This window comes from Tasmannia lanceolata, unplaced genomic scaffold (assembly GCF_043159265.1).
Source record: "Tasmannia lanceolata isolate RefF3 unplaced genomic scaffold, GAP_Taslan_0.1 ptg000029l, whole genome shotgun sequence".
NCBI classification, from domain to species: domain Eukaryota; kingdom Viridiplantae; phylum Streptophyta; class Magnoliopsida; order Canellales; family Winteraceae; genus Tasmannia; species Tasmannia lanceolata.
The window spans coordinates 7,384,206-7,456,294 of record NW_027518706.1 but is presented as its reverse complement, the minus strand read 5'-3'; the positions used below and the strand labels follow the sequence as shown (position 1 = coordinate 7,456,294).

The window sequence follows — 72,089 nt, the reverse complement described above, 5'->3', positions numbered from 1 at the left end:
TTTAAAGACAGGGCAAAAATCACTTTTGCCTTTTCAAATTCTTTAAAATTTCCAACAATCCCCCACAAGATTCAAAATATAGTTACAATTTGAAAACGAAAGCATCTGAGCACATTAGAAAAATAAAGTGGATTCATACCGGTGTCTTTTGGACTTCAACCGATATTTAGGATAAACAGATTACGTTACCGAGTACAGGTAGAGTTAGACTCCTTCAACCTTTCCTCGTAGGTGTAACTGGCTAACCTGTTACCCACACCCTACCTTCGATTCCTTAGTGATTCATTCACAATATTGGAACATTTTGGCCTTGTTCCCCTCTTGGTTCTCATGAATGTTCTAGAGAATTACCCGTTAAATTCTCATAGGAAGCGGTCTCACCTCCACATTCACTTAGGTCAGTCATCAAGTGTGCACCGCAAGTACCACACCACCCAATTCAGGTTATGAACTGATTAAGAGTCTCAAACTCATCCTACCGCATTTGTAGTAAACACTATCTTTCAATATTTTGCATCTAGAAGTGGGAGGTGATAGTGTTAACAAACCATCTGTGACCGTTGGACATGAAACGGTTTTGCAACTTTAATAGGTGTTATTATCATAACCATTTAGCAATTAATAGGGTAAAATGGAAACCGTTTTGGGCATTAAAAATAATCTTTTCATTTAAAAAAAACACTCAAAAGTCACTTTTTGAAATAAGAGGGAAACAAAATTTTGAATCTTTTCCTCTAAATTTTAAAGACAAGGCAAAAATCACTTTTGGCTTTTCAAATTCTTTAAAATTTCCAATACCAAGTAGTGTTTAGTAGAGAATAGATACAATGGAGGTTCGTTCATGGACGTTGATTGTAATGTTGGTACTTTGGGTGGGGACATCCATTACTAACATATGCACATGCAACACTGATGCCAGAGTCCCCGGTGACACCGGAGTCTGGCGGAATCCCATGCCGGATTCCGAGCAAGGAACCATTGGTTCTGGTTATCACTTTGGCCAAATGGACCGGTGGAATCCGATATCCCCAACTACTCCTGCGAGCAACCCACCCCACAGCCCCCGCCTCCCCTGGCGGGCTAAACCTGGGAAACCTCCCGGTTACTAGGCAATAAAATGCCTTCTTATTTTCAATCTATGTATTATGTTTATGAAAATGATATCAGCACACCTATGGTTTTGATATTTGCACTAATCCTTCTTGTCTTTTATTATTTAAAGAGTTGTTAAAAGCTATTACAGTTCCCAAAAATTAAACTCTCACAGGCCAATTAAGAAAGAAAAGACAAGCTGAGTTTGTGCAATTATTGAAACATGGGTGTGCTGATATCATTCTCTAAGTTTAGTTATAGGGGCTTATGCACAGGTTTCTTATGTTTTCTTGTGAACGTGTTATAAAAGCCTGTATAAATATATGCGAAGGGCACCCAAGATGCGATGCCCTGGGGCTCCCTAACCTTTGCCACTTGACTAGACCATGAAATAAATGGGCAAAGCCTTTTGGGTTGCAAAGAACCAGAGTAAAGACAACCCAGAAAGGAAGTTGACACTTTAGGTTGTTTTAAATTAGAAAGAACTAGGACTCTTTCTTCTAGAATCGACAATAGCAGTTGATCTTGCCAGTGTCCCATTTTTCTGTTAATCTAGGGTTCCTCGGCCTTCGGAAGCTATTCTCCCACTGTAGATTGGGCTTGATCGACGATTTGAATCATTGATTCGTCAATCTGAAGGTCTTGATAATTTGATTATCTATCTGAAACATTCATCCCTAGATCGGCCAAGATGTACCGAAACAAGGTGGGTCCTACATGGACTAGGGAATTGTTGAATTTGGGGCAGCTTGTTGATGCTCTTCCTTTAAGCTTCTCTACTCAATATTGCTGCATACAAAGGTGTCCCAACATTTAAAAGGCTCTTGACTATCACCAGAGCCAACAATAGAAGTCTCATCATCGGACAATCCTAACCACCCAATTGATAGACAACCCTTAAAAGTCATCCTTCAAAACCACACTACCCACGACTCAGAAAGCAAGTTGGCAAAGATGATTATTGCTTTTAATTACAATAGATTTAAATTTCCTTATCTTGGTGGAAATTTCCAGAAACCAGAGAGTGAGTTGCCAAGAAATACAGTACCAACCTTGCCTTTTTAAACTATAAAAGATGGTATTGTTAGAATATGTGTTATCCAATGGTTGGATTGGGATAAGATCTCACCGTTGGATCATCTTGGAGGTAGATTGGGTAAGTTAGCTAAATGAGGCACGTGGATAAATTAGGCATGTAGATTAGAAGAGGCAACCAAAATAGATAAGGAAAGTAGATTTGATTAGGATTATTTTCTTCGATACTTATCTTGATCTCCCTTCTATGTTTATCATTTGAGTGTTCTATAAAAACACTCCTTGTGCTTAATGTAAATCATCCAAGATTAGTGAAAATCTCCAAAATTCTTCATGGTATCAGAGAAGGTCGATCCAACCTCGGCCTGATAAAACACTCGTCTTTTCCGCCGGGCCTCAAACAATCTGCACTCCTGCTGCAATTTTAACTCTGTCTCTATGCCTACCTTTCTCTCAGACCCACCCACAAACAGTTTGTGTGCGTCTCACACCCATCTACTCTATTTTCACACCCATCTACTCTATTTCCTCCGGCACTAGACTTGTCCTCTTCCGTCTCCTCCTTTCCCACCTTTTATGATGGATGTAAAAAGGGTGTGTGGAATCTGAGAGACACCACCAAAAAAAAAAAAAAAAAAAAAAGCTAGCAGGTTGTATGCCATTAAAGTCTGCAATTAAAGAGAGGATAAGTCTACCAACACTTAGATCAAGTCTCCACCTTCACAACAATCATCATCAACATTACTTGCAGCTTCTTTCTTTTTCTGTTCAAGAGCCTCTTTCACCTTTATATGCTCCTTAGGTGTCTGCGAATAACCCAAAGTGAAATTCCGATCTGATATCTTGTTTGATTCTTGCTTCATGGAGGAGAAATTTGATGGGTTTGGAGATTAATAACCCATATGTTCGATTCAACCCTTTTCTTTGTTTCTGGAAAGTACCCAACATTTAGTATTGGTCATGACACCCCTTGCTTCTACTTTTTTTTGTCAACGTGTCTTCCCATGCCTTTTTTTAACCCCATTGTTTTCTTGAAAGCCCGTCTCATCTCACAACCCCATATTTGATATATGCACTGTTTTTCACGTATTGTCCCAATATTTGCCATCAATGTTTTTGTCACGCCTCTCAATTTCTTACTTTCTCTCTTCTTTTCTAAATCTTAAGATCTCATTTAATGTATTTCAGTTGAGGTACCTTATTTAGGTGCGTGCCTGGAATATTATCTCCTTTTAGTTGAGGCGCTTCATTTCTTTTGAAGTGCGTGCCTGAAACAGAGTTTTCCATACCATGAGAATCGGTAAAACCGATCCATGTTGTCTTGCCCATCGAGGCCTTTTCTTGCCTATTCCGGCATTGGTCCATAGTGACCCAATTCTTGCCCATTCCGGCTTTGGTCCTTAGTGACCCATTTCTACTCATCCATCAAGGCTTGAGTATCATCTAGTCCCATCGAGGCTATGATCTATTGGCTTTTAAGCCCTCTTCGTGACACATCAACAAGCGGCATCTTCTTCGGCAACCATCATCAATGATCATTGGCAGCAACATCAGTCTTCATTATAGGATCTTCGTCATCGACTTTTGAAAGTGTGCATCAAATCGGTTGATTTTGATTACATTTGTATTTTGGGGAATTCTATTGTACTGGGAATTTTTTTATTGTTGTCAAACGTATATCGATTTTCAATCCATATACGTTTGAGGGGGCATGTTAGAATATGTGTTATCCAATGGTTGGATTGGGATAAGATCTCACCGTTGGATCATCTTGGAGGTAGATTGGGTAAGTTAGCTAAATGAGGCACGTGGATAAATTAGGCATGTAGATTAGAAGAGGCAACCAAAATAGATAAGGAAAGTAGATTTGATTAGGATTATTTTCTTCTATACTTATCTTGATCTCCCTTCTATGTTTATCATTTGAGTGTTCTATAAAAACACTCCTTGTGCTTAATGTAAATCATCCAAGATTAGTGAAAATCTCCAAAATTCTTCAGGTATATGAACAAGTAGTGTTTAGTAAGCAATAGATGTAATAGAGGATTGTCCATGGGCACTGAGTGTTATGTTGGTACTTGGGGTGTTGACATCAATTACCAACATATGCAGATGCAACACTGATGCCGGAGTCCCCGGTGACACTGGAGTCAGGCCGGAGAATCCCATGCCGGATTCCCAGCAAGGAACCATTGGTTCTGGTTATCTCTTTGCCCAAAAGAAAGTTGTCGAACGCTCCGGCCCCTCCGGCTCCACCGGTGGCCCTCTGGCCCCCCGGCGGGATGAACCTGGGCCACCTCCCGGTTACTAACCAATAAATGCCTTCATTTTCAATCTCTATATTATCTTTAGGAAAATGGTTTCAGCATACCCATGTTTTCATATTTACACTGACCCTTCCTGTATTTTATTATTTAAAGAGCTGTTACGGTTCCCAAAAAACTCTCACAGGCTATTTAAGAAAGAAAAGACAAGCTGGGTTTGTGCAGTTATTAAACATAGGTGTGTTGGTATCATTTCCCTATGTTTATTCATGTTTTTTTTTGTACTTGGCTGTCTATTCATGCTGTTGATTATTGTTAGGATGGGTAGATTATGAAGTTATTTTAGTTATGTATTTTGAATTTCAAATATGGTTAGTTACAAGTAGTTATGCACACGTTTCTTATGTTTTTCTTGTAAATGCAAAGGCTACCCAGGATTGGATCCGGTTTTCTCCTTTTAAATCCATTCCATATGAACAATACTCTTGAAAGAAAGTGATCAGATCGAATTCTCCATTTTAGACTTTAGTCTAGAGAGAATAGAGACGTGTTCTCATGAAATGGTTCAGATCTGAACTGAGAGCAGATCTGAACCTTTTTCTCTGGTTTTGGCATATAATTCCTTGCCTCAAAGTCCAATGTCTTTGAATTTCATTCACAGCAGGAAGGAAACTCACCTACTGAAGATTATAGCACATTCTAGAAATATAAAATATACATTCAGCAGCTAAGTTTTAAGGCACACCTCAGATTGAAGATATTCAATGTCAGTAAAGTGATATGCAGTTAGGGAATTCTATGACCAAACCTTCAATGGAGATGTTTGCCCTCAACAGTATGGCATGTAAAATCAGAAGCTGAAGACATTTGTGATTCCTTTGGGAACTGTCTATCAGAATGCCATCATTTTATTCCCTCTTTTGCAAGATTTCAATTGGATGTTGTGGAGAGAACTCACGATTCTAGAATTCTCTCCTGGAATTACATTTGGTTCTTGCATTTGTTTTAGATCCAATGCAAATCAGTAAATGCACTAACTCTATCAGATCGGAAGGTTCTATATCAACAATTCGACTTAGATCGGATCAGACCATTCAGGAAAAACCGAGAACACAAGTTCTATGATTGTGCTTGACACGGATCGGGTCTGATTGCTTCAAGTTTCGCCGGATTTTGTGAGCAAGATAAAAAACGTGAAAACGATTTTCCAATCAGAGTTCTCCTTAAATATTCATCAAACCACCACATTAGTGTTAACTTACCAACTTCTCCAATAGCTTAAGCTGTTGGAGAAAGGTGTTATTTATCTTTTATACTTTAACATTCCCCCGCACGTGTGGCCCACTTGGCAAACACGTGGCACATGTGGTCCCACTTTGGGCTGACCATTGCATGTGGATTTTCGCTATCCGGGAGGTTTGAACTCGAGACCTTTGGCTTTGATACCATGTTAACTTACCAACTTCTCCAATAGCTTAAGCTGTTGGAGAAAGGTGTTATTTATCTTTTATACTTTAACAATTAGATGCTCGATCGATACATGGATGAGATTTCTGATGTTTCTTGCTACAATTGATTTTGAGTTCTTTCTTTTTCCTTCCAAAATCAACAAGGATTAAGAAATTCCTGCTGATTGTACTGATGCTAATTGACTCAGTTTGATCCAGAATCTCTCATTTCCTTGGAAAATCTATTGGTATTTAAGGCATTTCACCTTGTTTCCAAAAAGGGTTATTTTTGTGGCATTTTAAAGCATTTAAGATCTTCGTTTTAAAAACTTCCTTTTCCTTCTGTATTTAATTTTCAAAATGCCTTACCGCATTCTGTTTAACCAGTCCTAATTTTTGAGGCATTTAACCGGTTCGATTGGTTCCCATGTTTGATTGTGATGCATTTAAACTCCTATTTTTTAGGCATTTAAATGAAAAAAATATTCTCACATAAAATTGAGATAACCTATGACCGGGGTTTGTTTATTCCTAAATCCGCTTCTCCTCGGTCATGACTAAGTGTGTCACCCTCAAATCAGCCTTTAGTTTTTCAGTGAAAGGCTGAGATTAAAAGACAAGTTTTTGGAGTGAATCATCTCAGCCCTTCAAAAAAAAGTGAATTACTGATTTGGGGGAGACACACTTAGCCATGACGGAGGTTAAACGATCTCTAAAGTTTGGCTAAGGCTCACTAAGTAGGTGTGAAAAAAGAAAATTCTTAATTATATTGTTTTTAAATTTAAATTATTTAGAAACAAAATATAGAAAACATGACCTAACCTCTACCGTTCATTCTAAATTCCAACACCTAATATGTCTAGGCCTCTAGGGTCCAAAAGCAAGGTAATTTAACCTCAATAAGTTCTACCTGTACATCATCTCCACAAGATGACCCTAAACCTCCGATTTGTAGACGGACGGTAACTTATGAAAAATTTTATAAATCGAAGGGTCAGGATCATCCTATGGAGATGATTTACGGGGTACAGCCTATTTACATTGTGGCCAAATCCAACAAATAAATAGCTTGAATCATCTTATGAAGTGGGCCCCACTGTACTTTTTGAAACATACTGGACTTTAAACTCACACACCATATAAAATCTCCCCTTGTTCTATCCATGAATCCTATTTCTATATTCCAATTTTTTTTTTTATATTCTTAACATAGAAGCCACAGTAAATTGTTACAGTACACAAACAAACAAGAGAAAAATGAGTGTTTTCATCACAAAATGTGAATGGGCTTATATTTTTAAATGTGAATGGGATTTTTTTTTTTAAATTAAAGCAATTTGATTTGAAATTTATGTCACCCCCCCGAGCAAATTCCTGGCTCCACTCCTGTTCCTTTCAATAGTGATTTTTACCCGAAAACCCCCCACTTTTGCTTTGTAGAAGCCACCTTAATATCCTTGATTTAGTTCTATTGAAATCCTTCCATCGAGTGGGTTATGTAATGAAAAACTCGTCGGAGATCTTTGGCAGAAAATGATACCAACGAGTTGAACGAGCATCAAACTCGCACCCGATGGTGGCTGAACATAAATAAAAGACAACGGCTCCCCTAATCGATTGAAAAGTTCATCTTTCTTATGAAATCACCATAACTTCAAAGAAAAGACAAGATCGGACATCGTCTTTACCTCGAGCTCAACTTCTTGGCTTTGAAGATTCTTCCCAATTGGCTCTGTAGAATCAATCTCCTCTAGCCGCCTTTCTCTCTCTTTCTTGGTTTTCTTCTAAACAAATTAACTCTCATCATTAGTATTAATTTATACTTTTCATTAAGGAGAACTGATTCCAGCCATAAAATTTTGAGAAAAATACCCCTCACTAACTCCTTTTTTTTAACACTAGGGAAAATATGGTTATCGATAATGACTTTCTACAGAGCATTGAGAAAAATAATACAATTATTGGTATTATGGCTCCATGTGGTGCCATTAGCAATGATTTTTATTTTTCAATTAATCAAGAGAAGGTATGATGTGGACCTCCAGCTACTTTAACAGCTTATATTTAAGTAAATGGTTGAAGATTTGCTCGGTCTTGGTTATGTCGAAGGAATAATGTTTACCAGCATCATAGTAATTCCTTCAGGCAGTTCTCGTGGAAGTTGCCAGTGAGGTTCTCATTTGGCCTCCGTGGTCTAGCCAGGGCCTTGCAGGTATATATGGCTTAGTACCTACAATTATGGCCTCACTAATGTCAGTTTGGTCGAGCAATTCCTATTCACTGAGATCAGTCTTAGCTTCTACCACGGTGATCTCATAGTTGGGATCTCTTTAGTAGGTCCCTTTGGACGAGATCTTTCTTTGGTCTTCTTCCTCAATCTAGCCCTCGTATCTTGAAGCTTGACAGGCCAAATGGAAGAGGTCTATAAACTTTTTACCCACGAAATTTTTTCGTAACGCTAAACTGAGCCCATTCTAGGCCAATTTTACATAATCGGCCTGTTGTAAATTAGAGTGGCATTTGTTCATGGCCCTTCTGAATCGGGCAATCTACGACTCTACTGATTCGCTGGGTAGTTGTCTTAGTATAGCCAAATCTGCGATGTTTACTTCCGGTCCATTTCGGTAAAATTTGGAATGGAAAGCATGTTCCATGTCTCAACTAGGGGTGCAACTCGGGTCGGGTTCAACCCGAAAATAGGTCAGGTCGGGGTCGGGTTCTGGTTGAGTTTCCCAACCTGGGTTGAGTTCAGGTTAGGTTTGGGTTGAGGGGTTGGGCAACCGGACCCGAGTGAAACCCGACATTTTGTTATCATTTTTTTACTTAAGTAAGCATAAAAAGTCGGGTTGGGTCGGATTGAACTCGGGTCAGGTCGGGTTGGCCTCAACCCGACCCGAGTTGTACCCCCAGTCTCAACTTTATCGGGTGGCAGACCGATGTACCAATTGAAGGCCAGTCTTGTGAGAGAGTTGGGAAAATGCCCAAGTTTATTAACTCCATAGCTTGTCTCTCCTCATTGGGCAGTGAAACGACCTATGCGATTGACGGTAAACTGGTTATCTTCCATAGAAAATAGTGTGAATTCTGGAACTCGGAATCTCCTAAGGTATGAGTAGTAGAGGTCATACCAGTCGGACTATGGTTTCCTGTACACCGGCTTATGTGTCGGTCTAAACATCGAACCGAGTTGTTGTTGTTGTATTATCTCCATGACCTTATCTCTATTTAGGGCGATGTACTGGGGAATGCAGGAATGCAGTTGTCACAGACGAAAGGTTAGTTTAGACCTATCCAAGGGTCAGGCAGTATCTGTTTCCCCCCACTTCCACCTAGCGGTGCACCCCTCAGGTTCACCAGGGGGGATTGGATGTGGCATGCAAGTTTAGTTTTGGTTTCCATTATTATTCCCCTGAAAACCAGTTCCATTCTCAGATTGCGTACCACCATTAGGACCAATCACGATCTTATTTGGTCTTACGGTTTCAAGGTCTGTTCGAATTGTCATGGAGGACCACGCCTGCTGTTGAGGCATAGTAGTGGTGAGGTCGTTAGCTGCGATGATGTTTGCACTTTACCAAAGTGCGTACAATGTTCTTTGACTAGTACATTTTTTTTTTTAAAGAAGGCAACAGAATATGTATATGTATATATATATATATATATATATATATATATATATATATATATATATATATATATATATATATAGATGTATAAGAAGAACCGAGATGGTCCTGTTGGAACAATGAGCAGAGAAAATAGCAAAACAATAACTCAAGGGGGGAGATAGTCAAAACACTCCAATTCGGTCAGAGAAACACCGCTCTTAGCCAGGGAGTCGGCTGCCTCATTGGCCGATCTCCGGACATGCTGAAATACCATGGAGTAGCCCTTTGCTCTATCCTCTATCTCCTCAAAGAGAGGCACAAGTCGCCAAGGGGGAGAAGCGGCTCCCGAAAGCCAGCGAATAACATTTACGGAGTCGCCTTCGACTATCAGTCTGTCGCACTCCAAGCGAGGCATGGAGAGAATCCCACTGTGAACGGCTCTAACCTCCGCCTCAGTCGAGTCGGCAAATCCAAGAGGCCCCGAATAGGCCCAAATGACTTCCCCTTTGTGATTCCGACATAACCCCCCCACTCCAGCCGCTCCTGGGTTGCCGAGAGAGGAACCGTCAAAATTGAGCTTCAGAGACCCCGGCGGCGGGGGGGGAGCAGGAGGGCCGAGATTTCACTTTGGTAACCGATTCCATACATATGGTGGACCACCCTTCCCAGAGGGCATACGCAGAAACAAACCGAAAAAGAGGAAGTGAACGGGCCCAGGAGATGACCGCTGCTACCACCTGTATATATATCCAATATGGGGCCCGGGCCTTCCCTTCAAAGACCCGCGCATTCCGCTCTTTCCACAAGAACCACTAGGATGCTAAGAGACACATCTTCCACAAAATTCTACCTTTCCTCTTCCACGGAGCCCAGTCCCAACTCCGAATAAATTCGGCCATAGAATTGGAAGCAACCCAACTGACTCCAAATCTAGAAAAGAGATGACCCCAAATATATGAAGCAACCTGGCAATGTATAAAAAGGTGGTCGATGGATTCCCCGGCGGATAGACATAGGGGGCAGTGATCCACCAGCCACATTCCTCGCTTCCGCAAGAAATCCATCGTCTGAATTCGTCCCCAGCTAACCGACCACCCAAAGAAAGCAACTCTTGGAGGGCACGCGTGACGCCAAACCGCGGAGGACGCATGTTCCACTAGAGTGGGGGTCAGATGGATATAAAAAGATTTAACGGAGAAAATTCCCGACGGATTCCAAATCCAAATTCGACGATCTACGCCCGAAGACTTGATGTAGCAGGAGGCCAATAAGGATATGAGGGCGCTGTAATCGCTTAACTCCCGAACAAAGAAGGCTCTGCGGAACTTGGGAGTCCACCCCACTTGCCCTTGTACCCGAGCGAAACATTCCGATACCCAAGCATCTTTCTGAGAAGATACAATATATAAGGCAGGAAACAAAACTTGAAGAGAATTGGGCGAACACCAAGGGTCCTGCCAAAACCGAATGCGGTCCCCCCTATTGACTAGTACATTTTTAAATGCAATTTGGTGAAGTGCAACTAAATGCAATGGCACCTTTGAGTTTAGCATTCCTCATGGAGGGATTGTAAGTAAAAGGGACCCAAGCTCAGCCCACCCGGAGAACTCCTAGCCACTATCCTCATAAGTTGAGGATTTTTAGCAGTCATAAACCTACAAAACAGTAGCTTTCATCCAACCCCAAGTTGATTTGTCGTGACTTCTATGTACCACGTGGGAGGTAGACCCCTGAGATCATAAAGCTGACGTAAGAAAAGTCACGTCTGACCTAGCCGCCGATCGTCATTGACCCATGTGCTATTGAATCCCTGTGGGCCGTTCTCAAACATCCTCCTTAACCAATTTCTCATCCTTTCTTCTCGAACTACTTTTCCTCATTTCTATTTTATTATTCATGGTCTAAATCCTCTCTTTGATTTGGGTATTTAATGGGTGTGCTTCACATATATTCAACATTCATAGACTACAAAAGGAAGTGCAAGGAGGACTTCAAACAAACCAAATTTCAAGGCAAACATCCACCCTTTCCCTCCCATCTTTCCCAAATGGATTCCCCTCTCTCATATTCTCAAAATTCCGAATTCTCGCCGGAATTCTCACCGGAATCTTCGTCGGGGTCACCGGAATTTTTTTCGTGGAATGAGCTCTTCTTCAAGGAGGAACCCCTTCCTTTCAACGAAAACGACTCCGAAGAGATGCTTCTCTTTAATGTTATAACACATGCATCCAAAGAAGCATCTGAAACCCCCTTCTTGGCTCAAATTAGGGAAGAGGAGGTCAATTCAAAGGCTAAATCGGAGGTGAAAGTGAAGGAAAAGTGTTACAGAGGTGTCCGAAGACGTCCGTGGGGCAAATTCGCTGCCGAGATAAGGGACTCGACTAGGCGTGGGATACGGGTTTGGCTTGGAACGTTTGATAGTGCGGAGGCGGCTGCTCTCGCGTATGATCAAGCCGCGCTTTTGATGCGTGGGTCATTGGCGATTTTAAATTTTCCTGTAGAACATGTCCAGGATTCGCTAAGCAATATGCCGCGTGGTGAAGATGAGTGTTCCCCTGTGGTGGCTCTAAAGAAGAGGCACTCCATGAGAAGGAAGTCTATGGGTAGGAAAAATAGGGGGAGTGATTTAAGGATAGAGAATGTAGTGGAATTGGAGGATTTAGGAGTGGATTATCTAGAGGAGCTTCTAAGTTCATGTTGCTAGCCTTCTTGGATCTTGTTTATAAATTCTTACTTTGTTTGTTCTCTTCCCTTTCTTTGTTTAACATGAGAGCAACTCTCTGTTCAGTTGAGTTTTCAATTCTTTTCTTTCTTTCTTTCTTTTTCCCATCCATCCTAGGGATGTAATATTGTAATAGTATGAATCCTTTTTTTGATTTCTTTCTTCTTCAAGTGGTTTCTTTAAGGAAATGTTATTGGCACAACTATGTTTTAATAATTGCACAGACACACTTGTTTTTTTCTTTTTTAATTGGCTTGTGAGCTCTTTTTGAGAACTGTAATAACCATTTGACAGCTCTTTAAATACTAAATGACAAGATGCATTAGTGAAAATATCAAAACATGGTTGTGCTGATATCATCTCCCTTTCTTTATTCAATTGGTAAAGTGTAAAGAAGGTGGATAAGACTATAAGAGTTTATCTGCATCACTATGTGGGCCTCAATCATAATCAGAGTTTTGATGTGCAATTTAATGGAACTCCTTTGTTTTGATTTTTGCACTCCCTCTATCTAACACTTTCCTTGATCATTTTTCCAACTCCCAAGTTTTTTTCCAACCCCAAATTGAATAAGTTTTGAAATAAAGAAAGGAGTGTCAATATCAAAACAAGGCAGTGCAGATTATGATATCTACTTATAATACAAACTGATATAGCTGTCATGGAGAAATTAACACAAACTAATATCTACTTGTAACATTGTCGGCCACCATATAATTTCTCTGTATATAAAATAACTCAAGAGGGCTGTGTCATATTCAAAGTTTTCTAAGTCTCTTCAGGCTTGAAGACTTCAACCAAAAGGATTTGTGGGTTGAAAAAAAAAAAAAAAAGCTGTCTTCATCTTATCATATAGCATTCCACTACTTATCATATAGCATTCCACTATTTGGAACTTTTCCATTTGTCTGACTAGATGAGGAAGGAAGGATAGTAGTCCTCGAACAAACAAAATTGGTGAGGCACCCTAAACTGACATCACCCAGAACCCCATCTGTTTACTTGATCCTGGACGTACCCTTCTGGTTTATGGCTTTGGGTTACACACCCTTGGCTCGGCCGAAACCCTCCAATTATGTATTGACCCAAACCACCTAAGACTAGCCAAAATTTCATCAATTCTTATTGTGAGCGAGACCCTCAACTGTATTAACATAGGCCGATTCTCATCCATTGAACCTTGTCCTACCCAAAGGTCTCATTTTCAGTCCTAAACCTTCGCCCAATGAGACTTCTGGTGGCCATTGCCTAATGAGACTCGTGGCGAAATATATTGGTCTCGAGGGGATCCTTGCATTGCAAAGATTCTGGCGAATCCGCATTGGCCGACCTCAATTAGAGGAGTGAAAAGCTTCGAAGATTCATCAATCCATCATCCCACGGGACTTGTTTTTCGCCGAAAGGTAGGTGATCCATTCTCATCCGGTATACTAGATTTTCCATGATATATGATGATGTATGTCTTTTAGTGGTTAAGTTTTCCAATTAATCGGCACTCTATAGATTTGAAAGCCTACTCCAGTCAAGGTTTGGAAATTTCTTTGAAAAATGATTTTTGAACAATACCTTGTGGAATTCGTCAGCTTATTAATCGTGTTTGTCATGATTTCAGACCCGGTTGGTCCATGATGTAGATCGATATGCTACTAGATATAGTATGCGAGCATGTTTTGATTGATTTCCATTTGTAATTGTTTTGAATAACATATGTTCTTATGCTATTAGATGTATCATGTGACCATCTTCCGATTGATTTCCATGCGCGATTGTTTGAATAACAACATTTTCTTTTAAAACCAGTTACCTAGCAATATGTGAAGGATGCTACTTGTATTTCCCATGGATTGGGTATTAAATGCTATGTTGAGACTGGCTTTCTAAAATTCATATGTGAGTTGTGACCCATGTGGAACTTGATGTTGAATCACTTGTAAAATTATATGGAAATGTTTGCAGAGTTTTTATATTAGCGTCAAAAAGCTACCACCCTTGATATTTGATCTAACAGCAGCACACTTTTCAAGAGACTGCTGTTGGATCAAATATCAAGGGTGGAACTTTTGAAGTACCACCTTGACGCTACTTCACAGTCGGGCACCATATAATTCACTCTCATTTTTGTATGGAGTGTATCCGTCAGTATGCGTATCCCTGACATGGACTTGGTGCCCAATTACCCATCACGTAGACCATGGTCGAATGTTGCCCGTAACAGAGCTCGGGCCACTGGTACGCACATTGCTGGTGTTTGTCATCCTTCACCATCGACTGTGTATTATTGGCCATCAGTATGCGTATTGCTGACGTGGATTTGGTACCCATCATGAAACCATGGGCGAATGTTGCCCATAACAGATCTCGGACCACCAGTATGCGTATTGTTAGTGTTTTGTAATGGAGCTTCGGCCACCAGTGCGCGTATCGCTGGTTTTTTGTCATCTTTCGTTGTCACCTGTGTATCACGGGTCACCATTATGCGTATTTAAATAAGCTTTTGACCCTACGGGATACCCGAGGCTGTTGCGCGTGCAGGCCTAGGACCTCGGGCCAGGCAATGAAAGAATCTCTTATATGTGTATAGGATTTATCGTAAATGTTTGATCTGTTGTGAATTTTCAATGGGTTAAATGAACTTGATCTCGTTAACCTAGAAGACGCTAAAAAAGAAGGAATAAGACGAAGAAATAACTTCATCTAGTTTTCACTTGCATAGAAGGAACTTTAGCTAAAATTCTACCCAAAGTAAGAAGAGGGTTCTTTATTCTGACTCCAAAAGTTCAAAGAACCCTTACTTTTCTACTTGATGTGGGTAAAGAAGACTGCTGGTTTCATGTGCAAGTGGATAATCATTCAAGTGGATCTATGCATATAATAACTCAAGTGGACTGAGTCATAGTCAAAGTTTTCTAAGTCTCTTTAGGCTTGCAGATTGCAACCAACATGGGGCCACGTCCAATCTCCTAGAGGATTCTTGGGTCCCTTGTGGCTTAAAAAAAGCTATCTTCATCTTACTGAAGTATTTGGAACTTTTGCATTTGTCTCTCTAGATGGGGAACTCCTCGAAGTATCAAAGATTCACCCTACTATCAGCCTTGGCGTAGCAAACTATAAGGTACTTATAATTAAATACATGTGACTAATGAACTTTTGGCTTTTGAATGTGAAACATTAGCCATTTATTGCTTTAACTCTCTGTTTGGAGGCGACTACGAATTGCTATACATCACACTAAAATGTACCTCTAATAAACAAAGCACAAGCATCAATCAAGTTTTCTTTTACCTCATAATATCAGTGATGTAATTTATATCATGTGCCCAGCTGACTGACCATAAATTGTTGAGCTCACCATAAGTTGTTGAGCTCAGCTGACTGACCAGAAGTTGTTGAGCTCAGCTGACCGACCAGAAACTACCGATTGACGGACCATGTTGTTGATCGACCTAAGCGTACCGAGCAATGACTACTTGGCCCAGAAGAACCCAAGGAAGTGTGATGGAGGTAAAAATCGTCGGCCCTGCAAGGTGTTTAGAGTAAAAGGGTAATTTCACTACCTCGGCCCTGCAAGAAACTGCAAAACACGTTCGCAGGGTATTCTAGGAAACCTTTGTTTATGGGAACTACCTTAGAGAGATATACTTAGAAGGAGATATTCCAGAAAACAAGCCTAACAAGGAAAGACACCTTGAAAGGCAAGACTCCTTAAAGGCTTGGGACTCTAGTCTACAAAAACGGGTACAAACTTCGAGGTACGCATTCAAAATCTCATTCATTATTCACATCTAGACTCCAATTCTCTCCAGCTCGTACTGCTATTGCCTCTCCTGACTTAAGCATCGGAGAGTCTTCCCGGAGTCAACTCCGACTCTATTTCCGACTAGTTTCATATGTGCAGTCATCCTCCTAGAGTTGGGCCCAGTGCGGGTTCTCTTCCGGGGTGTTGGGGTTCCACGCAAAAGCAAATAGTCCCACATCGGTAAAGTGAAGTGGATGGGGATGGGTTATAAGGGAATGGGCACCCTCCCTCTAACGGCTAGCTTTTAGGGGTGAGTTCTACCCGGTTAAATTCCCTTCAAATGGTATCAGAGCTGGGGCGTGGTAACTCCCGGGAAGATCTCGGTAACCCCGGTGTGCCTCTGAGGACGGTGGAATTCCCTCGGAGAAGATCCCGTAGTTCCCACGTTGCCGTGGTGTGGAGGGGCGAGATGGTCCACGTTGCTTCCACGTGGAGGGAGAGATTGTTGGGGTTCCACGCAAAAGCAAACAGTCCGACATCGGTAAAGTGAAGTGGATGGGGATGGGTTATAAGGGAATGGGCACCCTCCCTCTAACGGCTGCTTTTAGGGGTGAGTTGTACCCGGTTAAATTCCCTTCACAGGGGTCTATCCAGATTTCGGCAGCAACATTCCTCTTTTTTCATTTTTTTCCGTCATCTATTCCTTTTGTTTCCCTTCTTATTCCTCTTCTTTTCCATTTTTCAATGTCTTCCATTTTCCGGCGTCGATTCTTCTTTTCTTTTTCCTTCTTCCTCCTATTTTCTTCTCTTTCTTCTTCTTCTTACCGTTTTGCTTCCTCTACCTCTTCTTCTCCTTCTTTTTCCTCTGCTTTCTCCTCCTCTTCTCTGCCAAGGAAGACATCTAACGGCTATGGGCAGGGCTGCAAACGAACTTGGCACCAATCTAGGAAGAGGAAGAGGGGACGTTCGGAGAAGAAGGAAAAATGTATAATCCTTATTTCTATGCTTTATATGCACTTGAGGGAAAAAAGACTTAATGCGGCGTCATAGGTTTGGGAACCAAACTTCAACCACCATCTACCGATAATTTCGGAAATAAAGCGTAATTTTCAAAGAAATTTCCCTAATTTCTCTTATTTGAAGCATTTCCAACAGCCTTGTTTGTCTGATCATAAATATGCCTTCATTTGGCTGTCTTTTTTGTTTGTATTTTCCTCAAAATATAGGCATATGCAGAAAAAGAATATACAAAAGGGGATTGCATTGATGAAAAAGAGGGTGGGAATATAATTTCTTTTTTATTTTTTGTAATTTCCTTAGAAAAAGATTGTAGGATGCTCCTCCATGACTTTACTTACGATTGGCCATCCCCCAAGGAATCACTTGTCTCGTAGCTTTGATGAACAATTAGATGAGAACCCATTGAAGGGTTGCAATTCATGTTTCAATTCAGGACTACTTACCTGTACATGGTAGTGCCTCCAACTTTTCTAAGGGCCTCTTTGGTTGACAAGAAAGTGGGGGAAAGGAAAATATTTTTCAACTTTTCATCACTTCTTTTATTTGATTTCCAGGGGAAAAAATAAAAAGAGATTTTTAGCTGGTTTGTCATAAAGTATTCCATTTTAAAAACTTGGACATATGAACATATGAGGTCTACTAGTGTGACAACACATGGGATAAAAAATGAAATGTGAAGAGGTTGTCCAGATGCAATTTAAGTAGAAGTAGAAATAAAGTAAAATGATGTCATTTTGCAAGTAAAATGTCAAAGAAAATAGAATAATGAGGGCATGGCAATCAAACATATCTGGGAAAAGGAAAATGACCCCATTTTATAGAAAAAAACACTATTTCAATGGCAATCAATCAATTTGGTTTCTCAGTCAAATTCTATCGACATTTTACATGAGTTGATTTTACAGAGCATGTAACATTAGTAGCTATTTTCACTCTCATGCCTCTTAGTACGTTGCAATTCCCTCTTTAATGGCACCCCAAGACAAAAGGTTAGCACTTTTCAATACAAAAAGGGTGCATTTTTTACCAAGTCTTCACATTGAAGGGCTTGGAATCTCTAATGGGGATTAATTTGTTCAATGGTTACATATCAATCATTTAAGATTTTGAATCAGATACGTATAAAAGGGATAAATATAGACTAATATAGGTTTTATCAAAGATTAACACATTTCAAGAAAGAATCTGGTGCAAAAAGTAGAACTCATTCATCTTAGCATACTTAAATCACAGTTCAAACCGCTAGTCGGTGTTAAAAATATAGAGTTTTTATATAATGGCCGACCGGGAAATTTACAATGGCTAGGTGGTTTGCCCTTGCTATTTTGATGGTCGGGCATCATATAAATTCTCAAAAATATAAGCACTATGAAATTAAAAAGCAAAACCACATATCCCTAATTAGAGGAATCTGCTCACTAAACAGGTTTGGCCGTAGAGGTTGAACAATTATATAAGATGTTAATAAACACTCCTCTAAAAACTATAAAATCAATGTGCAAATCTCATAAATGTAAATTTTTTTCTTTTTTGAAATGAAGATAAAAATTATATATGTAAAGCCGAAAATGAAGGATGTTTAGTTAACCATTGCCTATTATTGAGCAAAAAATAAAGGATATAGAATGTGGTAGAGGCAGGAAAAAGACTTTAGTGGAGGCTGTTTTCTATTTTCAAAGGGAGAAACTTTTTTTTGCTATTTTTTGGCCATTAAGGCCTCTATAGGCCTCACTAGCTAGTTCATCCGTTGTCACTACATATATTGGTTTGATTAATTTTTGGCCACAACCTTAGCCCCCTAGTACTGAGGGAATTTAACCGCATAGAACCCACCCCCAAAAGCTAGCCATTATACGGAGGGTGCCCATTCCCTTATAACCCATCTCCGCCCATTTCACTTATCCGATGTGGGACTCTTTGCTTCTGCGTGGAACCTCAACAAGTACATCACTGATTAACATACACATGGTGTCCATTTATCTTTTCACCATTAGATGCTGCGTAGCCCAAACTAGTATCAATGAATAAAGCAAAATGGTGGAGAGTTTAGGGTGTATGTGTAGTCATAGTCATTACTTTATGTCCGGGCCATATTGGTTTTTGTGTGGTGTACACACACTTGTTGTGTCCATTATTGTTTGGACACTAGGCTCTCTACATAGAAAAGAAATTTACGATCAGCAGCATATATGTGGGCACCATTTGGCCAAGAGTGTATCATCAATTACGTGTAAAGTATTCATTACACTTATCCAGGTTGAAAGCATACAGATAACCTTTAGAACAGTGGGCACCATGTTGACCTTTTCGCGTATTTTGTCTTATTCATTTAATTCATCTGACGTGGCTGTTCTCACATTGCAAAAGCCGGCAGCAAAATGGATTTCCGCAAAATTGGCTAGCAAACCGTTTTCTTTTTGTTAAACCAAATATTAAAAATGAATTTCTAGAAATTATAAAAAAATAAAGGCTTTCCAATAAAATCCCTTTTTCTGTGTAGAAAGGCCTTTCCTCCAAACCAAGCGAGCGGGCGAAGCGTGAGTCTGCATTCAACCCTTATATAAAATGAGATTTCGGGGGCAAATGAATGCATTAAAAATTTTAATGGGGCCTGTATATTTGAATTGAAATGCCCTAAAACATGATTAGTTATTTTTGAAAGGAGTATTTTTGTCTTTTCCCTAAAAACTCTGTATTAGGGCTTCTTAATCAGCTACAAATACCTAAGCTATGTTTGTGTCGATTCTTTTGAGTAATATATCTGGAAATGCCCCGCGATTCCTTATTTAAATCATTTCGGACACAACTGGTACATTCCAAAATAACTCTTATTCTGACATCTTATTTTCTCTGAAATACCCCAAAAAGTTAGAACATTTGGATGGGGGTTATTTTTGTCCCGAGAATAATTAAATTTTATTTATTTAATAAAATAAAGTAGGGATAAATTAGTTTCCTAGTTGGAATAAATTAGGGCTTCTAAAAAGCCTACTACTTTAGGATTCTTAACAAGTGTATAAATATACACTAAAGCCATAAAATTCAAAACTTTCAACCCCAAGAGAGAAAACTTGTGGAGTTCTCGGAGTGTAGGAAGGGATAAAGCTTGTGGAAATTAGGGCTGCAACTTGGGTCAGGTTTTACCCGACTACCCGACCCGGAAATGATATGGGTCAGGTTTAGAAATCATGGGTCTTGGGTAGGGTTGGGTTTTAAATTGGAAAACCCGACTCAATCTTGGGTAGGTCCGGGTTTAAAGAAAATAAAACCCGACCCGACTCATATGTGTGTGCTGTGACATTCTTAAATATCCCTTGAATAACATAGAAAATTATTTTTCCAATATATTGATACAATTGTTTCATTGAGGTGATCATGTCTGTTATGTGAAAATATAGTGTCCTTAAATATATATACACTTGATGGTATAAATTTAGAGATTTTTGGTGTGAAGATTTGTTTTTTTCTCTACAATATTTAAAATTAGTCACTATCCTGCGCTAAAAATGAAAACCCGACCCAACCAGAGAAACTATCTTGGGTAGGGTCAGGTTTATGAATCTCAGGTTTTCCCCTAAAAAGGTAGGGTAGGGTTTCTTAAAACCAAACCCGAGTTGCACCCCAAGTGGAAATCGTCTTCTAAAGGTATGTAGAACTTAATTTTATAATTAATTCTACTCTCTACCGAGATTCAAGATCTCTTGAGAAGATTAAAAGTTTATTCTAGGGTTTGTTGGATTGGAAACAACAACCATAGATTCGAGGTGAAAATCTTATATTCCCCAAGTAAAGAACCATAGATTAGGATTATGAGAATTGATTTTCCGTGATCTTCGCATTCGTTTCACGTTGATGCCCTAATCGAATAAAGAATCAAAAAGAAAATCTATCAAGTTGTTTAATACTCTTAAAGAAAAGGGAAAAGAAAGGTTTTCGGGTGAAAACCAGCGAAAAATGGCAATCTCGCGGGTTTTGGAAAAACCCAACTCGCAATACTCGGACGCTCGAAACGAACGTCCGAAGGGGTACTCGGATGCCTCTAGTGCCATGTATATCGATTTCACCATGATTAGTGTTGTTTTCCCTATTCTTTTTCTGGCGTGATTGGAAGCCTTACCGTGATCGACTGATTCTTTGAATTCTTTCGTTTTCCCTTTTTTCGTTTTCAAGCTTTTCAACAAACCCCACCACGCATTGATCTGATGAGAAACGAAAAAGATCTAATCGTTTGAAGTTTTTGGGGGGAAATCAGGCAAAATAAAAAAATAATAGGAAACTCAACAGAAGCTCCCCGTTCGCGGACAGAAACCGACGGTCGCGATCGACAATGAAAGGTTCTGGCCGCGGGATTTGGGTAATGTGGAATTCTCCATTCTGGCCAGGTTTTTTGGGGTTTCTTGCAAGGTTTACATACCCTTAAAACCTTTGTATTGATGAGATGAGTTTCAGTGTTAATGGATCAATCCTTGACCAAAATTTCCCCCAAAACCTCATGTTTGACTTGTTTAGGGCATTATTTGTGTACCTTCAAGATTGATTGTGACTATTGATCATGGCTATAGATCATTTTTTATTAATTAGGGTTTTGAATAAGATTAGTAATATTGCATTACTTGGTTTCCCTCAATTGGAGTTAGATTCATATTATCGTTGAAACATGAGATGAAATCTATGTCTTGTGATATATTGACTATCGTGACTTGGGAAAATGATCAAATACAATGCCTCTTTTGAAATTTAGTACCTCCCTGCATGTTGTGAACCTGTGAATACTGTGACCTCCGTGATTCTGCATCCTATTGAATTTCCTCATGTGAATATTAAAATATGCAAATACTTGTGATTGAGAAATACTATTTGTGAAGTTTGGCCCGTGTTGCTACTTTACCATTTTTGCCCATATCATTCTATGTTTTTGAACATGTGAAGTTCATAACCCTGAAATGGAGACTATTTATGTGAACTTATTGATCCTGCCAATGGGGGATAAACGTTGGCCTTGTCGACAAGAATTATCTGAAGCCGCTGACCGCCTACTACTAATACAGTGTGTCTATCTGAACCTCAGAGTTCTGCATGACTCTACGACCCTATCAAACTTTGAACTTAGTCTCCATTCTCCTGAATTTATTGAATTGTGACTTGTGCATGTGAACCTTTGAAATTTCGACATATGTGTCCATGTGGATGAGTGGATCATCGATCAATCGACCTGTATACTAAAACTTTCAAATTCTGGCATTTGCCTTCTTTGGAAAAGCCTCTCTTGGATATAGAAACTGATTTCAGAATTGTGAATTGTATTGAACTTTGAAATGTCTGCTTTACTATCATTTGCTTACTTCCATTCTTGACCGTCTTAACCGATGTTTGCTTTATTACTTTCTAGGCTTTTGCTCGTATGTAGTGAACAATTTCAGATACTGAGAATTGACTCTCACGGAGGCTCACGGAGGCTTGTGGTGGGAGCTTTGCAATATTTTCACTTCCAAAGACTAGTACATTTGAATTTACTTCAAATAAATTGAGTATTTGATTCTTTGGACAGTGTTATTGGTAGCATTGAATTTATTTTTGGTTATAGCCTTCCAGACCCAGCAATGGCGGGAACCTCGTGCACTGGGCCGCCCTTTTTTTCTTTTCTTTTTTTTTATAGACGAGTTGTGAGTGAAATTATGACCTTATTTATTAACATTGTTTATTGAGCCAAGAATTTAGTTTTGGGTCCAAATGTCTGGCTTGCCTTTGAATGTGATGCTGAAATTTGATATTGAAAGCCTTGGATACCGAGGGGTCCGCCTTACAGTGCACGGCACTGTCTAGTTCTGGTTCATGTGTACGGTTTGGGACGTGACATAAATAAATACTAGGGCCCATAGTAGTTAATTCGTGCCCAAAAAACTTCTCAGAAAGTGTTAGCATTATGGGCCCTTAGAAACCAAATTTTACTTTATTTCTTATGTAACATAAAGTGAAATTTTATTTTGGGAAATGATAAATGCGCCCCTTTTCGGGACACCCAACTGCAGTGTACATGACTACGTGGCAATCAAATCCGTTGAATTCTTCGGATGTGAGTACATTAACCCCTCTGCAGTCATTGATACACTACTGCTGGATGTCCCTAGTAATGAAAAGTGGCGCATTTATCATTTCTCATTTTTTAGCATTACTATCAAGATTTATGGCTACTCATTATAACTAAATTTGCTAGGTAACAGTGCAGGAACACAATGCCTTAGAATGGAGTCCTTGGGAGACAAGTAGATAGTGTACAATCTATATCAGCTGTCACATGTCTTCTATCTCAATCACAAGGGTAGAGACCCTGTGGGAACATAAGTGTGTAAAGAGTAGGGCTGCAACTCGAGCCGGGTAAAACCCGACCCGCATCGACCCGACCCGAAAATAGCCTGGGTCGGGTTCAGGTTTCATGGGTTTCGGGTCGAGCCGGGTTCAGCATTCAAAAGCCCGCATGAATCTCGGGTCGAGCCGGGTTTGAAGGGGCCCGACCCGACCCGACCCGAGTTACATAAGTTATAGTATGTATATTTTTTTCTATTGTTAGTTAAAAGTTAAAGGGATAATTATATTTACACCCCTCTAGTTTCTGACACATCCACTTCCACCCCTATAGTTTAAAACGTGACAAATACACCCTTGTAGTTTCAATTTGTTTAAGGTAGGCCCCCTCAGCGGAAGGTTCGTCCATAGATTGAAGGGTTAGGATGATCCGATGGAGCTGATTTTTTGGGCACACCCTAACTATGTCAGGACCCATCAAATGAACGCTTTGGATCATCCAAACAATGTGGGCCCACATTATTTGGATGATTTTTTGGTAGTGTTTGGATTCGGGTAGGGGCCCACATTATTTGGATGATCCAAAGCATTCATTTGATGGGTCCTGACATAGATATGGTGTGCCCAAAAAATCAGCTCCATCAGATCATCCTAACCCTTCAATCTATGGATGAACCTTCAGCTGAGGGGGCAAACCTTAAACAAATTGAAACTACAGGGGTGTATTTGTCACGTTTTAAACTATAGGGGTGGAAGTGGATGTGTCAGAAACTAGAGGGGGTGTAAATGTAATTATCCCAAAGTTAAAAGTGAAAACCCACGCACCCACTGTTACTGTATGTGAGTGTAATTTATGCTTCTATGAGTTGAGTTGATTCAAGTGTTTGATTCAGCATTGTTTGATTGTAATTACAACATTGTTTGATTACAACATTGTTTGATTCAAGTGTGATGTGAGTGTAATTACATCATTGTTTGATTCAAGTGTAATGTGAGTGTAATTTCTGCTTCTATGAGTTGAGTTGCCTTGCCAAACAAGAATTTTCCTTAAAAATTTGCGTCAACGTGAAAAAACCCGACCCGACCCGAACCGACCCGAGATTTATCATGGGTAGGGCCAGGTTTGGGAATCGTGGGTTTTCCGAAAAAAAACCCGACCCGACCCGACCCGAGATATTTCTCGGGTAGGGTTGGGTTCTCCAAAACCCGAACCGCCCGACCCGAGTTGCAGCCCTAGTAAAGAGTGCTATAACATTGAATGAGGCCGTTAATATGAAACAAGGAGTAGACAAAATTATATTGTTTTGTCTGCATATTAAGTAAAAATCTAGGGCAATATTGACTGTGTTTAATATTTGACTTTGATGATTCAAGCTGGTGGTGAAGCCCAACATGAGTTTTTACCCAGAAACATTTTATCATATGTCAAGCACATAGGACATAGGTAGGGCTGCAACTCGGGTCGGGCGGGTCGGGTTTTGGAGAACCCAACCCTACCCGAGAAATATCTCGGGTCGGGTCGGGTCGGGTTTTTTTTCGGAAAACCCACGATTCCCAAACCCGGCCCTACCCATGATAAATCTCGGGTCGGTTCGGGTCGGGTCGGGTTTTTTCACGTTGACGCAAATTTTTAAGGAAAATTCTTGTTTGGCAAGGCAACTCAACTCATAGAAGCAGAAATTACACTCACATTACACTTGAATCAAACAATGATGTAATTACACTCACATCACACTTGAATCAAACAATGCTGTAATCAAACAATGTTGTAATTACAATCAAACAATGCTGAATCAAACACTTGAATCAACTCAACTCATAGAAGCAGAAATTACACTCACATACAGTAACAGTGGGTGCGTGGGTTTTCACTTTTAACTTTGGGATAATTACATTTACACCCCCTCTAGTTTCTGACACATCCACTTCCACCCCTATAGTTTAAAACGTGACAAATACACCCCTGTAGTTTCAATTTGTTTAAGGTTTGCCCCCTCAGCTGAAGGTTCGTCCATAGATTGAAGGGTTAGGATGATCCGATGGAGCTGATTTTTTGGGCACACCATATCTGTCAGGACCCATCAAATGAACGCTTTGGATCATCCAAATAATGTGGGCCCCTACCCGAATCCAAACACTACCAAAAAATCATCCAAATAATGTGGGCCCACATTGTTTGGATGATCCAAAGCGTTCATTTGATGGGTCCTGACATAGTGAGGGTGTGCCAAAAGAATCAGCTCCATCGGATCATCCTAACCCTTCAATCTATGGACGAACCTTCAGCTGAGGGGGCTTACCTTAAACAAATTGAAACTGCAAGGGTGTATTTGTCACGTTTTAAACTATAGGGGTGGAAGTGGATGTGTCAGAAACTAGAGGGGGTGTAAATGTAATTATCCCTTTAACTTTTAACTAACAATAGAAAAAAATGTACATACTATAACTTTTGTAACTCGGGTCGGGTCGGGTCGGGCCCCTTCAAACCCGGCTCGACCCGAGATTCATGCGGGCTTTTGAATGCTGAACCCGGCTCGACCCGAAACCCATGAAACCTGAACCCGACCCAAGCTATTTTTGGGTCGGGTCGATGCGGGTCGAGTTTTACCCGGCTCGAGTTGCAGCCCTAGACATAGGAGTGCTATAATCCTATGATGGCTATAATTAGAAGGTATTTTGTCAGAGTATCTTGGACCAATGGAATTTGAAAAATGAGAAATTATATGGTGCCCGACCGTGAAGTAGCGTCAAGGTGGTACTTCAAAAGTGCCACCTTTGATATTTGATCCAACAGCAGCCTATTAAAAAGGGTGCTGCTGTTAGATCAAATATCAAGGGTCGTAGCTTTTAGACGCAACTTGACGGTCGGGCATCATATAAAAACTCTTGATAAAATATTTTTGTTTAATTATTTTCAACATGAGGAAATGGTTTATGTGCAGCTGCACAGATAAGCTATATGTGCATGGCTGCACAAACCACAGTAGGGGCCACATTTTTTGGGTAATCCAAAGCATTCATTTGGAAGGCCCTTCCATTGATAGGGTGTGTACCAAAAATCAGCCCTATAGGATCATCCTAACCCGATCAATGTTGGAGGGGGAAATGAACAGACACTGTTTCTGCCAATTTTTTCCCTCCACAAATGGCAGGGTTAGGATGATCCTAAATGGCTGATTTTTGGTACACACCCTATCTATGGAAGGGCCTTCCAAATGAATGCTTTGGATCCCCCCAAAAATGTGGCCCCCCATGGTTTGTGCAGCTACACACAAACCATTTCCTCTTTCAACATATGTTATGTTATATAATTATTTTGTGCAAAATATAATTTTAGATATTGCTTTTCAGGGTCCACTAATGATAACATGCCGTGTGTAATAATTTGTGGGCCCTAGGACAAGAATGCCCATAAGAGCACAAATGTGATTATTAGATGGATGAATGGCGGTCTAGTCATTTTGTACAAAAAGCTTGCTTACAATTATATTCAAACCATGGGAGAATTTGAAATTGTGTTATGAACATTATTAGCCATAACTGAAGGAGTCTCAAAAAGGTCATTTCCATCATTATAATTTTTACCAGTAAAGCTTAAATTTAGGGAAATGTTATCCACACTACTGTATTTTGATGAAGGCACTCCTCACTTAATTAAAAGTACGGTATGGCCCGCACCATAGGATGATCCAAACCGTCCATTAGATGGGCCACAGCCTAAATAGGTTGTGTCCCAAAAATCATTTCCACAGGGTGATCCTAACCCTCCGATCTATAGAGGGTTAGGATCAACCCTCTAACATTCTGATCGGAGGGTTAGGATTAACCTATGGAAATGCTTTTTGGGGCACAACCTATTTAGGCTGTGGTCCATCTAATGGACGGTTTGGATCATCCTATGGTGAGGGCCATTCCGTACTTTTAATAAAGTGAGGAGTGTCCTCATCAAAATACGGTAATATGGGTAACATTTCATCAAAATACGGTAATGTGGGTAACATTTCCCTAAATTTATTCATAATATAAATGCATGTATAGAAAGGAAACAACGTTTCGAATTTGATAAGTTGCACACGAAGTGACAAGGTTCAATTGAAGGTTTCTAATTCAATTGTTACAATCACATAGCTGCAAGTAGTGTAGACAGAGTTTTTATATATTAAAAAGCGGGCATAGTTTTTAGTTGATTCCTTGCTTGGTCATGCTCTTAGTTAACAAAACGCTTTTAAAGGGTGGTTTTTTTTTTTTTTTTAAGCGTGTTTAATTGGTGTGCCATTTAATACTCCGTTTAAAAAAAAATTATTGGAAAAAACTCCTTTTTTTTTTGTTGAAAACATGTTTAAAATGCGTTTTAGACGTATTAAATGCATTTTTTGGCGAATTTTTTAACTTTACCTTCACTATAATTTTGTCTTTCCGGTTTTTTACTACGTTTTTTTAACCACTATCGCATTAACCTCGAATTTTACCTGTCCACCCTTTTTTTTTTTTTTTTTGCAGAATCACGTTTTGCTAAATATGGTCATGCTCTCTGTTAGGCCTAAAATCGGCAACAGATACGGTAGTGACGTAAGAGCTGAGCTAGATGACCCGAGGAGCCGAAGTGAAGGAGCTGAGTCCTGCACAAGGAACAAACGAGGTCAGAAGACCGACCCGGAGTCGTTACTCCGGACAGGCCCTTCGACACTCAAGTCAGTATGAGCAGGAGTGCAGAGCGAGTTTAAGAGTGGTGGTTGGGAAGTTATTACCCATTTATCTGAGCTCTGAAAGCCCTTTTATAGAGGGAGGCCTGGGGTGGTTGGATTACCTACCCCAGGACAGATGTCGACCTGTCATAGGTTTAAGTCTACCTACTCTCCGATAATTACCAAACTACCCCTTGGCTGACGTGGGATTTGTGGTGGGCCATCCTGGGGCCACGTGTCGACAGCTAACAGGCTACTGTTTTTCATACCCCATCAGCTGCCCCCCAGTTCTCCAAGTCATTATAGTGATTTGGGGAAATGTGGTAAGTTACATTCCTGATCGGTGGGAGTCTGTTCAGCGAAGCCGCATGTCCGGCCTGCGGAATCAGTCCGGAAATCCATTCTGTCCGGCCTGAAAATCAGTCCGGAAAATCTGTTTGTCCGGTTTGGAAATCAGTCCGGAAATTTTGCCTGTCCGGCCTGGAAATCAGTCCGGAAATTTTGTTGGTCCGGCTTGGAAATCAGTCAGGAAAATCTGTCTGTCCGGCCTGGAAATCAGTCCAGAATTTTTATCTGTCCGGCCCAAACCGGACAGATTTTTGTCGCGTAGCGGATGCGCCATATTCTGTCCGGCTTGGGCCGGACAGAATTTTGTCGTTTAGCGATTTGCGTCATATTCTGTCCGGCTTGGGCCGGGCAGATTTTTGTCGTTTAGTGATAGCGCCATATTCTGTCCGGCTTGTGCCAGACAGATTTTTGTCGTTTAGTGATAGCGCCATATTCTGTCCGGCTTGGGTCGGGTAGATTTTTGTCGCGTAGCGATTGCGCCATATTCTGTCCGGCTTGGGCCGGACAGATTTTCTTGATGAGCATAATCGCTTTGGGAGTTAATCTGTACACGAGCACCTTACGGATGTCCCTTAGCCCCTTGGAGATACGTGCGTATTAGCTTACGCCCTTGCCTCGAAGTGCGTGCCTGTCATTAATGAAAGACATGTGGCACCATATAAGGGCCCTCGAAGTGCGTGCCCTTCATTAAATGCAGACCGCCTTAGCCAAGGCTTATAAAAGGAGGTTTTTACCTTTCACATTTCACTTTTACTTTCGCTCTCCCCCTTTTTCTGTCTTTCTCGCTCTGCCTGCTCGGCTCGGTTAGCTCGAGGTTGTGTTCGTCCGCGGATTTAGGAGCTCTTCTCTGTTCGGTCCGGTAATTTTCTTGAGCGCGTCTTTTGTTCGTTTCTTTTCCTGCGTACATGTCCTGTAGTAGCTCTAGCTCTGAGTCCGGTTCAGGGAAGTCCTCTTCCAGTAGCTCAGGGTCTAGTTCGTCGAGGAGGACCCAAAGTAATCCGACCAGGACTCCCGGGCCAAAAATGGCGAGTCCCGATGTTAGTGTAGAGATCGTAGATAGTGAGGACGGAGTGATTGAGGACGAGGTGATTTTGGATCTGAACACCACTCCTCTCCCAACGGATAGTTATCTCCGAGCAGAGGCGAGTGTTGGTAGCGACGCCGCCGAGGCGTCCACAACTTTCCTCCCGTGCCGAGCCGTTGAGGTCGTAGCTAGGGCCCGGATGGACGCCAATCCCCAGTACAACATCCGGGCTCTTTACGAGGAGAACATCCTTGATGAGTCCAGGATGGGAGACATTAGGGATAGGTACATTATTCCCCTAAGGTTCGGCTGAGGGCCGCGATAGAGTGAGATAGGGCTTGCAACGAAAGCTCCGACGTCTGTATATACGACGAGTCGTTAAGGGCCGGGGTCAGACTCCCACTGCACCCATTCTTCACCGCGGTCCTTCGATTTTACGGGCTGGCTCCGGCTCAGGTCACGCCGAACTCGTGGAGGACGCTGATCGGGTTCATGTACCTCGTCCAGGGCCGGCTTCAAAGGAATTTGTCTGTGCCGTTATTCCGCGCGTGTGCGCACTTGAAGAGGCATAAGGACGAGGGTTAGATCTACATTAGCCAGCGCCCCGAGGTGAAAATGATCACTGGCATTCCCTCTTCCATTCACTTATGGAATAACAGGTTCTTCTACGTTGAGGACAGGGAGTCCACCGAGCCCTGGCCGGTTCCTCTAAAATGGGACGTCCCAGATACGATTGGGCTGAGCCGCAAACCGTTCCTTGAGGGCGAGGACGCGAGGAAGTTCGCCCTAGTCTGTGAGGAGCTGGAGCGGGAGGGACACATTCATTGTTCGGAATTCTCTGGGGAAGTGGTTCTGGTCGGGCTTGGCCTTAGTACTGCGACCGCGGCACGTATGTGGCTAGTCCTGCTTTTAAACTCCTTTTCCTCTTTTTTTGCTTCTGACTGGTTTTGTTCATCTATGTTGTCTTTCAGAGATGCAGAAACAGTCAAAGATAGATAAAGTAAGGCAAGGAGCCTTTGGAAGGGCCCAGCAGGGCCAGAAAAGGAAGGCCGTTGAGATTTCGAGTCCTGCTCCATCCTGAGACGCGCCGCCCCCCAAAAGTAAGACCACAGTGAAGCTAGTCGGCGCCTACGGCCGGGGAGCAGGGTCCTCAAAGTCAGGTGGAACATCCACTGCAGCCCTTCCTCCCCCGGCGAGGTCTGGGGATAACGTTTTTCGGCCCAATTGGGTCGTTCAGAAAAATGACTCCGGTCTCGGTGAGAGCCGTGTAGCAGCGGAGCTCCTCAGCAAGATTCTCCTAGGCAAGGACAAGCTCCAGGTTCTGAACGAACCTCCAGCTGCTTGTTTTGCCTTTTGTTTTGCTTCCTCATGTTAACACTTGCTCACCTACAGATTGGATTGTACTACAACGATCTTCGGGAGAAGAGCAAAAAGTTCTCCGAGGCAATAACAAAGTCCGAGGAGGAGAGCGGGCAGCTGATGAAGGAGGCGGAAGAGCTCCAAAGGTCCATCGGACAGAGGGATGCGGAGAATCACCGGCTCAAGGAGGAGTTGGCCGCCCAGAAGCATAAAGCCGCCGAGGCCCTCAACGCACAGAGGGAAAGAGCTCGGGAGAGACAGATTGCGGCCGTCAAGGAGGCGGTCGAGGAGGCCGTACAGAAGAAAGATGACGAACTCATCAGTTTGTCCAGGGAATCCTACAAGGTGGGATTCTTTGATTGCCTTGATCAGGTCAAGGAATCCAACCCGGGTGTGACCTTGACAGGCCTAATTCTTCCTGATCCGCGGGTGCCTGATGAAGACGAGCAGGGTACTGCTGCTGCCGCAGAGGTCCCGGAGGCAAATCCACCACGGGGTGGTAGTCACGGGGTGTCTTGAGCTCCCGTTCCTTCTTTTTGTAATGCTCCTTGAAGACCTTAATTTTTTGTAATGGCCCTTAGAGGCCTAACTTTTTGTAATGGTCCTTCGAGGCCCCCACTTTTCATGAATAGAAAATGCATTTTGTTATCCATTATCTACTTGTCTGCCCCTGGCTAATACTATTTGATTTTAGCACTGCGGGCCAAGAATACTCCTGGCAGACGTTCGAGGTGAACCAACCAGCGAGCACCCTAGTTTTAGAGAACTGGGTTTCCATTAGCATTGGTTTTTGCTGTCTGGGGTCGTTTCTGACCAGGAGTGCGCTCCCGGTCTTTGCGGAGACGGGCCGCGGCGAACCAAGCAGCGAGTACCCTAGTTTTAGTGAACTGGGTTTCGAGGTAGCTTTGGTTTTTGCCGTCCGGCTTGTTCCGGACCAGGAGTGCGCTCCCGGTCTTTGCGGAGACGAGCCGTGGCGAACCAAGCAGCGAGTACCCTAGGTTTAGTGAACTGGGTTTCGAGGTAGCTTTGGTTTTTGCTGTCCGGCTTGTTCCGGACCAGGAGTGCGCTCCCGGTCTTTGCGGAGACGAGCCGTGGCGAACCAAGCAGCGAGTACCCTAGTTTTAGTGAACTGGGTTTCCAGGTAGCTTTGGTTTTTGTTGTCCGGACTTGTTCCTGACCAGGAGTGCGCTCCCGGTCTTTGCGGAGACGAGCCGTGGTGAACTAAGCAGCGAGTACCCTAGTTTTAGTGAACTGGGTTTCCAAGTAGCTTTGGTTTTTTGCTGTCCGGACTTGTTCCTGACCAGGAGTGTGCTCCCGGTCTTTGCGGAGACGAGCCGTGGCGAACCAAGCAGCGAGTACCCTAGTTTTAGTGAATCGATTTAGAGCTTTCAAAAAAGTTTTTTTCTGTTTTGTTTTTAGGGCTTTTGATTATAGAGTTTCTGATTTAGGATTTTGGATGAGGGTTTTGATTTAGGTTTTTAGGGCTTTTGATTGATTTACTATTAAACGAGCGAGCCTGACTCGGCTCGGCTCATTAAAACTCGGCTCGGACTCGTTTCGTTTACTAAACGATGAGAGCCGAGCCGAACTCGAGCTCGAGCTTTGTGGAATTTTGGGGAGCCGAACAGGAGCCCCAAAAAAAAGGTCGTCACGAGCCGAGCCTAAAACTTAACGAGCCGAACACGAACAACGGCTCGGCTCGGCTCATTTGCAGCCCTACATCCAATGAAGGTGCAAAAAGAGTTAAATGCCATCATTTTCTTTTCTCTAGTACAATGCGTTTCTACTGTTCATGAAAGTGATTAATAAACAAACCACCACCTTATAAAATTGTATCACATAATAAAATAGAATAACGCCGACAAGACATCAAATTTTGCACAACCATGTTTTAATAGTTAATTGCACAGATCCGGCTATTCTTTTCTTTTTAAATCGGCTTGTGCGAGCATTTTTCGAACTGTAATAACCATTTGAGAGGTATTTAAATCCTTAAAGACAAGATGCGTTAGTGAAAATATCAAAACATGGTCATGCTGATATCATTTCCCTAAAACAAAAGTACATGAAGAAATCATTCTATGCCTGGATAAAATATTCCCATGAGGAATGGATAAAAGAAAACAAGAGAGTTAAAGAATTTCAACCTTCATGCTCAAAATTATTAATTTTCATCATTTTCCTTGCACCTCTTACTCATGAAGCTTCTCCAGTAACTCATCATCAAAATTACTCAAATTTGATAACTTGTTTCCCATGCCCATTTGTAAAACTCAGAAAGAGATATTAAAAGGATTTCAAACTTCAAGCCCAAGAATATCAACTATCATTCTCTCTTCTTTGCTTTTTGCGCCTCAGACTCAAGAAGCTCCTCCAGTAACTTATCATCCAGACACTCAAATTCAATTACTTGCTTGCCATAGCCACTTGTAGAACTCTCCCTACTCTCAGTATCAACCATGGAAGAAGAAGATGATGAAGAAGAAGAAGAAGTAGTAGTAGTAGCAGTAGTAGCAGCAGCAGTAGTAGTAGTAGATGGAGGAGCAATGTCTTGAGATTGTGAAGAATATTCATGAGGAAAATTGAGCACTGCGAGTGGGCCCCGCATCGAATGAGCGGCTCGATCGTACGCCCGTGCCGCCTCTTCCGCGGTACCAAAAGTACCTAGCCAAACGCGGGTTCCATGCCTTGTAGAGTCCCTAATCTCGGCCGCGTATTTTCCCCAAGGACGCTTTCGGACGCCCCGATAATGAACCTCTCCTCCCTTCTCTTCCATGTTCTTCCCTTTGTGATCATCTTCCATACTTCTTGTCTAAGAACTCTTAACGTAAGTCTCTCTAGCTTTTATATTACTTTGAGAAATAAGCATATTGGGAGGGGGGGGATTCTACGGTTGGAAATTATTCAAACGTGCTAGTGAAATAGTAATGGATTTGGTTCGATGAACATGGATGGTCAAAGGATGGCTTTCTAAGGTTAGCTTTCGGATTCATTGGTTCCAATTTTGCTTTGTATTTTTTTTTTTTCCCTTTCATTTAGCTCGTGCCTATTTCAACCACTTGTTTAATTTAACTTGTGACATCATGGGGATGACGCGGCCCTTCTTGCCCGTGTCATCACCTTTGGAAGTTTGTTTTCGCCCCTTCTTGGGAAATGATATATTTGCCCCTTTTTTTACTTGGGGTAGCGCTCTCTAGTGTATTTATGACTACTCTCTTACACTAGAGGGGGCTGTCTCAAGTAAAAGAAAGGGGCGTATATATCACGTCCCTTCTTTAACTAGGGGTGCAACTGCGGTTGGGTTGAACCCAAACCCGTCAGGTTCTACCCGAAAAAAACTCGGGTCGGGCGGGTTGAGTTTGGGTCGGATTTGGGTTCGGGTTGAGTTTTCCCAACCCATGTTGAGTTCGGGTTGAGGGTTTGGACAAGCCTACCCGAGTGAAACCCAACATTTTTTATCAATTTTTTTTTTTTTTTTTTTGTGTAAGGTTAAAAACTCAGGTTGGGTATGGTTGAACTCGGGTCGGGTCGGGTTCACGTTGGAAAATGGGCACCTCGGTCGGATGGGGTTGTGTTGACCCTCGTCGGGTTGAAAATCAGGTAGGGTTGGGTTGGCCAACCCAACCCAACCCGAGTATCACCCCTAAATAACTATCATCACATTTAAAAAGTATCAGCTTAAAAGTGTACGCAAGGTAAAAATAATTCTAAGGCTGTGACATTGAAAGATTTGTTATAAAAATAGGAATAAGCCATGAGGTTCAGGACAGACAGTGGGTGTAAAACAAATTTTCCACTTGAAAATGGGCATAAATTTGTTTTACACCCATTTTTTGTCGAAAGAAACTGAGCCAAAGAGTAATTTAGTCAAATTAAATCCAGGGGTCTTTGATAGAATATGTGAGATCCAACCATTGGATTGGGTGTAGATCTCTCCGTTGGATCATCTTGGTGGTAGATTAAACAATTTGGTTAAAGAGGTAATCTAAAGTAATTAGGAAACTAGTCTAGATTGGTATGTGTTTCTATTTTTATTCAACATATTTTTATCTAACGACTGGAGATATGTTTTTCAACAGAGCCTTGCTATTACGCTGAGGGAAAAGAATGTGAAGTCAAATAAGATAAAGGATGACAAATGGGAGGATATCAAGTTGAAGACTATCATCACAATTCAACTTTTTATGTCTGGTAACATTATGTTTAACATTGCATGGGAAGTTTCAACACTAGAATTATGAGAAAGTTGGAGAAATTTTGTACATCGAAGAGCTTGACCAACACATTATTTCTAAAGTATCAATTTTTTGGGCTGAATATGGAGGCTGAAATTTTCTAGAACATCCACAAAGTTGTCGAGATGGAGGATGAATACATGTATATTACTTGTTTCTTATCTTTCCTATTCATATGATAATTTAGTGACCACATTATTGTTTGGAAAGAGACAAGCTAGAAGTAATCATGACATGCTCTTGCCTAGTGAGACAATGAAAAAGCCTAATTTTGAGGTCACTTAAAGCGATATTATCCAAAGTGCATGCATGTGTGTTGAAAGTAGAATGGTGATAATTCCAATAGTTTTGTAATAGTAGTGGCAAGTGAACAGAACAAGGTTGCTGATTTTCTCACAGTATCCACTGGTAATAGCACTTGTTCTCATGACGAGTGAATTTTTAATTGTGGATGTTTTATTCATGTATGCTCTACGACATAATATTTTGATATGTTCCAAGAAATGAGGTTAAGTACAAAGTCGTTGGTTGCTACAAAAATAAATGGATTAAAAGCGACCCAAAGTGTTGGTCGCTAATATAGGTTTAGCGTCACGAATTTATTCTCATCGCTAATAATCACTATTAGCGACCAACCTATTTCGTCGCTACAAATATATATTAGCGACCAACCGGACCGTCGCTAATGCTTGATTTGGTTGCCTACAAACCTTTAGCTGCGGTTGTATGTTGTCAATAGCAACGGTTTGACGAGTCGCTAATGGGTAACATTTAGCGACTCTCATATTAAATTGGGTCGCTAAAGACTATTAGCGACACTCGAATTAGCGACCATGCAGCGACCCAAAAAAATGGTCCGCGACGATATTTTTAGTTTTAGCGACCCAATTCAGTGGGTCGCTAATACCAAAATTTCTTGTAGTGGTGAAGTATTCATTAGTGTTGGGTAACTAATGATATCACATTAGCCAGTTAAACTCCATGGGTTGTAAGTACAGAGCAACAACTAGAGCTATGAAAATCAAATATGATTATATGATTTTGATAAAGAGAGATGCGTGTGGTGATTTGTATCGATTGGTGAGGTACACGATGTGTGATACTATTCATGTGATCTCGATAGGTAAACTATGCATGAAGTGTAAGGAATTACATGTGCTTTGTAGGGTCTCTTATAAAGTTGGATAAGATACTAGTGTGACATATTTGCATATATCAAAAGATGTTGGGATATTGGTACTTGTGTAAGAGGGGACATATCGAGTTCCCTCTCCATAATGGAACAAGGAGTTGTCTTGAAGAAACTATCCATATGCATTAGTTGTATTGATCGAGACAGGTAGAGTCATAACTGGATTGATTCAATGGTGTGTAGGTAGTAGTACCGTAGTAGGTACGACTTCTTAAGGCCAATGGATGTATGCGATGATGTAGTTGAAGATGTCGACATGAAATCTTAAATGTAGGAGCAAAATAATTCAAGATAGAGATTGTTTGGTATTGTTTCTTGTTTTAATAGTTGGGGGTTCGCTTAAGCGTAGTAAGAATAGAAGGGCAATGGGGTTTTGAGAACAAGACATTTCACGTTGGGTTTTTGAAACCATTGGAATCGGATTTGACATCATAGGAGTACCTTAATATAGACAACGCTCTGATTAGGAGTGTAAATGGATATTTGAAAATTCGATTACCGTTCGCATCCGAATATGTTTAAAGCGAATATTATCCGAATCCGTTTATGAGATATCCGGCTCTTAGCGGATGCGAATCTGGTAAATGGTAAATCCGATCGGTTTAACATCCGAATCTGAGAAGTACATCCTTTTTTATTTATTATTAATAATATCATTAATATTTATTTTTAGGAATGACACACTATCTTTTGTTTCTAAAAGAAAAGTGATTTTTCTTTAAAAAAACAAAAACAAAAAGTATTTCAGTTGGGAAATAGAGTAATCTCTCATTTTAAGGGCATTCTTGGAGTTTGATATGGCTTCTTTATGAAGCAACAAATGTGGGCATTAGGATGAAAGAGACAAATGGATGATGGAGATTGAAAGATGACGACATAACTTCTAGAGAATTCTAAAGTAAAAAGGCCATCTCTTTGTGATCCATTGTTGAAGTCCTGAATCATTAATTTGGGCAGCTCGGTTACGTTGGTCAAGAAGTCTCGTGAGATCTCTTGTAATCCTCGTACAATTTCTTTAAGGCCCAGTTTGGATAGCATGAAAAACATTTCAAGCAAAAACTTTTTCATCTCGAATTGACATGATCATGTTTAATTTAGAGAATTGTCATAATAAATTGAATGCCCATCTACATAAAAATTGAATAGGGCTGGTTTATGTTATATATTTTTCTGTGTAAAACAAGTTGGGAAATTTTAGAAATATTTTCCCTTCCAAAATTCTCCCAAAAAATCATGCAATCCAAATATGACCAAATAGTAAAAATTAGTTATCACCCTTTTGCAACTAGGTATAGTGTTGTCAAACCATGTGTATTCACATCTTTTGGAATGACCAAAATGCCACTATTTCAATTAATTTCAATTATACCCTGAAATCTTCAAAGAACTTGTAAACAAGAATCACCAAAACCCTAAACCATATTCACAGCACTCCAACTTACAAATTATGAAAACAATATCTCTCTCTTTTGGTATGTGAGCCAGTTTTAGGAGGACCAAAACAAGAGATGTGGAGTGTCAAATAGTTCTTTTCAATATCAGCCTTGTTGATCCAAAACCTCCATCTAGTAGGCCCCATTGGATGAGTGACTACCAAAATTTGATTGATCGAATGGAGACTCATCTAGAACTTTTGCCCCTGAATGTAGACTGTTGGAAACTTTTGTTCTAGCTCTCTTGAATCAACCTCAGGTACATGGTTTGCAGCTACCTCTAGCTAACTGGAACAATGGCAACTTGGGATCAACTACACTGCAACCCACAAATCTTTGTCAGAATAATCTGCTGAGTGCAAGTTTAGGCTATGATCAAACTATGATGGTCACTTTTATCAATATTCTAGTTAACTATTGAGACCATTCGGCCTCATCTTTTCACTGTGTGTGTGTATATATGTAGGGACTTATTATTTATCTAGCACACATTGACTGAATATCTGAATACCCATATGGAATTGGGACTAGTCTTGCTATTTTAATATTAGGATCAACACATTTAGCACTTAAAGTTCTCCATGATCACCTGAGAAACTTTGAGTTTACACCAACTATGATACCCAGTAAATGTAAGGTGGACGTGATGAGGTAGATAGAAAACTATTTGGCCCGCGGGTGTGGTCGGATTGTCAGAATCCAGTGCTGGAGTCAGCATCCTATTCCAATCCATCCCGATTCCGGCGTTTGGTTTAAAAAAAATTGAACGAAACCAGGACACCGGGGCAGAATTAAAAGGCAGAAATGCAGGAATATGTTTTTGGCCCCAAGAGGTGGTATTCTGATTCTGCCCTTGTCGGTAAGACATTTTTATTGGAATTTTTATGAATTAAATTTTAATTTTAATAATTTCCTATTCCGTTGACAGGGTAATAGGAATGGGATGTCAAATCCGATTCTTAATTCCAACAACAGAAACACAGCCTACGAAGGGTTTCAGATCGGAGAAATGAGCTCCTTTATTTAGCAAGGCCACCCTCCTTGTTGCAGTTTTACAATGAAAGTAGATAGCCATAAAAACACTTGAGGGCTGCCACGGTTATAACAGGGCATATTTAGGATCCAAAGGTTTTTGGGCTGTGGCCATCAATAGTAGGGTTGGTTCTGATAAATGGTCTTATTAGAAGAGATCAAGAGCACCATTCCCCACTGTCCAATATTTTCTTTAAAATGCTAAAAGTTTGTCAAAATAAATGAAAATTCAATCCATTGATAAACTCCTGAAAACAACATCTGAGACCATGGAAATAATCAGATGATGGTTATGTTCTGTATCAGAGAAATATGAGTAAATTTTTTTAAGTTTCTGAGGTTTCTCTTAAGCAAATTTTGGTTTGAATTTGTAAATGAAAGGCATATTTTCAATTAAAAAAAAATTGAACATACATAGAGCATGCAATAAGAGAAGGTCTAACCTGTAGCAAGAAGCCAAAACATGATGAGAGATGATATTTGAGTCAATATCCAGCTCATGAAGGCGAAGACTATTGAAATTTGGTATTTCCAGCATTCCATCTGCTTACAATATCCCAAATCCCTGTCAAATAAGACCGATATGCCCGCGGACGAGGAGGCAGCTGCGAGTGATAGTGTTGCAGTAAACTGTAGATGCACAAATTGCAAGGTTAAAACGGTTACTAAAATTAAGGGCATGTTTGGCAACTATGAAAAAAAAGTATTCCATGGAATATTAGTGGGGTCAGTTGTATGGTGATGGGCAAAGGAGAGACTTTGAGAGGATAGGAGGGAGAATGGAAAGCGCCCTAAAGAACAGAAACAAAAAATATCAAATTGAAGTAGGTTATTTTTATCACTGTTTTTTAGGGATTTCACAAGCTCGCTCCACTCGTGCCGTCTCAAGTCTCTCCTTCCTTCTCAACTCCTAGTTCACTGCCTGTGCCCACAGATATTCCACGAAATAATTTTCCATGGTTGCCAAACATGCTGTAAAAGTTATAGGATAAATATTAGTCAAGGGGCTTGATTAAGGCCAACCCAATCTCCAACGACAAAGAGGCAGATCAAAAGAGGATTGTGGAGGACAGTCTTTCTCGCCAACGAGTATGTATCCAGGCATGCAAGCCCTAGAGACCAGAAGACTAGTAAACCCATTGAGGCTATCAGATAGCTGCAAAGAGCAGTGTTAACTTCGATGTGAGGTTCAGCCATTCCATCCAGGAGCAATAAATATTATAATGTCAACATGAGACTATTGAAACCACTGGACAATGTCAATAAGTGAGTCAACTATGAGTAGTAGTCCAACATGGTTATTCACACTTCAAAAGAAAGTGCAGAGGCACCTACAACAAACCAAACCTAAGAAAAAGAAACAAGTGCAAAAGATGATATATATATATATATATATATATATATATATATATATATATATATGAGTTTTTATATGATGCCCGACCGTCAAGTACCGTCAAAAAGGTACCGCCCTTGATATTTGATCCAACAGCAGCGCCCTTTTTAAGAAGCTGCTGTTGGATCAAATATCAAGAGTGGTAATTTTGAAGTACCACCTTCAGGCTACTTGACGGTCGGGCACCATATAATCTCTCTCTCTCTCTCTCTCTCTCTCTCTCTCTCTCTCTCTCTATATATATATATATATATATATATAGAGAGAGAGAGAGAGAGAGAGAGAGATTATTGTCCAAAAGTTAATCCAACACTTTTAAGCTCTTAACATGACAAGGTTTACTCTTCAAGCTACCAACAAATTTTAAAAAGATTATTAGAAGCTAGCAAGCTAGAGAAAACTAGACAAATGGTGTGGACTGCCACCACTTCAATTTCCAAGCCCAGAAGATAGAGATGAAAACATTGTCTTGGTTCGTTTCACTTGATCAGTAACATTTAAGACTTCAACATCACAAACCATACAAAATCCCTTATTTATTTTGAAAAGTAACAAATTTATTAATAACCCAAACTAACAAATACAACAACGGGACAATATGTCCCCATTGTTTGCATCATTACATGTAGTTTAACAGCCCAAAATAAACAGGAAACAGGAAATAGGAAAACAGAAACCGCATTCTGAAAACGAATAAGCACCGAGACTATGGGCCGGAGGAGATGGCCAAATCACCCTCAAGAGCCGACAATGGAACAGTTCAATATTCACTTTATCTGCACCTTCGCTAGGTGATCTGTTTTGCCATTGGCAGATCTTCTCATATATTGAATTGAGGTCCAATAACATGAACAAGGTCCCTAATTTCTGCATTTATATCTTCAATCTTCCACGGACCTCTAATTTTATTGGAGGCCTAAGCCAACACATTTGTGGAGTCACCTTCAATGATGAAGGTGCCCAACCTATGCTTCGCAATCCATCTTAGGCCCCAAAGTAATGCCCTTGCTTCTGCCTCATTTGCATCACAAACACCCATGGGACCCAAAAAGGACATCAAAACTGTCCCATTTGAATCACGAATGAAGCCTCCAATGCCAGCTCTGCCCGGATTTCCTTTAGAGCTGCCATCAAAATTCAACTAGTAACATCCCACCGGAGGTGGACTCCACTTTGGAGTAACTTTTTCCTTCCCACTTCTTTCCGACATAATCAAATGCCAGTTTCTTAGAATATCTCCTATAGTATAACTCCGGTTCAATTTTTCTCTTCCCCGAGCTATAATATCTAGCTTGACATCAAGAACTATTCGGGCCCACCTTTTCTCTTTTCCGTTAAAATTTTTGCTGTCTCTTTCCTTCCAAATGCGCCAAATCGGCGCATAAGGGACTAACTTCCACACTCCCAAAAGGTCCACCAATCCACTGAAGCAAAACCAACTGAATGGATCTCTGAAACACCAAAGAAATACCAAAGAGCTTTAGCACATCCTGCCAAAGATGATAGGAGAAAGGGCAATGCAACAGTAAGTGATCTAACGTCTCCTCCATCTTGCAGAATATGCACCAACTTGCCAAATTGAATTTTCTCTTCTTTAGGCGATCACAAGTGTTCATTCTCCCGTGGATGGTAGTCCAAGCGAAAGCCACTATTCTTGGTCAAGCAATGGATTTTCAAATTCTTGCACGACGCGATTCTTCCCTTACTCCTTCATTCAACCTGTAGAAAAAAGATTTAGCAGTGAAACCACCTTGAGGATCGGGTATCCATACTCTACGATCCAACTCATGGGGAGAACAATAACAAGAATTAGGAAGGCCAAGCAAGGTGGAGAAACTCTCTATTTCATCATTTTTTAGGTTCATTCTAAGTCTAATGTCCCACGACAGATTCCCCACCCCCAAGCCCCTAACCAAATGATCATATACTCTAGACTCGCTATGGGTGGCTAACCAGAATAGGTTTGAGAATGCATGGCACAAACTACACTCCCCAATCCAATGGTCTACCCAAAACCGAACCCCATCCCCCTCCCCACTCTAAAACGAACAAGAGACTCGAAGTGGACACAAGGGACACAAATAGACTTTCATGCACCCAAATCTTTACATATGACAGGGATCCTACAATCCCAATCCCCCCACCCCCGGCCATATTTGTTGCCAATAATTTTATGCCATAAGGCATCCTTTTGTTCTCCAAATCTCGATAACCACTTTCCCAATAGAGCCATGTTCTGCAATTTTATATTCTCAATTCCTAAACCACAATTTTTCTTCAATTTGCATACCTTTTTCCAATTCATTAGATGCTTGATCCTTTTATTGCCTTCAGCTCCCTCCCAAAGGAAATCTCTCTGCAATTTCTCAATTCTCTTTGCCACCTTAACCGGTACTTTATAAAGCGACATAAAGTAGACCAGAACAGAAATTGATGGAAGGAGAAGCAGCGATTCTTCTTCTCCAGAATTCGAATTTAGGATGGTGAGAAACCCATCTTTCCCTCAACCCCATTTGCTCTCCTCACTTAGGCCTCTGCCTTCCCCCCTCTCTTACCACTTGTTAAACTAAATTTTCTATGGGAAAATTTTTCATGGTTGTCAAAGATGGCCTAAATCACATCAGTATGCTTGCCAAAAATCTTTAGACATGTACCCTTCCTTTTTTTTCAACCATTTGGATCAATGGCAGATATTTCTTTTATTGTCAGATTTCTCCGTATACAATAATACTAGCTCACTTACCAAAACGAACAGGGCCTAGATTGGGAGTTCCCAAAGCGATTGTGAGTTCCCAAACCAATTGTGGGTCTTAGACTCACAATCGATTCTGAAAAACCAAACCTAACACCAAAACGAACAGGGCCTATATTTATTATATTATGAGTCAGGGCATTTAGCCTCATAAATGTACTTTTTTATGAAAGCATATAGTACTTGTTTTTATCAGTATGTTCGCTTGGATTCTTCATATAACTAATTACGACATTGAAATGATATACAGGGTTATAAATCCATTTTTGCTGTGAAAATTCGTTCTCTACTGGGGCCTAAGTTTTACTACAATGATATGCAAGGTTACTGCATTGAAATGCAAGGATTTTGACACCTATTGGCTAAGCATTTTAAATTTCAGTAATTGCTTTTTTATTTTTTCGTAAAAATAAAATTCTCTGCCCCCTGGAGCAAATTCCTGGCTCCGCCCCTGAACACAATCACTAAAATTTTGAAATAGCTGCTTGACTCATCATAAGATAATGACACTTTTCATGCATCTAGCCCCTCCAGCCTTTATGATCATGCCATCTTCAATTCCAAAATTTAACTATATCCTTGAAATATCAACCATCTAAATCAAGACACTTGTCTTCATTTTGAAACTCCACCCTTTAAGCCAATTGACCAAAATACGCCAAGATCCAAACCCTTCATTTAATTAACATGCCACACATCCAGTCCATGCTAGTGAATTTACGCTAACTCCACTGCCTATGCTAGTGAATTTACCCTAACTCCACCCCCTCCATCTAAGTTTTACAAGAAGAGGTTCCAATCCCCATGCAAAGGGTCTCAAATGCTTACCTTTAGCTAAGGTCTTAGCCTTTGTCCAATCATCCAGGCACTTTGTAGGTCCGCAACGCCCCAAATCTGTAAACACAGATCCTTGAAGAAGGGACAGGACAAAGGAAGAAGATAAGCAAGGTCCTTAGTGTGTTTCTAGTGGATACTACCCTGCTATTCATTGGATGGTAATCTTAACAATAACATCGGATAATATCCATTGCACTCTTCCCCGCACCCATCCCAACCTCTCTACAAGCCAAAATCAAGGACCACCCGCAAATAATAGCATGACAGCAGTCAACATTACCTGAAGTTTCAAGCAGCTATACACTAGATTTTTCTCTTCTCACTCCATTTCTCATAATTTTTCTTTCATCAATTGCATTTTCTATGCAATACCACCTTTAATGTGATAGTACCAAAAACAACCCCATTGTTGAGGTTAGGTGTTGTTCTGGAACAGTATCCCCACCTTTTTACTACTGGCAAAAGACAAAAACAGTTAAAAACTAAAACGAATATGTTCGCCGTTGAAAGGACCATCTTTGCTGAAATAATCATGAAAGTCGTGGCATTATCAATTGCCTTGTTTTGCTTATAATATCGAGTAGAAACGACAAATTCTGTGAATGAGATGGATGCCTAAGGTTTCGTTATCTTGTAATAGGTCGTGTTCTGTCTAAATTGAATCATTTATAAAAGGAGGTAGAATAGGAGATTAAAGTTATCCAGCTTCAATTTGAAGAATTCACATGTAAAAAATCTCATTTGGTTTCTCACTATCACACTTATGTTGAGAAGTGTTGAAAATGAAACCTTAAATTCAGGAAAAAGGGTTCACATTTTATGATAGTATAAGCATATAAAGAATAGAGGTAACAATATGCCTCTTAAACTTTAAATGTACTTTATATGCTTCTTAAGACTTCTTTTTTCCATTGTATGCGGTTCACATTTCATGGTAGCATAAGCATATAAAGAATAAAGGTAACAATATGCCTCTTTAACTCTAAATGTACTTTATAAGCTTCTTAAGACTTTTTTCCATTGTATGCTATGCTGGCATTACAATTTAGTTTTTTCTTTGTAAGTATATGAAGGATGGTCAAAAAAGTCATAATGCTGTGAACTTGCGTCCATTTGAAAAGGCATATTATGGACTGGTTATGGCGCTTCAGGGCACTTTAAACTAAAAATTAACTCCAAATATTTTTCGCAAAACTCATGTAATAAATTTATTTACCTCTGACAGAGCTAGTTCTGGTTGGAGGGTAAGGATAAGAGGATGCACTATGAATGAGAAACAGCTATAGGAGCTCGTATAAATGGTTTCAAAGACAGACTTATATAAAAGTATGAGTAAACCCTCAACTTTCTAGAAAATTTAGTTTTGATTGTAGACTGAACAAGAAATCAATTAGTCAGAGGAACAAGACCATAAGGACAGAATAAAGTAAACGTGTTTAATTATTCAAGGGTACTTTACAAGTGGCCCTGAAACAGATAGTCATACACATCACTTTTTACCAATTTTGAGAAGCTAGGTGACCAGGTATGGCATGGGTACAGCATAGGTGCATCATCAATATAAGGCCTTGGAACACAGTATAGAAGAGGCATATAAGTGCAACATTTCATCATTGAGAGTTTAGTTAGTTTGAATACAACGGAAGGTGAGATATGCACTAGTGAAGATCCAATCACTACCGATCAGATGAAAATGTAAGTCAAAATTTAACTAATACAGAATATAACTAATCTAAAAAACATCATGACAAAAATAGCACGAGGAAATAAAACTTCACAATTAGACAGGGTTCTCTATCAATCCATGAGGAGCTGCTTCTTTTGCAGATAGCGGGGCTCGGAATCGAGATCTCACCTAACCGTAGTTCCCACCTTAGAAGCATGAAACAGGTGCGGGGCAGCGCGCGCGGGGGGGGGGGGGGGGGGGGGGGGGAGGGAGGAAGTATTGGGTGTAGAAGACTCAAGGTTGGGAGCACCATGGGAGCCTTTATATAATATTTTTCCTTATGAGCATCAAAAAGTAGAAATTTCTTTATTGTTTTTTTTTTTTTTGAGAAATGAAAGATAGGGAAACGAATGTGAAAATGTCCAAGGCTGCTTGAGAGACAATAGATTTGACATGACTAGAGTCCCTTCAAAAAGGCCTTGGGTAAGAGGGATAAACATCTCTTTAATATATTTATGCCTCCTAACTAAGCCAGATGTTATAAGATGGAATACACATGGCTACTCAAAGAGGCAGAAAAGCAACAGATAGAAGAAGAAGAAGATTGAAAGATAATTAGGAGAGGGGTTAGGGATGGAGGAAGAAAGATTTCAAAGCAACGATACTGCAATCCTGCTTTGGTAGCAAACCTTTTTTTTTTGTGCTCTCTTTCTTCGTGCCATCTGAAGATGCCTTTGTGCTTGCTCCAATGAAGTGCTTTGAAGAGTTGGAGGAGTTTGATGAGAAAGTTGGTGATGGTGGGACTGGTGGAGTGATATTTGGGAGCGTCATAGGATCGGTTTATGTCTCTTTAGGAATGTGTTCCTTGGTCGCGCTTCCCAAGAGTGTTGAATCGTGGTACTAGCGCGGAAGCGGCACCCATGAGGAAGATTCCTGCTTCTTAGGTTTCCACACTTCCCCGATAGGGTTAGTGCAATTGTAGCTCTGAGATGGACTAGCACTCAGACCTGTTTTACGGGCCTATGCGGTAAAATGGGGTCCATTAAAAAAGGAAGGGGTGTCCAAAGGCCTCCTCCCGATTTTAAAGGTATAATCAAACAGAAGCTAAAGCAAGATCCCAAAAACTCCGCAATTTGAGCTCTACAATCTAAGAATCAAATAGCCCCGTTGGGATTGCAAGAAAAACATATCTGACGGAAATTTTTTTCTTAGGAAAAAATTTTCTTTCCAGGATTTAGATGGAAAATATATGATCACGGTTAATTAAAGGAATATTATCATAAATTTAAGGGTCTTCTAGGTAAAAAACTAATAGGGTTGGTTCAATTTGTGTTTTTTTGTGGGTAAAAAAGTAGGAACTATTGAAATATTTTTCCTTTCTAAACTTTTCCAAAAAATTGCTGCAATCAAAACTAGGCCTAAAGGAAATGTTGTTCAGATTTCCCACCAGCTTCAAGAGGACTTCTAGAGATGGTATTTCACCCATTTTTTCCATTATGACACTCTGATGGATTTAATTCAGTAAAACCATTAATCCCCTTAGAACCACTTATTAGTGAAATTATTAAATTCACACACAACCCAAAACTAACCTAGAAGGCCTTCTCGATCCAATACTGATTGTCTCAATCCAAAATCAACTCTAAAAGAAATTCTGTGAAAGTTTTCACAAATGCTACTGCATATGCAGAGTAAATATCAGCTCATTTACAACAAAAACGCCTACATTCAAATCAATCAACCAATTTGTAGAACTCCTAACTATTTCTCCAACCAAATCCGCAGACTAAAGTTGGTTACAACAGAAAAGGCATAAAAAATAAACCAATAATCAAAATCATCAATAGGGTAATGTTAAATGTTGGAGATTTTGTCAAATAATCTATTTAGGAATTTTCTATTAATATTTAATATTAGATATAACCATAATCAATCAAAATAATTAAAATATATAATCAAGAAAAGGTTAGAAATAGCCTGTGTAATGGATCGAGGCACGTCAGAAGTCAAAACGCCCCCGTCTGCACTGGGTTCACCGGCGTTTAGCTCCCAAGATTCAACCATCCTTCAAGATCTCTTCCGTGCAGGGAATTGATCCCACAAACTCGTCAATCGCCCATATCACAAACACAATAAAAGATAAAATTGATAAAACATGAAAAACCAGAAATCCGATGTGTGTTTTTTCCATGAAAGGCTGGTTTTGTTTTTCCAGGGAAGAGAGATAGAGATCTACTTTCGTTTTGGGGATAGAAGAGTTCTTATAGTTAAGAGAGAATAAATGGATTTTTTTTTTTTACCGTTATAAACATATCCCATTACTCCCAAAACGTTTTCCACTTCCCAAAATCTCTCTTAAAAATTAGTTACCAATAATAACAATAAAAGTATAAAATGATAACCGGCAATAATAATAAAATCTCTAAAATTTTAAATTAAGACACAACAATCCCCCACATAATTTAAAATTTATAAATAAACAGGCAAGCGACTTTACTGTGCAATGGGTGCAGGTGTCTTCCGGACTTGAACCTACACTTAGTGTTAGTAAGATTCCGTCTGAAGGAGTCGTAGTTAACTAAGTCTTGAACTAGGTCCTTGAGTTTAGACTTCTTCTCACCACACACACAGTACGGGCAATTACTTGAGTTTTAATTGGTTTGGCCCTTTACGGTCATGATCCCATATCTTGTTTTCATGAGTGTCTTTAGGGAGTAGCCACAGTAGCGACCTCACTACCACACTCACATAGGTGAGTCCTCCAAGGGTGCTCCGTGACCTATACCCTGCAGAATCCTGCCTTGGACTGATTAAGAGATAAACTCATCCTAAACACCGTCACAGTAGCGAGCACTGTCACCATAGGAATGAGACTAGGGAATTCCCTAAAAAATATTCAGTGCTCCTCCCAGTCACCCTACAGCTTCGTTTTTACCCATTGAACCTCCTTCATGGGATCTCCAATCACAGAGGTTGGGTGTCCACTGCGGTGGCTACCTTATGGGCTTCAATCTCAACTCCCTCAATGATAAATTACTAGCCTCTGAGCTAGTCCTTTTTAAGTACATTGCTTTCAAATTTTATAAAGTCTAAAGCCTTTACTCTTTCAAAGAGTTTTAAATGAATTGTGTCTAAAACACTTTTTCTTATATAATTGTGTCAATCATGGATTCATCATGAATATTCACCCATGAAGCAATTTCAAACATAGAATATCAAATCAAAAGCACTGTATATATACATTTTCAACACATCTATCTACGTTGTGATTCATAAGATGATGATCACAAGTTTTAAGCATGCATGATTTCAAATGCCCCCACATTTGTGACTAGTTAGTGAACATGATATTTATTCTATTTTTGTGCTAATGTGCACTCCCACACAACTTACAAAACATTAAATTTTCCATGACAGACAATATAAACAACAAATCATATTGTTATATCTCAACTTCAATAGGATATCAAATCATAGCATGTTAGAGATAATTGATTCATGAAAAGAAACATTTAGATATTGTCGAACTATTTAATTTCCCATAATACACTAGTCTTTAGAGATTTGTGGACTAGAATTTCATTTTTCTTTGACTGATCATAATTCAACAGGTTCATTTGCCCATGAGTATTCACTCCAATAATGAAATCTGTATGAACAATAATATGCAGGAGCAACAAAGTGCGCTAAGTTCCAATATCAAGAACACAAGTGTTGAATGGCATTGTCAAAACAGTAGATGTTTCATGTAATAACACAATACAATAAGTTGTTGAATGTTCCTTCAAGAGTAATACCTTTAGTTACCACCAATGGGGCTAGGGGCTAGGTCAATTTCATTTCATTTGTCGCATTATAAAATTAATAGAAGAAGGATACACATACTATCATTTACAGTAGTATTGCAACTGGGTTGTTGATCTCCAATGTCAGATTATATAGCTCTAGTTTGTCCAAGTGCACATGCGGGTGTAAGAGTATAAGAATCGTTCAGTTGGTGTTGTTTTTTGGGTTATATCCCTACATCTACAATGAAGCTCACTAGATGAAAATAGTGTAAGATGGGCTACAAGCCACCACTTACACAGAAGCCCACCAAATAAAACATATTATAACTTTTGAGCTACAAATCATCTGTTGTGGGCCCACTCATAGTATGGTGTGGATCTTATATTTCTGTGACACTTGTGCAATTACCAACAACAGGACTCGGGACACATGTTTATTGATTTAGTTACCTATTCTTCGAATGATACGGAGATAACAAAGGTTATCTCCTCATGGATTTTGGTAACTATTTTGTAAGTGCCATTATTAAAACCAACAAGAACTTTTAACAGCAAAACTGGGCCTAAAAATAAAAAGGTTCTTTACCTATGCATTGGGTAGGCCACCCAAAAGAACATGTGGTGTTTTATACACTTCATCATTAATGCGTTGAGACGTTTTCTTCTTAACTTACTTCTTTTGTGGCTATCCCCGGCAACAAAGAGTACCGCAAAATTAGCTACTCAGATTTTGCAAAAATATATTCGATTTCCAAAATATCTCCATTATTCTTCGATCGTTTCGGAACAACCCGAGACTTTCGGGCAACTTACCGAGAAAGAGGCTGAAAGCGTTGTAAGGCGATAAGAATCTGGAATAGACTAATGGTTTGAAACGGATTTTCGGTGATGGGGAAGACCCGGAAAATCCAGTGAGACAATGGCTTTCCCGAACTGGTTTTTGCGGGTTCAATGAAGTTCACTGGGTGAAAATGGTGACTGGTTCACCAGGACAGCTCTCGGAAGTTTGGATTTGGATGGTTCTAGCGTAGCTTTGGGTTCTCGGTGGAGGTAGAAGAGGAATGGAAGAGAACGATTCCTACATATTAATTACTCCTAGTGTATAATTGACTGTTTAAATAGAGGGTTCGGAAGGTACAAAGAAAACTCATCTCAGAGAGCGTATACCTCAATGCATCCAAACAACTTTTCAACTTTCTCTTCCAGAGACAAACCTAACACAGAAAGACATATAGCTTCTCAAACCATCAAACTCTAAACTTTTATATAGCACGGTCAGTATTAAAGGAGAGCAACCCATTCAAATTCAACCCCAATTTCAAAATTAAAAGCAGTCACGCAAGAAACGAAAACAAAAATATCCATATCCCAGAATTAAACTAGACAATACGTAATCTTTTAGTATCTCCCAATGGTGGATTTCTCATCAAAACATCTCAGCTACCACATTCTAAATTAAACTCCAATACTTTTAACAGTAACATGGCGTCATCGCATAATTTCTCTCTATTACCTGTTTGTTCCTCTCAATTTTTTTTATTTTTTTTTAAACCTAACCAAGCATGATATTGTGAAAAAGTCAGCAAATCAAGGTAGAAGTCTTTTTTACGCAAATTAATATTAATAGAAGCGTTTTGACTCTAAAATTGTTGGAGATTTTGTCAAATGACCTATTTAGGAATTTTCTATTAATATTTAATATTAGATATAACCATAATCAATCAAAATAATTAAAATATATAGATCAAGAAAAGGTTAGAAATAGCCTGTGTAATGGATCGAGGGGACGAGCTCTTTAGAGTCAAAACGCCCCAGTCTGCACTGGGTTCACTGGCGTTTGGCTCCCAAGATTCAATCATCCTTCAAGATCTCTTCCGTGCAGGGAATTGATCTCACGAACTCGTCAATCGCCCGTATCGCAGACACAATAAAAGATAAAATTGATAAAACATGAAAAACCAGAAATCTGATGTGTGTTTTTTCCATGAAAGACTGGTTTTGTTTTTTCGGGGAAGAAAGATAGAGATCCACTTTCGTTTTGGGGATAGATGAGATCTTATAGTTAAGAGAGAATAAATGGATTTTATTTTATTTTTTTAACCTACCAGATTAGGGACTAGGTATTAGGGTTTTGGGTTTAGTAATAAGAATTATCAAAAGGAAAGAGAAAGAGCTTAAAGATGAATTGGGGCAAGGATAAATAAATACCAGAAAGATGTATAATTGGTAAATCCAACTGAAGTTGACATGGAAGCAATGGATGCTGCTGCAAATGAAAATTGTGAGACTCTAAGAGAAAGCCCAATAATAGTTCCAGGTGTTCCTGGAAAATTCTTCATCTTCACCAACTATCAGAACCCAGGAAAAATCTAACACATCCTTAAAAGTGAGCAAATAGATGTAGACAAATCTACTTATTAGAAGATAGAAACCCCTGAAAGAGAAATCTGTATAAAACCCAGAATAAATCTCTCAGATCCTCATCTGAATAGTAAACCAAGAGCACATTCCAATCATCAAAAGAAACATATCAATTATTGGTAGAAAGGAATTTAGGAGAGATCAAATTTTCAGAGAAGTTGGAACCCAGAAGAGTCAAAAGATGTATCAAGATTCAAGAATAAGGATTGGGCGCTGATATTCCCCACCCTGACGGCTGGCTAACGTTAAACGTTAGGATATGTCACTCTCCCACCATTTGACCGGTCTCTCTCTCTCTCCACACACAACAGGAACAGTTGGTGGGCCCAACGGTTTGTTGGTGGAATGGTGGGCTCATCTTTAAACAACGTAGGCCCCGCCCATACCACCGTAGGATAATCCAAACCGTCCATTTGATGGGCCATAAACGTAAATATGTTGCGTCCCAAAATATCATTTCCATAGGCTGATCCTAGCCCTCCTATCTAAATAGAAACTACAACTTCTGCAACCTCTATAGATTGTAGGGTTGTGATCATCCTATGGAAATGATTTTTGGGGCACAACCTATTTACATTGTGGCCCATCAAATGAATGGTTTGGATCATTCTATGGAGTTGGTCGTAAAGTAACATTAAGGTCTGTCCACAACATAGGATGATCCAAACCGTCCATGGTTTGGATAATCCTATGGAGTTGATCGTACACTAACATTAAGGCCCAATTGTAGGCCCCATCGATATTTTTCAAATTGAAGCATACCGTCCACAACATAGGATGATCCAAGCGGTCCATGGTTTGGATCATCCTATGGTGTGGTTCGTACCAATTTAGGCCCCACCCATATTTTTGAAAATGAATTGTACCGTCCATACTATAGGATGATCCGAGCCGTCCATTTGATGGGCCACAATGTATTTAATAGGTTGTGCCCCAAAAATCATTTCCGTAGGATGATTACAACCCTACAATCTATAGAGGTTGCATAAGATGTAGTTTCTATTTAGATTGGAGGGATAGGATCCGCCTATGGAAAAATATTTTGGGACGCAACCTATTTACATTTATGGCCCATCAAATGGACGGTTTGGATTATCCTATGGTGTGGTATGGGTGGGGCCTACGCTGTTCAAAGATGGACCCACCATTCCACCAATGGTTTCTGTTGGGCCCACCAACTGTTCCTGTTGTGTGTGTGTGTGTGGAGAGAGAGAGAGAGAGAGACCGGTCAAATGGTGGGAATACGTTAGCCACTAGCCAGCCGTCAAGTGGGGGGGGTGGGGGGGGGGGGGGGGGCGGGGGGTTTAGGATTTGGTTTTGTCAGACACTGCAACCAACAATTGACAAGATAACAAGGGTAGTTAAATACTTAAATCGGTCCAAGTGAAGTCCTCTTTTTTTTTTAAATTAAATTGGGCCCACTTCATAGGATGATCCAAACCGTTCATTTATTGGCCCCAACGTAAGCAGGCTCCACCACCATGCAAATCATCTGCTCCTAACCCTCAAATATCTAGAGTTTTGGATCATCCTATGAAGTGGACCCCACTATACTTTTTAAAAAATATTGGACTTCACAGCCTCCTCAGATGAATTAAATGAATAAGACAAAATCTGTGAAGAAGTCGGCAGTTGTTACATGCAAAAGCCAGCCGCGAAAGGGCTTTCCGCGAAATAGCCTAGCAAATCCCTCATAAAAATATGAGAATATATGATGGTGGGCCCTACTTGTTTCTCTTGTGAGAGATAAATGGCACTATTTAGATCGAGACCCTTAGTTCGGGTCCCACTGTGATGGTGGCATCATTTTTATAATTTTATCTACATAGATTGGGAGATTTTAGTTCCCAATCTTTGGAGTGTTTAAGTGGTTAATTCGCGTAATTCGCGTATTTAGGAAGAATGTAGGCATCACTCTGTAAGTTACTGGTCTCTCACGGTCTCACCGTGTTATTCATAAACACTAACTTAATTAAATCCTCCATTGTCAAGATGTCCAAATCTTTAGGGCCCGTTTGGATTGCAATAAAAATATTTCTTGGGAAAAAATTTTCTAGCAAACTTTTTTCCATTCCATAATTTAGAGGGAAATGATATATGGCTATGGCTTATTTTGAGGGATATCATCATATATTAAAGGGCCCTGTAAATTAATCTTGAATCGTGGTTTTGCCGGGTTACTTTTTTTCATGTGTAATCAAATAAGGAAAAGCATGAAATTCTTTAAAATCCAAATCCAAATCCACTTTTTTTTTTTTATTATTATTATTTGCTTTTGCTGTTCTTCTTGCTTTTATCTCGTGGATTCAGTTACTTGTTCTGGTTTTATTAGAAAAGCTAGGGTTTTTGTTCACCAATTTCATCTCAACTCTCCAAATCCACCTTTTTTTTTTTTAGCTGCTTTCACTATTGTGTTCGCTTTTCTCTCGTGGATTCAGATACTTGTTCTGGTTTTGTTTGAAAAGCTAGGGTTTTTGTTCCTATTCTCTAGATCTGCTTGAAGCTAGTTTTGATAAATACTTAGTTTTGATAGTAATAAAAAAGTGGATTTGGATTTGGATTTGGAAAAGCTTTTCTAATCGTGGTTGTGCAGGTTACTTTTTTTTTTCTTCTTTAATCGGCTTATGAGAGCTTTTTGGGAAATGTAATAACCTTATTTTGATATCAACATATGGTTTCAGTTTCCTTTATATGCTAATGGTTTTCATGTTAAAGCTGATTATTTGTAAATAGGTATAATAGTTTTATTAGAATTGCTAGGGACCATCACAGAAGGCATTTTGCAGCTGGGCTGTTGCATGTGAGATCAGCCACCTCGGGTTAATTAAATGAATAAGACGAAATCTGAGCCTGTGTGGCTGCTCTCTCACATGCAACAGCCCCGCTGCGAAATGCCTTCTGCAGTGGTCCCTAGCAAATCCCTATCTTTGTAAGTGATGTAATTAATGGCATCCAAGGAGGCATTTAAAGCACCATTTGCAAATAATATCAAACAAGGAAAAACACATCAATAAGGGATGATCTCAGGAGCAGGTGAACCCAAGTTACTTCACATGAAAGGAACACAAACAGTTAAAAGAAACCACACACCATTCTAAACTGGACCTAATTTTTGTTGTAGACCAATCTATTTCTTAAACAAAGGCAGAACTGTTTCAGGTTCAAACCTGTATTTGGAAGACAAAAATCTAATCTAAAGCTCAAATCATTTAAATGGACTGAGGGTTTCGTAAAAAAAAAAGAAAGAAGCCATTGATTATAAAAATCATCCCTGAGACTTAATGCTGCAAGCATACAAAACCAGGTAGAGAACTTTACCAAGTCACTTGATTTGGGAAGATTTACAACGGAGTTTGTAAAACTCCGGCACCAACCCAGAATCCAAATCCAAGCAGCTAGCATTAACTTGAGATGCACTATCAAGCTGATCTAGACTGTCTTTGTTTTGGTAACCTTCTTCTTGGGTTGTCTCTTTGGGATCGAGTTCTTCATCCCTAGGAAGAAGAGCAATGCCCCGAAAAGTGCCATATTCTGCAGTTAGATGTAGAACTAATCAATAAAAAGTGTATGAAGAGATAGATAGCCATATCGAGAGGCAAAATATGGCAATCAGACCAGCATTTGATGAACACAAATAACAAATAGAATTGCATGGGTGACCTGTGTAAACTTGACAAAAAGCTGAAGAAATTCCGGCTTCTCAATATCATAGTTGTAGAAATCATACAAAATAGGACTAGCAATTGCCAGATGTAGAACCTGCACAGATAAATAGTTAAATATTGAGGACTTGTGCAACTAAGGCCCTGTTTGGATTGCAAGAATTTTCTGGAAAAGTTTGGAAAGTATAAATATTTCTAAAAGTTCCTACTTTTTTAATATACTGAGAAATATAACTTGAACCAAATCCTATTCAATTTTTACAATTCCTCTTCAAAAAAAAAAAAAAAACTGAGAAAGATATCTTGAATCAACCCTGTTCATTTTTTACTTAAGAGGGACCTTCATTTTATGATAGTATCACTCTAGATTGAACACAATCATATCATTCCCTCCAAATTTTGGAAAGAAAAACTTTCTCCAGGAAAAAAATCTGTGTCAGAAATGTTTGAAATGTTTTTCTCGCAATCCAAACAGGACCTAGAAGAGAAAAATAATGCAGAAACAAAGAGATGAATGCAGACCAAGAGATATGCACCAAGAGTGCTGCCAAAGATAAATAGAATACCACCAATTCCTTTCAGCGCTATAGCGGCAGCAACTACATGTTTAATCTACAACAAGCACTAATAACAGTTACAAATGATATTTGAGAGCATCGTTAAGTCGATTCACTAAAAAGAAAAGATTTTTTAAAAAAGTCAATGGTTTCTCACTTCAATTTCAGGCAAATGTACCCCAAGATTGGAGGTAACGTGATTCGTGAAAACGTCAAACTTAGGTTTGAAAACCTTGGCTGCGGGCCCACCATCATCCCCAAATTCGTTAAACCTGTAACAGAAACATGTTATATAGCCATATCATATGCTAATTTGGCATTAATAATAGATAGTGCTTAATTCATTTTGCTTGTGTTTTTTCTATATGGGGACACAGGAAGTGTTTAAGGCTCACATACCGGGAAAAAAAAATACCACAAATCTTTGAAGCTTTTACACTTGTTAGTACATAAAATAATATCTTTACTAGCAACAACGTATCACTTTCGGTGGAACTTGTTATTGGAAATGAAAGTAATATCTTCGCCAACAGCAAATATTAAGGTTATGATAGACCATTCCCGTGATGTGTATGCAATTTAAAATGGCAGTTCAAGCTTAATTTTTTTTGAAAAAAAACAAAAAAACAAGTGTATCGGTAGCTGATAAACTTAGGCCATGGCACAATACACTACTAAACAATGAAAGACAATGCTTCCCTATGCCACTGGATCCTATAATAAGCAAAGGCTAAAGAAAAATTACATTTATAGTATCAAGGAAACCGAAACATTTTTCTTGGCCAATACATAAGGTGCTGGATCCCATAATAAGCAAAAGGTAAAGAAAAACTACACGTATAGTATCAAGGAAGCAGAAACATCTTTCTAGGCCAATGCATAAGGTGATTCATAAAAGTACAACTTTTTTTTCATTTGAGGGAGGACTTTCGTTCTAAATAAAAGCGAAAATACAGAAGCACTAAAACACTAGGAGTTCCAAAGACATGAGGGGAAATTACAGTTCTGAGTTCTGTAAGGTACGGACTACGATCTCAAAACTATAGTAGACAAATCAGATATGGAGCTAGCCTCTCAATTCATATACCAAGGATGATGACAAAAGTGTACAATACCAAGAAATTCCTTGTGAAAAATCTAAGAGAAACTTCTAGACAATCAGAGTGTGGGACAGTTTCAACTTTCAAGAGCAACACTAGGATTTACATGCACCATGCACGCACCCCATGACAGGCTGGCAAGCAAGAATGCAGGGTGGTCGTGCAAGCCCATAGCTCTTTCATACCATTGCATTCCTCAGACGGTTTTAGGCCCATCAACTTCTAGGTACAAAGGACAAAATGTCTTAACTATTGCAAAGGAGTCCTTGTGAAACCTACGACTACGAGGACCCAAAAAAGTTAGCACTACAAAATTGCTTAGACACTTGTTCTTTTAACTGTTTGCCATTTAAGGGTACTGCGTTACATTCCGTAATTGTAATCCATTATCCATACATATGGCATTGCAAGTAACAAAGAAGAAATGACCCATTTTAATCAAACTTTCAAACAAAGTGACCAAAGTGTTTGGGGTTGAGCCTCTTCCTCAATTGGATAAAGGCTTTGATCCTCAAAGTTGAGGTCAGAGGTTCGATGCCAGCTTACCAACCAAAAAAAGGTAACCAAAGTCTCTAGACTGTAAAAGTCCCTAGAGAACTAACCACCTCAATGTCAGAGGTTCAATGCCATCTTGGATAGTCCCCCATCATACCCCCGCTTTAAAGGACTCGACCTTATCGAACATAATTGTCAGCTTCATTGGTGGGAGTTCGTCAGCTTTGATCTTCGTGCGTGGCGGATATTGTTGTCTCCAACATACATAAGTATTTATATCGTAGTAAGTATGTCAAAGGTACGGGTTGCGGAAGCGGTGGCAACCCATTGTCGCGAAGGTTCAGCTCAAAACCCATCAACCAAACCCAAAATCATTAAGAAATACTTTCGAAGGAACACGGGGAATGGGGGGAGATTGGCAATGCCTACAATGTCACTACCATAATTTTGGATAGAGGAATAGATGCATAAGGTGCCAGCAAACTAGATCAAAACTGACCCCCTCACCAAGTATACCTCGGGGAAGAGGGGGGAGAGTGAACCTCTGGCATGACCCAAGTAATAGACAACAAATCTGGCTTTGCTCTCCCTGTCAATATCTAAATTTCATATGGCGGGAGAAATGTCGCTGGTGTCATCGGGCCAGAATCCCCTTAAAGTGGGTTCCTTGTATAGCTCATCCTCTAGGGAAGTCCTCGACGATCGTGAGGATGACCTTTGGCCTGACTCAGGTAATATCCTCCGTCATAATAATTCAGGGTTTCCATCCTATCAATCACGGGTAGGGAAGTGGAGAAACGTATGGGCTCCCTTAGAGCTTGCCTGATAGGGAGAAAGAAGAATCCTAATGAGACCTTGCAAGAGCTCTGGAATTGGGCACAAACGTCCTGAGAAATCCCATCTTTACATTGCCCCTCTATTTTGGCAACGAATGAAGTTCTCTTTATGTTTGAATCTGAGTCTCAAGCATTACGGATTCTTGCTAAGGGATCTGAGGCCTTGGACAATCATTTGCTCTCCCTCTCACCATGGAAAAAGGAATTCATTCAGGGAGAGGAGGCCTTTTGGGTTCACTTTTTAGGTATCCCACTGCACGCCTGGGCTGTTTCAACGGTGGAGGCGCTAGGGCGCCTTTTTGGTAAGGTTGTAGAAACCAAAATGGAAGGTAACCATCAGAACTGCATGAGTTATGTCTAGGCCAAAATTGTAGCTCCCCCCGCTGGCACTTTCTTATATCCTGTGTTAAGCTCAAAATTTCAGACCAGACCTATACCGTTGGGGTTGAGCTTTCGAAGGAAATCCCCGTTCCAGCTATTCCTGGATTGGGTTCTTATCCGTCGGAGGAACGACCTCCGGCGAGTAAGGGGTGTTTACCTGGCGAGCCGTTGAACCCTGAAGGGAATTCAAAATTCAAATCTACTCAATCAATTTTTCAGGTCGGTGCGCCCAAGAAAGCCCATTTGGCTCGACCCGAAAATCCATTTGTAAGTCCCGAGATACTTAAACCTAGAAACCCGACCCCTAGGAGGAAAATTGATTGCTTGGACACGAATACCAAGCCAGCTGGCCTACATCTAGGAGTCAGAAAAAAGCTTTGACTATCGAGCCACCGGCAGTGTCTATGATGGTTCCAATCCTGCAGCCAAGGGGCCAAGACCTCAAGGAAGTATCTTTATGAAAATACTAGAGAGTACCCTGGCTTCGAAATCAGGATCAAGGAAGATAAACAACAGATTGTTCAAGCTCCTAAAATCTTTTTCCAAATCTGGTAGGTTAGTTCCCATCTGCAGCTAATTTCGTATTTTGGGCCCTGAATGGATTCCCCTAGTCTCGGGTCTATACCTTGGAGCCAGACAGGGGATTGGGTCCAGGGTTGGATTAGTGCTAAATTTCTTTCTTAATTAGTTTTGGGTCAAAGGTGGGGTGGGCAGGGGGAATATGTAAGCGATTGTCAAATCTATGCAACTGTCAAATCTCACCTTGGGAAGGTGAGCAGGGTCCCTCAGATGGGATGGCTCGCTTAAGTAATAATTAGTATCGGTAAAAGACTTTCGGGACACCTGGGTTCAGGACAGGGATCTTATGGCGGTGACATAATTCATAACAATAACTGATCAGAATTGGCAAGGTCTTATGGGCATCCTTCATATCTAAGCAAGTAAAGATGGAAGAACAATATCCCTTGCAACAGGAATCATCTTCGTGTTAAAGGAGATGCGGAGGAAGTTGCTCATGGAGATTATGGTGCTGGAAAAAATCCTTCATAAGATGAGAATAATGACTTATGATGAAAGGATAGCGTCCACCAACGTCCCCCCATTTCAAGAGATCTCTGGAGATTTACCAGAAGATAGGAGTCGCCGAAGGAGATTATGGGAGCTTTCGAGGGAGGTGGCTATTTCTTATCTGGAGGAAGAAATTGAGACTCGATCAAGCCCTGGCTTTTTGGAAAGAAATCCGGAAGCGGTTGTCATGGGTTCGCCGACTTCCCACCTCCAAAGTCTTCTGAACGAGCTTAGGATAGGTTTGGGAATGGTGCAGACATATACCAAGAAGTTTTCGAAGGATACCGATGGTATAAAATTAGTTTTCGAACAAAATTAAAGGGGCACGGGTCATGGATGGAATTGAATGATATTTCTAAGGTTGGAAAAAATAATTAATGGTATTTTAGGGGGGAGATGTGAAAAATAATACACAAGAGGTTTTGGGAGAGGTTAATGGAGGTTTGAGGTTCCTATGGAGGTATTGATGAGAGAACCAAAAAAAAAGGAAAAAAAGAAACAAGAAAGAGATAGATAGGAAGGTTGGAATCTCACCAACTAAAATTCAAGGCATCGCACCAAGGGGATCCTAGGCATCGCACCTTTGCAAGGAGTATACATCACATCCATACAAGAGGAAAAACTTCAAATATTTGTTCAATGATCATTCATCATAATAGCTAAAAGAAATGAGTCTTAAGGCTTATAATATATAATAAAAAGAAGAGAACTAGAAAGCCCTAAAACCATAAAGAAAACCTAACACCTTTGGACCAAAATACCCTCTAATGACTTAAAGACTTTACTTCCTACTTAAAAAACTCGTAATACATGAGTGGGGCCTATTTAAATGTAATGACCCGATTCCGTCAAGTCGCTACGAGCAAAAGAACAACGCAAAAATCATGAAAATTTTTTATTTTTTATTTTTTTTATAATCAACAACCACGACAAAAATCTTATTCCAAAATTAATAAGTTTACCATAACAAGAGGTTCTTTCAATACTCAAACTCCAAATGAAAAGTAAAGTTTTAGATCACTAAAGTTCAAATCACTTCTGGGTTTTGGCGTGGGTTGCAAGAGGCTTTGGGATCGAAGCTAAATTTTAGTACTGCCTATCATTCTCAGACGGATGGTCAGACCGAGAGGGTTAACCAGATTGTGGAGGACCTATTGAGAGCCTGTATTCTCGATTTTGGGGGAGACTGGGAGCGACACTTGCCCCTAGTCGAATTTGCATATAATAACAGCTATCAGCAGAGTATTCAGATGGCTCCCTTCGAGGCTCTTTATGGTCGTGCTTGCAGATCACCATTGTGTTGGGTTGAAGTTGGTGAGAGACAGTTGCTTGGGCCGAAATTGGTGGAAGAAACTTCTGAGAAAGTAACCTTGATCAGAGAGACGTTAAAGGCAGCTCAGAGTAGGCAGAAGAGCTATGCCGACCAGCGGCGTAGAGAGCTCGAATTCGCTGAGGGAGATATGGTTTTTGTTAAAATCTCGCCATTCAAAGCGGTTATGCGGTTCGGTAGGAAGGGTAAGTTGAGCCCTCGTTACATCGGGCCTTATTGCATCTCTAAGCGAGTTGGATCTCGAGCTTATGAGTTGGAATTACCCTCAAACCTTGATCGGATGCATAACGTATTTCATGTATCCATGCTCCGTCTATCTCATCCCGACTCTTCTCATGTGCTAGAGGAGGACGAGGTGGAGCTTCAAGGTGATTGGTCCTTTTTCGAAGGGCCTGTGCGCATTCTGGAGCGCAAGGAAAGAGTTTTGCGGAACAAGTCGATTCCCCTTGTCAGAGTACTTTAGCGTCACCATGGCGTCGAGGAGGCTACTTGGGAGCGAGAATCTGATATCCAGAAAAAATTTCCAGAGTTATTTAGAGGTACGCCTTTAGTTATTTAGTGATACCGTTTATGTTTGAAATCATTGTTAGATAGTGCTATACAAGATTTGTTGTGTAACCCTTGATGTAATTACCCTTATCGAAAATTTGAGAGAGGAAATTCGATGATGAAATTCTTTTTAAGGAGGGTAGAATGTGACGACTACCCTCGTTAAATCTATAAAGTTATTTTTAAAACTGTAAATTCTAGACCATTGAATCAAAATTTAGGGTCGAGATTATCGATTTGTTTCGTCCCTCCTTGATTATCTTGGATCAAACAATTTGAGAATCAAGGGCCCTAATTTAATTCAATAAATACATGAAATGGCTAGTAATTATAGGATTTTCCTTGGAAATTATTTTTACATGGAAAAACAACTTAAAAAGTAGAGAATAAATAGCAAGTGGAGAGTCCCACGTTTTCCCTCTTATGGGAAAAACGTGTGCACTTTCCTTAAGGAGTGTGAACCCAATTGAAAATCTTTCTTTTTTAAAATCCAATGTTTTAGTATGTCTTGCTGTTAAATTGATCTAACATTCAAAAGCCATTCAATATGCATAATTAGGGTAAGTGATTAGGGTCTTATGATGGCTAAGTTAAGAAGGTTAGTAAGGTTAAAAAGGAAAAACAGTTGAAAATTTTGAGAAGAGAAATCACGATCTCAAAAATTGAGAGAAGAATGGGCAAAACTGAAGATTTCTATATGGATCGTATTTTTTTTGTGGGAACACCTATCCTTGCTTTGAAACCTAAAAATCTCACCAAATTAGCCACACCACCGTATTGTTAAGATCAAAAACAAAAAAAAAAGAAAAGGGGAAAGAATACAGTGAGAGAGGAAGAAAGAGAGAGGCTCGGGTACATCATCCTCGTTCTTGGCCGGGACCCAGCTTGCTTCTTCATCTTCGCCATTCACCACAGCCGAGAGGTATGTTGATTTTGAGTTACTTGAAATTCCATGGCAACTTCTTCATCAAACTTTTTGGAAGCCATGGAATTACATCCCCAACCTTGTATGCAATGAAACCCTCTTGGTTATTCTTTAAAACCCATTTCATTTCCACGATTCTTCCATGCCCAATCTCATGTTTCAACACCTGCAAAAAACCCACATCTTTGTTAAAAGAAAATAGGGCTGCTGTAAACAAATGAAGTAAGACACAGAAAGGGGAAAATAAATAACGTAATCTTTACATGCTTATGCCCCTCGTTTTTACCCTTGAGACACCCCCCTTTTTAGTTTATTCGTTTTTTTTCTAAAGACATACGTCTGTTCCAGTATTTTTATATGTTATTGCCACAAATGAAACACATATATAAGGAACTTTTAATTTCCCAAAAGTTGTAATGCACGGTTTTATCAGTTCCTAATAGATCTTACAAAATAATTTTCTTTTTGGGACAAATTCTTATCTCACAACGTATATTCATACCAGTACATTTAGTTACTTTCGTACACAATTTCTCACCTTATTTGTTCTAGTTACAAAAGCATTTAAAATGAATCTTGTGTCTAACCTCATTCTCATCAATTCGATACATACATACATACATATATATATATATATATATATATATATATATATATATATATTTAAATGATCTTAGCGTGTATTTTAAAATCTCATCAGTCCTGTACACTAAATGATTTAGGGTAAGTTTTCCATCTCTAATACTATGCTACCACACTTATATATATATATATATATATATATATATATATATATATATATATATATTCATGTTCTTTCATAGGTCTGTTTCTTTTTATTCACCATTGTATCCTAGCAAGGTCTGCTTGAAAAAATAATTTAAACGATTTCCTATATGTCCATATTTCCAGCAGCCCTTTAGGCCCTCAAAATAAATTCTTCCTTGAGTGTTCAAAATCATGTGTAGGATCTGTACTGGGTTACTTGCTGCTTTTAATACATAAACCTGGACAGTTATTATACCTTAGGCAGGGCAGCAGCTGTACCGTTGCAGGTACCCTGTTGACCCCAAAGTCAGGGGCTCCTCCTGATAAAGAAAATATGAAAATGATTAAAAGAACCTAGACCGAAATAAGTTGACTCTATTTCACTTATTAAAACTAAAGTTCAAATTAAAGTTTTAGATCACTTATTAAAACCCCAAGGTCTAGGCAAATCAATAAGTGAAATAGAGTCAACTTATTTCGGTCTAGGTTCTTTTAATCATTTTCATATTTTCTTTATCAGGAGGAGCCCCTGACTTTTGGTCAACTGGGTACCTGCAACGGTACAACTGCTGCCCTGCCTAAGGTATACATATAACACAGGCAGCACTATAACTGTCCAGGTTTAGGTATTAAAAGTACAGATACTACACATGATTTTGAACACTCAAGGAAGAATTTATTTTGAGGGCCTAAAGGGCTGCTGGAAATCTGGACATATAGGAAATCGTTTAAATTGTTTTATTCAAGCAGACCCTGCTAGGATACGATGGTGAATAAAAAGAAACAGACCTATGAAAGAACATGAATATATATATATATAAGTGTGGTAGCATAGTATTAGAGATGGAAAACTTACCCTAAATCATTTAGTGTACAGGACTGATGAGATTTTAAAATACACGCTAAGATCATTTTAAAATATATATATATATATATATATATATATATATATATATATATATATATGTATCGAATTGATGAGAATGAGGTTAAACACAAGATTCATTTTAAATGTTTTTGTAACTAGAATAGATAAGGTGAGAAATTGTGTACGAAAGTAAATAAATGTACTTGTATGAATATACGTTGTGAGAGATAAGAATTTGTCCCAAAAAGAAAATTATTTTGTAAGATCTATTAGGAACTGATAAAACCGTGCATTACAACTTTTGGGAAATTAAAAGTTCCTTATATATGTGTTTCATTTGTGGCAATAACATATAAAAATACTGGAACATACGAATGTCTTCAGAAAAAAACGAATAAACTAAAAGGGGGGGTGTCTCAAGGGTAAAAACGAGGAGCATAAGCATGTAAAGATTACGTTATTTATTTTCCCCTTTCTGTGTCTTGCTTCATTTGTTTACAGCAGCCCTATTTTCTTTTAACAAAGATGTGGGTTTTTTGCAGGTGTTGAAACATGAGATTGGGCATGGAAGAATCGTGGAAATGAAATGGGTTTTAAAGAATAACCAAGAGGGTTTCATTGCATACAAGGTTGGGGATGTAATTCCATGGCTTCCAAAAAGTTTGATGAAGAAGTTGCCATGGAATTTCAAGTAACTCAAAATCAACATACCTCTCGGCTGTGGTGAATGGCAAAGATGAAGAAGCAAGCTGGGGTCCCGGCCAAGAACGAGGATGATGTACCCGAGCCTCTCTCTTTCTTCCTCTCTCACTCTATTCTTTTTCCCCTTTTCTTTTTTTTTTTTGTTTTTGATCTTAACAATACGGTGGTGTGGCTAATTTGGTGAGATTTTTAGGTTTCAAAGCAAGGATAGGTGTTCCCACAAAAAAATATACGATCCATATAGAAATCTTCAGTTTTGCCCATTCTTCTCTCAATTTTTGAGATCGTGATTTCCCTCCTCAAAATTTCCAACTGTTTTTCCTTTTTAACCTTACTAACCTTCTTAACTTAGCCATCATAAGACCCTAATCACTTACCTTAATTATGCATATTGAATGGCTTTTGAATGTTAGATCAATTTGACAGCAAGATATACTAAAACATTGGATTTTAAAAAAGAAAGATTTTCAATTGGGTTCACACTCCTTAAGGAAAGTGCACACGTTTTTCCCACAAGAGGGAAAACGTGGGACTCTCCACTTGCTATTTATTCTCTACTTTTTAAGTTGTTTTTCCATGTAAAAATAATTTCCAAGGAAAATCCTATCATTACTAGCCATTTCATGTATTTGTTGAATTAAATTAGGGCCCTTGATTCTCAAATCGTTTGATCCAAGATAATCAAGGAGGGACGAAACAAATCGATAATCTCGACCCTAAATTTTGATTCAATGGTCTAGAATTTACAGTTTTAAAAATAACTTTATAGATTTAACGAGGGTAGTCGTTACATTAAAACACTCATAACTCAAAAGAACTTAAATAATTTTAATGGGAAAAGACTATGATGCCCCCTATGACTTAAAAAGTCTTAAATAACACACTAGAAACTAAATAAAACACTTTTAACATCAACGATGTGCCACATCTTCTTAATTCCTTGATTCTTCACGACTTCTTGGATGGTCCCCCCATCAGTGGGCCTATGAATATAGAAAGCCGCATTATTTGTACAATAAATAGGTCAAATAGGGCTTGGCACAAGTGAGAATAACAGTAAGAAGGTCTAAGCAAATGAGTCAATACAAAAGATAGGCTTGGTAAAGGTACACCCTCTTCTTGGGACGACCAACTCCAACAGGGAGACCCAGATAAGTAGAAGGAAATGCTTCACTCAAGAGGGTGGAAAGAAGAGACTCGACATGGAAACGAAATTTGGTATCGCTTGGTGGTAGGATCACTCTAATCAAAGCTGTGCTTGCTAATATTCCCATATATTGCATCTATCTTTTCAGATGCCTTATTAGTATTATCAAGAGAATATAGCAAATACAAAGGAACTTTCTATGGGGAGGAAACCGGCGACGAGAAAAAGATGCACCTAGTCAGTTGGAAGGAAGTTTGTAAGCCCATTGAAAGTGGAGGGATGGGGATCCGCCGATTGAGAGATGTTAATACAGCCCTCCTAGGGAAGTGGTTGTGGAGGTTTGGAGAAGAGAGATCTCACCAGTGGACAAAAGTAATTGAATCAAAGTATGGCTCTCAACCATGCAATTGGATATCTAATGACAAATTAAGCTACAAATCACTCACAATTAGGAGGGACATTTTAAGGCAAAACTACAAAAGGCATTTGATATAGAGTATACAATGGAGATAGAGTGAGGTTCTCGCAAGATAAATGGTGCAATGCTAAACGCAGCCAAGGTGGGAGTTTTAAAATTATACTTCCATCTCATAGGTCGTTGGCAGATCCAAAATTGAAGTATGGGAAAGATTTCACCTATGATTTGGCGGACACTTTGAATTTATTGCCGACTCAAGTGTCCGACACGACACCGGTGTCCACACGTGTCGACACTCCTTTGGACACTTGTATTACTGGAAGTGTTGGACTTAATGTGGGTGCATGGACATGTTTATGTACTGTGTCAAGTGTGACATCCTGTTTTTTATTGAATAATGTGTTTACCTCATTTAGAAAACTCATATCCATGTCGAAACTGGACACACGAATCCATATCTACAAATCATGATTACATATACTTTCTATTTTAGCCGTGTCCCCATTTCTAAAGTTTGGGGGTTTGCCGTGTCCGACACTCCATGTCTGTGTCGACACGCGACACTCGTGTCCATGTCCACATATCATAGGATTTCACCCATAAAACCTTGTGATATTATATACATGTAACTCCCTCATATGGCCTTCCAACACATTACTTGGCCTCTTTAATGTGACAGATGTGGTTCCAAATGGATAATACCCTCATTAAAAACCTTGTGATATTATATACATGTAACTCACAACCAATTCTAATCCACTGGTAGCACATGTTTCCACCCAATATCTAGATTCTCATTTCCATCACCTAGGCAACTCTCACACCACTTTCTGCATGCAACATTTCCAATGACAGGCACGATGTCATACCACTATGTCATACCATTAAAAAGGGCGGCCCAGTGCACGAGGCTCCCACCATTGCGGGGTCTGGGGAGGGCTAGATGTACACAGCCTTACCCCTGCTTAGCAGAGAGGTTGTTTCCGTGACTCGAACCCGTGACCACTATGTCATACCATTCAAAAAAAAATCCAATGACAGGCACTATGTCATACCAAACAAAGAAAGAAATGATACAGGAATCAATAGTTGTATTATACATAAATAATTGAAGTTGACAGTTACACACTCATGGCATATTGAACACAAAACCAACAAGAAAAGGAAAAAGAAAAGCCAAAAAAACATAGGAAAAAAAAAGAAAACAATGGAAAATCAACTAATCGGCATCAAATATTTTTTCATTGAGACAAATGCATCAAAAAAAGAGGAAAAATCATATAAAACACGAGGAAAGAAAAACAACCATGGGGAAAGAACAACATATACTAAATGAGAGTTAAACACCAACATATATTAAATGAAAATCCAAAATAAACATGAAATATAAAAAATGGAAAACCAAATAAAGTAAATAAAAATGAGAAAATTAAAGAAATAGATGCACATGGGCAACTCAATAATCGATGCAGTCAAACTTAGAAAACAAGTAAAAAGATCAGACAATGAAGAAAGAATAACATAAATTAAAAGATGAAAAAGAAAAGGGAAAAAAAGGAATATGAGAATATGAACCACCATATCTCACCAGAAACCAGTGTTTAAAAGCTAAGACTCAAACGACAACTCAACCAAGGTAAAAAGGAGTTGACATGGGCGAGTTAATGATCGATGCAGTCAACTTTTCATTAACTAAAGCAAATCAAAAGATTTAATGTTTGACTTGGTATGCCATAACACACACATACAAGAACTCGAACAAGGTAAAACCGAGTCGACTCAAGTCTATGACTGCCTTGGGGAGTCGTCAAACAATGTCAAAAACATGCATATTCACTTAATCGTGGATGTTTTGATGATTTGGAACTACCCTAGCAAAAAGACTGGAATATGTTTGATCATTTACGAATAAAATCCCCAACCCCTTCAATCCAAGTTTGATCCCTCGATTCGGGCTAATGCCCATGTTTTTAATGCTTGAATCAATAAATATTAGCAGGATAAGGACACGAGTATGTTTCCACAATTTCATAATGGGTGTAATTATGAGAACTTTTAGTTGTATATATCATAGGACTAGTTGTATATATCATAGGACGCAAGCCCAAAATTTCTCACAAATTTTCTTAACCCAATAAAAAAGAGAAAAATAAAAAGGGCATCGGAAATGATTATAAAAGAGCATCCCTTTGCCTTTCATCCATGTGAAGGTTCCATGATGAAGAAAGGAGAAGAATAACAAGAAAAGGGGAAAAAATGGAAACATGTAGCTTCAGAATTTTATTACTTATATGACTTGAGCCCACAGAAGTCAGTTAAGTAGGGGTGTTTTGGCCCTTTTGAGGTTTATTGTGACAAAATTGGGAGCTCATTTTCTTTCTAAGCTCTCATTGGTTTCTCAAAAAGGGAACTTAAAGGATTTTGATGACTTATATTTGTGTAAAGATATATGCCTCGTGCCTTTAGATGTAGAGAGCTATAGATCTATTTAGGTTTTTACAAGATTTGTGATTGCTATCCTTCATCCCTCTCTAGTAAGTTTCCTTGATCATTATTTCACCTATCAGGTGGCTCACTGCTAGGATCTTATTTTTTCCATCACGTGAGCCTTCAAGGGTTGAAGTTAAATTGCTTGTCATGTCTAATTGCAAGAATCTATTTCTTGAAATCATGTGAGCTTTCGAGGGTTGAAGTTGAATTGTTTGTCATGCATAAAACATCAAATCAAGTAATAATATTTGGATTATTTGAGTCATATATCCTTTTACTCATTTGCATAGGTTAAACCATAACACGCAGATTATACATGTACAAGTTTAGAAGGAGCAAATCCTAACACCTCCGTGAATCCTATATCTTTACTCTTCCTAGCATGATCCTGAAGCTCACTATCAAATCAAACAAATTTATCCGAGTACAACAAATATTCTGACATGGTTAGCTACCAGCTAGAATTGTCATTGGGATTGTTTGAAGAAAAATTTCCTTGGTGATTTGTTAGATTTACACAGCAAATTTCCATCACGAGATATCCTAGTCAAGACATTTATCCATTCGAAAAAGAAAAGCTCAATTCAATGCATTGAACATATCTCTACTCCTGCATCATAAAAGCACTAAAGGATACATTAAAATTTTACTCAAATGCCCCAAACATAGTCAATTCAATTGAACTCCCTGAACACAATTCAACCAAAAAAAGGAAACAATAACCTGTCGACACATACAACAAACCAGATCTATATAGCGTGACGATACTAACAAAAAGAAAAAAGAAATCAAAACAAGAACAGTATACGGAAGAGAACATAAGTGAAAGAACGAAGTAAAAAAGCTTAACAAAGTACTTATCCACATGATCCAGTACAACAACTAGTTCCCTAAGCTTGAAATTACCAGATCTGAACACCAGCTACAAGCAGATCTAGAGAAGAGGAACAAAAACCCTAGTTTTCCAAAGAAAACCAGAACAAGTAACTGAATTAAAACAACAACAGTGTACGGAAGAAAAAAATAAGTGAAAAAAAAAAAAAAAAACGAAGTAGAAAAGCTTAACAAAGTATTTATCAAAACTAGCTTCAAGCAGATCTAGAGAATAGGAACAAAAACCCTAGCTTTTCAAACAAAACCAGAACAAGCATCTGAATCCACGAGAGAAAAGCAAACACAATAGCGAAAGCAGCTAAAAAAAAGTGGATTTGGAGAGTTGAGATGAAATTGGTGAACAAAAACCCTAGATATTCAAACAAAACCAGAACAAGCAGCAGAATCCACGAGATATAAGAGCAAGCACAACAGAAAAATCAGATAAAAAAAGTGGATTTGGAGAGTGGAGATGAAATCGGTGAACAAAAACCCTAGCTTTTCAAACAAAACCAGAACGCACAACATTTAAAGCAGACAAAAAAAAAGTGGATTTGGATTTGGAAAATGGGTATGAAATTGGTAAATGGAATCAGATCTGATGAGAGAGAAAGAGAGAGGTCTTACTCTTGCCAAGCAGAGAGGATAAAAACAGAGGCGAAGAGTACTCTGCCTACAAAAGACGTGAATCCCATCGAGAGCTAAGGAATTGTCTCGTCTGAGAGAGGCAGAGAGACAAAAAACAACGACGGGGCAACTGGAAAGGGCAAAATCACGAGTGGGGTCTCAAAATCTCTCTTTAATGCAGAGACTGCTCTTCTTAAGCCAGCAGCGCACGACACGCAAAATCTCTTTTTAGTCTTCAAATCTCTCTTTAATGCCCTAGTTCTTTCTCACAATTCCAAAAATACCCTCCCTCGGTTTTAGACCTTTAGATGGCTCTCTTTGGCAAGTTTGGCTGTAATGAATTTGTTTTCCTTATTGTTTTCCCGGGAAAGGAAAAGAAAATGTTTCCCGAAAATCTGATGTGGCATTAGGAAAAGAAATTCAGGGAATCTGTGTAGGAAAAATTTCCCTAGACTAGACTGTTCACTTGTATTGGAAAAGGTTTCCAGGGAAACTACTTGCCCTTCTTTTTGCACTAGTTTTCTAGGGAAACGAAATCCGTGTGTTTTTATTAGGAAATGAAATCCCTAAGGCTCTGTTCACTTGCGTTCCCGGGAAAGCAAATTCCTGGAAAACAGCCTCTTTTTTCCTTGACAAGACCTTGACAAGACAGAATTCTTGTGTTCACTTGCTTTCCTGAGAAAGTAACAAGCCTAGGTGGAAAATGTCATATAATGACATGAAAATTGCTAAAAATGATGTGAAAATGTCTCTTGTCTCACAAGTGTGGGAAACTAGTGGGATTTGGTTTCCCAGGAAAACTAGTGAAAAGAGGCGGGCAAGCAGTTTCTCGGGAAACCTTTTCCTGCACAGTTCCTGCGCACTTGAACAGGCGCAGGATACCTTTTCCTGCACAGTTTCCCTGGATTTCTTTTCCTAATGCCACGTCAGATTCCTGGGAAACATTTTCTTTTCCTTTCCCGGGAAAACAAGTGAACAAAGCCTAAAGGGTGGGAAAATGGGCTTTTCCATGTCATTTTTTGCTTTGTTGCAAATATTCCACATGTGTAATTCTATTTTCCCTGGAAAGCAAGTGAACACCAAAATTCTGTCTTATCAAGGTCTTGTCATGGGAAAAATATGTTGTTTTCCAGGAATTTGCTTTCCTGGGAACGCAAGTGAACAGAGCCTTAGAGCATGTTTGACAACCATGGAAAAGTATTTCATGGAATATTAGTGGGCCCGGGAGCGATTGGCAAAGAAGGAGAGCCTTGAGAGGGTGGGAGTGAGGAAGCATGGAAAGCCTTGAAAAACAGGGCAAAAATAACTCAATTTGAAGTAGTACATTTTGTTCACTGTTTTTTTAAGGATTTTTCATGCTCTCTCTGTTATGTCCACTCAAGTTGGCACCATCACTCGTTCTCAACTCCCCATTCCCAGTTGGGTTCATGAATATTCCGTGGAATAGTTTTCATGGTTTCTAAACATGGCTTTAGCATTTTTATTCTTTTAAGCTCTGTTTCTTTGGACATAACATGGGAGTAAAACAAATTTTACGCCTATTTCTAAGTGCAACTCTAAAGAAATGGAACCTTAGGCCATGCTTGGCTGCCATTGAAATTTTTTCTATGGAATTTTATATTATCAGGTGGTGAGAGACGACAAAGAAGGGTAGGGCTTGGGACAAGGAGACTAGAGAGGGCAGGAGTGAGGTGAGGATGAGAAAAGGCTTGAAACAAGGAAAAGAAAAACTCTAAGGCCTTGTCTAGCAACCTGGATTTTTTTGCATGATAAATTAGTCTCTTAAATGGTGAGGGAGTGGTAGGAAAAGGAGAGGCTTGAGAGGGCACGATTTGAGTAGAAGGTTAGAAGTGGCTAAAAAAAATAGTCGATCAGATTTAGAGTGTAGTTTTTTGTT

General features: G+C 39.6%; 3 protein-coding genes, 1 non-coding gene and 1 pseudogene across 4 annotated transcripts; 1 reads left to right on the top strand and 4 right to left on the bottom strand.

The window, feature by feature from the left end:
• Positions 1 to 11,287: 11,287 nt before the first annotated feature.
• On the top strand, positions 11,288 to 12,374 carry LOC143859148 (ethylene-response factor C3 pseudogene; annotated as a pseudogene).
• A 20,336-nt stretch (positions 12,375 to 32,710) lies between these two features.
• LOC143859222 (ethylene-responsive transcription factor ERF096-like) lies at positions 32,711 to 33,502 on the bottom strand. The gene has a single exon (XM_077369916.1). It carries the CDS (start codon positions 33,445 to 33,447, stop codon positions 32,971 to 32,973), a length of 477 nt encoding a protein of 158 aa, XP_077226031.1. The 5' UTR covers positions 33,448 to 33,502; the 3' UTR covers positions 32,711 to 32,970.
• A 3,899-nt stretch (positions 33,503 to 37,401) lies between these two features.
• On the bottom strand, positions 37,402 to 51,596 carry LOC143858892 (CASP-like protein 5B3). Its single transcript, XM_077369578.1, has 4 exons — positions 51,184 to 51,596; positions 39,560 to 39,692; positions 38,980 to 39,166; positions 37,402 to 37,823 (listed from the first exon to the last, which is right to left on the bottom strand). Exons 1-4 carry the CDS (start codon positions 51,312 to 51,314, stop codon positions 37,819 to 37,821), a joined length of 456 nt encoding a protein of 151 aa, XP_077225693.1. The 5' UTR covers positions 51,315 to 51,596; the 3' UTR covers positions 37,402 to 37,818.
• LOC143859492 (small nucleolar RNA U19) lies at positions 45,604 to 45,724 on the bottom strand. Its single transcript, XR_013239272.1, has one exon. It is a non-coding gene; the product is annotated as a small nucleolar RNA U19 (small nucleolar RNA).
• Positions 51,597 to 54,384: 2,788 nt separating the features above from the next.
• On the bottom strand, positions 54,385 to 70,400 carry LOC143859237 (uncharacterized). Its single transcript, XM_077369940.1, has 5 exons — positions 70,193 to 70,400; positions 55,773 to 55,887; positions 55,581 to 55,670; positions 55,057 to 55,155; positions 54,385 to 54,927 (listed from the first exon to the last, which is right to left on the bottom strand). Exons 1-5 carry the CDS (start codon positions 70,258 to 70,260, stop codon positions 54,826 to 54,828), a joined length of 474 nt encoding a protein of 157 aa, XP_077226055.1. The 5' UTR covers positions 70,261 to 70,400; the 3' UTR covers positions 54,385 to 54,825.
• Positions 70,401 to 72,089: the final 1,689 nt, after the last annotated feature.

Coding starts and splice junctions, on each gene's coding strand:
- LOC143858892 (XM_077369578.1), bottom strand. CDS start 51,314: ATGAAGAATTTTCCAGGAACACCTGGAACTATTATTGGGCTTTCTCTT. Junction 39,693..51,183: donor ACCAATTATACATCTTTCTG/GTATTTATTTAT, acceptor TGCTCTTTGCAG/CTATCTGATAGCCTCAATGG. Junction 39,167..39,559: donor TCTTTGTCGTTGGAGATTGG/GTTGGCCTTAAT, acceptor GTGCATCTACAG/TTTACTGCAACACTATCACT.
- LOC143859237 (XM_077369940.1), bottom strand. CDS start 70,260: ATGGGATTCACGTCTTTTGTAGGCAGAGTACTCTTCGCCTCTGTTTTT. Junction 55,888..70,192: donor ATCCTCTCTGCTTGGCAAGA/GTAAGACCTCTC, acceptor TTTCTGTTACAG/GTTTAACGAATTTGGGGATG. Junction 55,671..55,772: donor TACATTTGCCTGAAATTGAA/GTGAGAAACCAT, acceptor TGCTTGTTGTAG/ATTAAACATGTAGTTGCTGC.
- LOC143859222 (XM_077369916.1), bottom strand. CDS start 33,447: ATGGAAGATGATCACAAAGGGAAGAACATGGAAGAGAAGGGAGGAGAG.